Source organism: Nestor notabilis, unplaced genomic scaffold (genome assembly GCF_000696875.1).
Source record: "Nestor notabilis isolate BGI_N333 unplaced genomic scaffold, ASM69687v1 scaffold17035, whole genome shotgun sequence".
Lineage (NCBI taxonomy): Eukaryota > Metazoa > Chordata > Aves > Psittaciformes > Psittacidae > Nestor > Nestor notabilis.
In genome coordinates, this window is record NW_009928081.1 from 1 (window position 1) to 67,850 (window position 67,850).

Sequence of the window (67,850 nt, forward strand, 5' to 3'; positions counted from 1 at the left end):
TGGCAGCTGAGTTCAAATGAGTAGCTGAGATTATAAATATATATATGTAAAATACATATTTACACACACACAGAGTCCTCTGGACTTGCCTCAACATAGGCAACCTTCCGGGTAACTCCCCCCAGTTTATATACTGGGCATGACGTGCTGTGGTATGGAATACCTTGCACAGCTTATGAAATATGGAAGAGTGTGGAGAGGCATCTTTTGGTAACAGCATCTCAGTAACTGTCTGAGCAGCACAGAGACTCAGGCTCATACACACACAGCACTGGCAACGATCCCCAACAGCAGTCTAGACAGTTGGGTTGGTTGGGGGTTTCTTTAAACTTCTGTTAAATCTAGCAGACAGCCCTGTGCATTCCCTCGCAGCCGCTGTAGCTGCTGTATCCAATATTCCAGGCACGCTGGCTTTGGTAAAAGTAAGTTCACAGCCCTACGGAAACATCCCTGGCACCTCATGCCAAACCTGCGCTGCTGTTCTCCATGTGCCTTCGCACTGACGGTGTCCCAGCTGAACAAGCCCTTTGGGCAATCAGGAGCCTGAGCAGTCCGCACAGGATCCTGCTGCTGCTCCAGGTCTAGCACTTTTATCGCCTCTTTGTAATAACTTAGGCAGATAACCTACCACTCAGACATCCAGCACGAGTGTATCCACAACTGCAGACATCACATAATAGCATATCTCTGCAAGGGAAACGTTTATGGCTCCTACAGATACTCCTAGCTTGACTTTTCCAAATTCCTCTCCTTCTTAAGAGACCCTGCTGAAAGTACTTTTTACTCCAAAACCACCCACTTTACTTTTGAATGATGCTATTCTCAGCTTGTATAGGCAAAGCCAACTTTGCTCTCAACTGGTGAAGGAACAAAAGTTTTCAAAGTTCATATTCTGAGCATTTTCCTGTATGAAATCTCAGGCATTTGCTGGTAAATGGCCGCCTTCAGGCCATTTGTGAATATTCCTGCTTGCTTTTTCTCCACAGCCTCTTACTACAAAAAAGAAATACATCCAAATAATAAACACTGTAGGTCAAAACACACATATCTATATACCATTAGAGTGGCTCCTCAGCTCTTGTAACCCATCTCTGACTTGAGACATGGGCTCTTCACTACAGTTTAGTCTAGAATAGTGCTTTGGAGTCTGTTATGATACAGGCCTGTTGTAATACAGAATCAGCGATAGGGCTCCCTTTTAGTAACACACACTCCACAATTCACATCATGCATGTGAAAACTTCCATATGTTCAGCTATAATTTTTAAAATGTGGTTTCCTGTTTGCTTTTTCAGTGAATGCTCTTCCCTATAAAGTCTGCAATCCATAAGCACTCTGCAGCAAGTCCGGACTAGACTGGAAATATCACTTCCAGGTACCAACCCAATATCTGCTGATGTTAGAGGTAACCTCTTGTTCTGCATCATCAATGGGAAAAAAACCCTATCAGCTAAGGCTTCCCAGGGCAGGACCATGACTGCTAACGTGGCCACACAGGGGACCTGAAGCCAGTACACTTTCCTTGTTCCCCCTTGCTATGGCTAGAGGACATAAAAGCCTCAGCATGGAGGAAATTGGGGTCTGCTCCTCAGGCATCTTCTTTTTGGGAACAAATTAGTTGGGAAGGAGTATGAATTTTGCCCAGATGTCCCTCCCCCACCCTGTGGAAGCAGAGCAGGCAGGCAGTGCCCAAGGATATGTTACATCTGTTGGCAAGACCTGCTGGTCATTCTGTTATGGGGTAGGCAACCAAGGAATAGACCCTCTCCTGAAGCAACATGTGCCTCCTCCACATCACACGTCAGTGAGAAGCCCTGCTAGCTCCAGTCAAGGCTATGTGTGGATGACCAGACAGACGGCACAAATGCACTTTGGCTATAGAAAAGAAAGGGGCAAAACTTGAGCCTCATTTTTGCTAGCAGGTTTTAAATATCAGCTTGATCTGGAACTTCTCTTCCTCTACCGGACCAGCCACTATGAAACACGCAAAACCTAAAGATGAAACTATTTTGTAGTACACTAATTTCTTTCTCGTATTCCTCTATGTAGGGTACGCTGGTAGTAAACAGCAGGCTCCTGACAGCAAAGCTTGTCTTTCAGACTGGCTGTGGCAGAACCCTAAACACAACAAGTTCTTCAGCAATGAGACATTCAGCTCTGGAGTCCTGCCTTACCATTCCCTTGAGTCCTCCCTCTCCTGAGGCTAACAATTAGTGCAACAATTAAAAGGGACTTAAACTGCAATATCTCAGTGTAAGACTTTGTACTGGTTATACTTCTTTTCCCCTCTTTGTGAAATACACCAACTAACATAACAAACTGTCAGTTCACTAACTGATCTCTTATTGGCAGTAAATATACACAAAAAAAGCACTATTCCCTTGGTCATCCTGAAGGTGAGAACACCAGATAAATGGTCTGATGCTTCTTGAGTGCTTTACCTTGGAAGGGTTTGTTTTACAAACTTAAAGCTATGAACAAACAGACTTCAAGGCCAATTAGCTTGCTGGCCATGTACCTTGTTGCCCTTGTCTCCTGGCTCCCCAGGATCCCATTCAAAGAGAAAATAATTAGAAAATTGCATTTGAAATTTCTCTGTCATTAATGTGATGCCTTCTATTTTTCTCCCCAACATATTTCAACCACATGTCTCAAGTTTCTGTTTCTTAAATGACTGTGCTGAGCTCCCCCCAAGCATGTTTATAGGCCATGTTTTAAAAAGAAACACGTTTTAAATTAAGGGTCATAAGACTAGAACTTGAGGAAGCATCTGCAGTTTGCTTTTGCAACGTTCTGTGGTGAGGTGAAGACTTTTTTTTTAAACTATCTAGAAAAAACTTTGCTTTTTGAAAATGCTTTCTGGGAAGAGCTTCTTTCACTTGATAATGCTTTGATTAGAGAACGAATATCCAAAATATCTGTGTGGGAGAGACAGGAATAAATCCAAATTTTACCACGATTTGATTCATCAGTAGAATTAGGGGAAAAAAGGCCTTCTTCACTAGCCTTACAGCTCCTTATCACTCACATATTCCTCATTTCAAGGGACGTCACTGGGTTTAATACTAAAATATCTATCAAAACAAAAAAATTAGTGTTCCCTCTTAATGTTCCAGATGTAACTAATTTCAACTGCAAAGATCAAGAATGTGCAATCTTTAAATTAACAGAATTATTTCCATGGGACTTTAAGGTTCCTGTGTTGACGGTTCTTTGTGGGTTCTTTTCTTTTTGGATTTTTATCATATGTTATATCATTTATTTAGGTCTTAGAAGATGAAGAAGTATGTCTAGGCCTCAACACCATGGTGCCTGAGTGTCTCCTAAATTATTAAAAACAGATATAGCAGCAAAATGAACATCTATTTTTATGTGTAGTGCAATCATTAGTACTCTGACCCCAATTCAGAAAAGGATGTATATCCAGAAAAAAAAAATAAAAAAAAAATCAATATATGTTTAACTAAACATTTGGATGAACCATATGGAAGTGGCAAGATTGAAGTGCGTAACTGGAGCTGAACAAGATATTTCTGTGAATCATATATTTCATCATATGTTCGACTACCAGTGCCACAAGAAAGTAGAACTGCAGAAAAACCCACTTGCTATTGAAAAAAATATAAAACAATACAGAACCTGTTTCAACAGTTATACATTGCTTTTAAGTTCTAAATGAGCATAACATTACTGCTTATCTAGCTGCTTCTACAATGGTTTGTATCTTTCTGCAGAGCTTTGCTTATTCTGATGGATATGCATAAATGGAACCAGGAGTGAATAGTCCATTTTTTCCAGCTACAAGAGACGATCCAGGATAAAATTTGAGGCTTAAATTAGTGGCAAGTGAATTAAAATTATAACTTCTGAGAATGATTTGTGGTCTTCTGAAACTGTAAAAAGATGAAATAATATATTGATTTATACTGGCTTACAATGCCTTTGTCAGTTGCAGAAAAGGATCAGAAATCAAAGTGATGATTTCTATGAGGAACTAATGCCAAACTAAGAACTCCAAACTATACAGTAATAAAGCTACCAAGAGCCCGTATAGAATTCAAGGACTCTTGGGAAACAATTACATCAGTTTGGAGTTGTTACACAGAGCTACAAAGCTTTTGGGTTGGCACCAATAAAATTTGGTTTCTGGTTGAAAACAAAGTTTGGTTTCCTTTCTCCAGTGTTCTAGTCACAAAGCCATGTGCTGCATCCAAACGGAACTACCGCTGGTTTGCTAAAAATCTGCCCCATCCAGTTTGACCAAGTTATTTTGTCCCTATATTTCTAAGAAAATAAAGCGCATCAGTGATCTTCACTCATCTCTGAAGACCCTTAGCGGTCTGCAGTCATATTTTCGGGTATTTAAGAATAGAAATTCAGAAAAGCATCTCTATTACTAATCACCTTAAGTTGGGGATTTAAGAGTTTTTGTCTCCCTGGAAGGAACAGAGGGCCTGCCAAGAGAAAACTAGGACTTGGTTATTTCTATGTACCTTTTCTCTGTATGTATCTGCCCACACTTTTGTTTTCACATCCAGGTGCAGCAGCCAGAATCACATCCGCATTCCTGGGGCCTATTTGCGCATGTTTCCCTGTTCGAGCAATGTCTTCTAAGCCGGCCAGGTTGCAGCGTTTGCACTACTATTGCAGGCTGCAAATAGCTACCAAAATGTCCCTGCTGATTGCCTTGACTCTGAAGCCAGCATGGCCTTTGGTCTGATCCCGAATTTCGGGTAGATGAACTTCCTCTTCTGGCACAAAGACCACCTCTATGCAGCCACTAGATGGCACTTTCAAAACATAGTTTTGCACGCTGCCCAGCGAGCTACGGATCTGGGTCTGAATTGCAAGGTGAGCTGTAAACCTACATAATAAATGCTGTTCTCCAAAACTTTCACTGATTGCCCTGAACAACACATATATTCAAAAGGTTGACAAAGCAAAACCTCCTTTTCACCAAAGACACAATTTCTCCTGCCTTCCCCCATAGCATCATCCTCTCCAAAACGCAAGGCCATCAGTATGTGACCACGGGCATGCTTATTATGACATCTGATAACTCTTATAGCATCTGTAGAGATAGAAACATCTGTAGGGAGAGAGGAGGTACGTGCCATAGTGGGAGCAGTAGTCTCTTTTCTAGTTTGGAAACTATCCAAGAGACCAAATTTTCCAGCCATGAGACTACAAAATCTATACATTTTGAGTACATTTTGTATGCTGCTTTCCTGTTTTATCTCTTCTGTTTCCTGCTAGAGACAGCATTGATGAATCAACTTGGTTTTAAACACAGAAAATGGAAACTCTTGTTTTAGGCAATACATTCTTCAGGGCAGGGCTGTCTGTCTCTTCTTATGTTTCTGTAGCGCTCAGCACCATGACAGCACGTACCGAGGTCTCAAATTTTCTGCAGTGTATATGATTACAGTCAAAATAATCCCATGACATAACGTTGCAAGATATTGCTAATTAGTCATTAGAATTGTAATGACTACTTTTATCCCAGGGCAGAAAAGATGGAAACACGTTACCAGTGCAACAGAGGTCCACAATCTCTTTAGCCTCTTCATAAGAGGGTTTCAAATCAAGATAACCTTGCAACACCTGAAATACAGAAAGTGCTAGGCTGTGTGCTGCTATTCAGAATTCATCATCATGGATTGAAATTTTCTAGTTTTCTTTTCATTTTCATCACTCATTGCCTGCTCCTGTCGATAATACCTAGCAAAAACATGTCAGCAGACACTCTTTCTCCTTGAATCTTGTTATTTTTCAGAGCTCTGAACGCTGGGATTTTCAGAGCTCTGGATGCTGGGATTTGATGGCTCTGGGTGTCTTTGTTATCATGGCAGTAGAAAGACTGCCCTTATAAAAGCTATATGACCTCAATTCTTGAAGGATTTTCAGCAGATGGAGTGAAATGGGTAATTGTCCTGGGTTCATGGAAGTTCCTGTAGTGCACTATGTATTTGCTTGTTTGAGAGTTACTACAAGTGTAAAGCTCTGGGGGAAAAGTTCTCACAACTCTAGACTTCACGGTCGAGAAAAGGAGAAGAAGATAACTGTGTCCATGAAACAGACAAGGCTTCATTCAACTAAGCTGGCATATGGAAATCTTGTTAACTGTGGCAGTCTGCTTAGTCTGCAAGGAATTGGAATTTTTGTTAACAAGGAAGCATTTTAAGTGTTTTCCACAGTAATTGCTTTGTGCAAGCATAAGGAAAGACAGGTTTTATGAAAATGAAAACATTATGAAAATATATGTCACATACACAAAAAATACCAAAAGAAACTCTTTAAGGCGCAGAGATGAGCATATCAGAATCAAGAAATACCAGAATTAGGGTTTCTTATGGACCATCAATTTGGTTCCTTTGAGTCTACAAATTCTGTTAGTCTTTAATTTCATTATAATAGGTTAGTGGTGTTTCATTCCAAGCCAGCCCTGTTCTACTGAGAATATATAACTGATTGTCATGTTATTTTGTTATCAATGTATATTTTATCTGCTGTCATTTGATGTTTGATCCTTATTTGCTGCACGTTATTTAAGCCCTTCTAAGAATTTGCTCATTAACTTTTCTAAAGCATTCATTTCTTGAACAGCTAAGTGCTTCATGTTATTTATTTTCATAATACCTGTGTAAATAGAGAGTAAATGAGACAACAGAATCTTACAGATGGGAAAGGAGCCAGAAAGATTAAGGTTAAAACATTCTTTTTGGCTGCTTGGCTGGCAGTTCCTACGACAAGACTTTTTACATGTTTGCTATTATATGTCAGTTTACATAGGCAGGACTCTCCTGGTGCTCTTGCTGTAAATTAAATAGAAACTTCTTTTTCATTAATTCTGAGTGGCTCATTAGTATCAAAACTAGAAGCAGCAAACGTGATCAATAGAAAAGCATTTATGTCCCAACCATATGGCATCTTTCCTCTTTTTGCAACCTTCTGCTTAATTTCCTAATGTGGATAGTCCAACACATGTAACTAAAGAGACAAATCCAGACACAAAACAGGCCATGTCTTACATCCTGAATAGGATATGATACAGACAAAACACACAATGCCTAACTGCAAAGAGAAAGTACAAAGGCTTTGGAGACATCATTAATATGTGTGTAGGGGAGGGTCTCTCAATCAATGAATATTTTCTAATCTAAGGAGCAAAGAACAAGGAACCATTTTATGCAAGATGACTTACAATACTCAATATGCTTTTTCTCTCCTGTCATATGGTTCCTCTAAGGAGAATTAAGAGGTTAAAGATGATACAAAGAATTGATTTCTATATTTTTGTCCTCTGAAGAGTGATTATTTCACTCTTATTTCACTCTTATTTCACAAGCGTTTGCTTGTTTTGTTTTTTTGTTTTTGGGGTTTTTTTTTTAAAGAACCCACATGTCAGGTAGACACTGAAATAAGGGGCCAAGTTGTAAAAATGCTTTCCAGGCTGCATAAACGTGTCCGAAATTCCACTCACTGCAGTGTGATCAGTACTCTAGGTAACAAAAAATTCTGCTTATGTGAGCACAAAATTTGAGCAAGCCACTGTTAAAAAATACTACATGAAGTATATGACTAGTATGTCTTACAGAAAATGCTTTGGTATGCAGAATTGTTTCATAGTAGATGAAAGGTTATTATCTTAGAGTGAATAGCTGTGACTCACAGTCTGACTAATCAGAGCCTGAGTGAGAAACAAAAAGCAAATTCAGTGAAACTCGTTTGCATTCACTAAGGAACAGGCTATTTCAGTTCAAGTTTTGTTTATACCATCAGGTTCTTGGAGGACACAGAGCTCTGAAGTACGTGGTTTACATGTTTCAGCATATCTCCTATTCCTTCTCTGGATATCCCTCTTTCTTAATTTCACGCATGATGAAAGGAATTGCCACATCCATTTCCAAGGGACAAATTGTCCAGTAAACAATGTACAAGCAAAGGCGAAGATTTCTCATGGCAGTCCTAGCACGTACAGTACACCAGGCTGCAGTGAATCATGAGGACATCAGCATCGCACCCCATGAATACAAGTGCTCAGTTTGTGGATGGCAGGAGTGAGGTGCACTCTTGCACCTTTGCGGGGGGGCTCAGGCATGCTGAGCCCCGCGGAAACCCACCTGGGCCTGTCCCCCTGCACCCATGGCAGCACCCTGCAGTGCAGTGGCCCCCCACAACAGAGCATTACTGCTGGTGGGCCACCACCCCACTTTTTGCAAGCACAGCAGGGTATGACCTAGGGCAAGGGGGGTGGCTGCCAGAGGTGGTGACTTTTATCAGGCCAAACTGAAGTAGTTGACAGGAGACAAGGGGTTTAGCTCTGATTCAAGTCAAGCCCTTCCAACACCTTGACAAGCTCGTAAGAAATACATGTGATGTGTCACTTGAAAAGGATGGCTTTTAACAGCTGGGCTCCCCTCACACTAACTTCTTTTCCCCTTACACCTTTCCAGATCTTATTAAATACACAAGATACAGTGCTTGAATATTCTCCTTTGGTACCTGATTTGCTGTGATACAGGCAGGATTATCAACAATACGACTAACAACTAACAACAGCATGATCTGTTCACCATTTTAGATACTAAAGTTCGTCAACAAATCTGTCAATTTAATGTCAACTTTCTTTCAAATTGCTGAAGCATTCTATTTGATTGCATTTGTGGTCAAAAGGCCACATTGTATCCTTTTTCCAAGTAGTTTGAATGTATGAAAAAAATTTTTCTGTGTTGCACATTTGGCAATAGTTGGCTATACTGCACATCTAAATACACTATACACTCTCATAAGATTAGTCTTGATAATGCAAATAATGCTGCAGTTCTTTTCATGAGTTGCAGAAAACTGCAAAATACATACACACAAAAAATTAAAATCACACAAAAAATTAAAATAAGGAGGGAGAGTATAATTGCCACCTGCCACATAAGCAGATATCTTTGTGAAGACTATTTCAGTTTGTTATAAAAGACATAGGGAAAGGATCTAAGACAGAATTGGAAGAGGAAAGATCAAGGCAGTGAGGTGAAAGGGGCAAGATGGATTGAAAGAGGTGGAGTGAGGATTTCTTCTCTTAGGAGAGGAGAGCCTGTGAAGCAACATATACTAAGAGGTGATATGTGTTATGGAAAAGCTTTTATATTGATGTGTCCATATATATATATACACACACATATTTGCAAAATACATCAGAAAAAGAAAATATTTTCTGTTTTAAATAAGGCTGGATTTAAATTATTCTATGAATAGAATAATTTTCTATTATTTCTATATTCCTCTGATACGGGTTTTTACACTTCTCTCTTACAGGAAACAATAATGAAAAAAACAAAACTTGTATGTACTAGTTAAATCCTGGATCATGCTGAGGTCAAGTATGGGTAAAAAGACAAGAACTGAGCAGAGGAGCTAAGAGAGTCAGACATGTTTGCATTTGGAAAGCAGGTATTTCTCACCATTTTTGAGAATTGCCATAGGCGTGCCTGGAGCACAAAGATCAACAGTTGCCAGACAGTTGCTGGTGGAAAAACACCTTGAAAATCCATTTCATTAGGGAAAGGGCAGTCAAGGAAGACAGAAAATATACACAGAATGGCAAGTGTTAAAATAATTGTTACTATATGGAATTACTGGTACATATCTGGCCAGTGCCTTTAGAGACCAGTAATTAAGAAATTACGTCTGACACAAGCATAAAGGTATAGTAAAACCTCTTTTCCCTTTTTAACATTTTTTACTAATTATAAGCTGGTTTATATCTCAGCCTCCAAATATCATTCTCAGAATTAAATGTGGAAGATACTGTGGCTTTTAAAATAATTACCCAGGTGACAGAATCTTACAAAAATGATTTCCTGAAGTGTACTTAGGCTATATAATTCTGGACTAATCTTGCACTCTTATATGGGCATCTATTTCCATGTCATATGGCAAGCTGGTCCTATTTCTCTCTTTATTAAGCTACTGTTTATGGCATTTTCAGAACTGCATGACAGTAAATTAGACACTTTGTGTGACTGAAAGTCACACAGTTTACACAAAGTTTAGTGTATTTTGCATGTGAAGAGATGAGCAAATGTGTTTGTTCTTCTAACTTCCAGCAAGAAAAAGAAAAATGGAAAGGAAAAAAAGATGCAAATACACTCATCCTACTGTCCTGTAATCACCTGTAATTAAAGATGGACTTGCCTGCACGGGACAGGCTCCTGTCCTTACGCTTCAGTGGAAGCTAGATATAGCCATAAGTCTTGGCTTTCTAGACACTCTGGCAATGGTATGACATGTAGGATATAACTGAATTGTCAGCCTGTGAGCTGCCTCACTGAGATTTGTGCTTGGGAATATTCAGGTCACTTTTTGATCCATCCAGCTGAAGCTAGCGGGACTGTTCAAGAACTGCTCTCACTGGGAACCATGGTTCTGGCTCCCCCCTTTCATAGAATGGCAGATGGAAACATAACGTACACTTTCCAATATTACTTTAACACATCAGGGCTGTATTTGCTGCGGCGTTGCTCTGAGATTGCATATGGGCAATGGTGTGATTCATGAAACAAAACTGCTGCAAAGCATTTTTTCCTCTAAGAATTGATTCCAGTACCACTAGCTCAGTATTTTGATTCTCTAACTTTTCACTCTCTTGGCAAGAAAGAAATTAACCAAAATTTAATCCAGATACACTTTCCACCAGAGCCACTGCTCTAGACCCTTCTGCTCACCTGACATCGGCTCCTTTAACTTGCATTTCAGCAGTTCCCACATCAAGGTAAAGCACTGAGTTTAAACAGCCCAATTTGAATAACCTTCTACCAAACATTGCATTTAAAATTAAATGGAAATGAAATGGAAATATTTTCATGTCCCAAGGGAGAATGCTCAGACAGACTGATAATCTGCAAGGCAAAACTGTACCTTGAAAGTTATTGCAGTGACACACACATCAGAGACATGCTGCAGATTACTACACATTGCTGACTTGGGTGGCCTACTTGGATAAGCTGTTGCTCCTCATGTATTACAAAAGCATATATATATGTACATATATATGTATTATATACGTACACATGTATCTCATTACAGCATATATTACAATGAAAAAATAAGTCATTTTTATCACTCTTAAGAGATCGTACAAATCAAGTAACTTCTACAAAAGTTGTGAACACTATTGGCTTTTAGGACTTCTAGCTTAAGAGAGTAACATGTTACCAAATTACTACAGGGTCAAAACCTGCGAGACAGAAATTTGCTGCTTAAAATTGTAACAAAAGCCCTGATTTGCTGACATATCAAGGTAATGGGAAGCTTGAATAAGTTGCTGTCTTTTGGAATTTTAAGCCACTGTGACTGAAATAATTTGGTTTGGTAAATTTTGTTCCACTTTTAGAGAAAATTATTTCAGAGAACCACTGAATTGTGAAAGTTGCTGTTTTCATCACTGCACTGATCTGTATTCATTCATGCTCAAAGGCAAAGTATTTAACAATGTACATAATTTTAAACTTGTCTTCAAGCCGCATAGTGTCCTAATTCAAAATTAAACCTGGAAGTGATGTACTGAATCAGTGCTTCCAGTAAGTGACAACTTGTTTCTTCCTCCCAACCTTTTAAGAGGAAAACAAGGCCACTCTCTCACATCTCAGAAGGATGTTGAAGCGGCCATCCAGTAAGAGGCAAAATAGCACTACAGTCAAGAAACCTGCCAAGCAAAGAGAAAGTCACTTGCAATTTAATGAAACAGCAGAAAGGCATCGCAAAACCTATAAAGGAGGACTCGTTTTGCAGAGGACAGGGATTAACAGTGAAGAGGCAAAATGTCCAGATGACACAAAATTATTTAGAGCAATGAAAATTAGAGACTCATGAAAATTTCAGGGATAATTTTTAAAGATCAGGAGGCACCACAGCTATTATAATTGAGTGTTGATAAAGTGTGAGATAAGGCACATCAGGAGAAATAACATGCAGGAATTGCTAGGTGCCTATAGCCATCTAGAGAAAGAGCTGGTCATTCACGTAAGTATTGTTTCCACTGAAATCTAATTAAAATTGATGTTTAAAAATATATTATAAAATATTTTTGCATTAAGTTTTATCTCATAAGTCATTGCAAGTTATTATGTTTAGTGCCTCTAGTGTCCAGTAGAGACATGGAGCTGCTAGAGAGAATTCAGTAAAGAGCCACTAAGATGATGGAGGGACTGGGGCATCTCACAAATGAGGGAAGGCTGGGAGAGTTGGGACTATTCATCCCGGAGAAGGTCTGGGGAAATCTCACTGATGTATATACATATCTGAAGAAAGGGTGCAAAGAAGACAGTGCTAGGCTCTTTTCAGTGGTGCCTGGTGACAGGACCAGAGGGAATGGGCACAAACAGGAACATTGGAGGCTCTGCTCTGAGCAGCAGGAAACACCACTTCATTGTGAGGATGACCAAGCTCTGGCACAGGTTGCCCAGAGACCTGGTGGAGTCCCTGTCCTTAGAGATATTCAAAAACCCTCTGAACATGGTCCCAGGCAGCATGTTCTAGGCACTCCTGTGCTTAAGCAGGGTGGGGGTTGAACCAGATGATCTCCAGAGATCCCTTTCCAACCTCAACTATTCTGTTAATCTATGTCATTAAATGAATGTTAGTGATTGAGTTTAACCTGCACTCATTTGTAAATACTACAGCTGAAGGGATTTTCACTGAGATTTCTGGGCACAGTAACCAAGTGATAAACCACTAGACAGAAAAGGCAGGCAGTGAAAATTGAGATGTTGCAGACCAAGACACCTTAAAATCACATTTTAGCTGAAACCATTTTCTGTTATGCTTTGCATTTTTTAAATGTTGACTTTATTTAAATTCAATCTTTATACGTATCTCTGTATATAGATAAAAACACTCTATTCAGTAAAGATGCTGGATCAAAAGCAAAACTAACACTAAGATTTTGTACTTGCCTGTTGATTCCTTAAACTCAAACGAAAACAAAACCAATATATCTCAATGTTCAAAATTAGGTGCTCTTTCTCTGAGTTCATAAAAAGCTTTGTGGAACCTTCTCCTCTGGACTGCAATGTCTAGGCTTGCTGCCAGCTGATCCGTGTTACTCACATTTCTGACCAGATTCTATAATTAATAGTTCCTAAACACTGAGGAAAATCATAACTCAATTCCTTCTTTACACTTACAACTTAAGGAGTATCTTCAATAATGTTATTTTTAGGAAATGACCAAAAGTTAGACCAGCAAGCACAAAAATGAGAGAAGAAAAATCACGCTTTTATTATGTTTTTCCTTAATATATTTTCAAGCTTACCTTAAAAAGACCAACCCCAAACCCAAAATTTTATTAGTAGATATAATGCTAAAAAAATAAAGGAAGGCGAGAGGGGTAACTTTTTTTTGACCCATTCCTAAGCTTATTCAGTTACAGAAACCCTCCACTCAGTAATTTACTGAACTATTACACTTTTTGTAAGCGGTCTTCAGTTTTTACCACTGATTTTTAAAAGAACTGCCATTCAGGTAAGTGCCTAAACCTAGTACTTACCATTAGGCATGCACCCAAAATCTGCATATTCCAGATATTATAACAAAGTAAAAAGATTTTCCTCTCTGGGGGAAACATTCTTATACTGTGGGTGAGCATTTTAAGCTCTCCCCAAGGGCTGTGATTCAAGTTGCTAGAGGTGTTTTTGTAAAAAAGCAAAAGACTACTTGCTCCCTAGAAAAAAAGACCCGTCTGAAAAGGCTGTGCTTTCAGCACTGCACACCAGTCCTGAGAATGAAATGTCCACAGGAAGCACAGAAGTGATTTCTAGCGAACAGTTGACACTGGTTTCAGCTAAATAAGCCTCTGTACCATAACTGCCATGGTAGAAGTATGTCACAACTCTGTTACAAATTAATTTTTGAGTTTGTCACAGGTACCCCAGTTTCTACCCTCTAAAAACACATCCTATGTCAACTTCTGCTGGTATGTAATAGGTTACTGAAAACACAGGCAAGCACTAGTTAAAGTTCTTAGGTGAACTGTTGTGCAGCATCTGAACTCCAGTTGCCCAGAATTTCATTTTATTAAAGAGTTTTGCATGGTTTCTCTGAGAAACAACACACTTCCAATATTTTCAGGAAACCATTGACACTCACCAAGAAGAGAATCTATTTGGTCTATAAAAATGCTTTTTCTTTATCCTGCAATGCAGCATTGTATTGCATCTGGCACACCAGAAATACTGCAGAATTTTACCTAGCAACAAATACCAAACAATATACATTAAGTCTCCCTGAAGAGTAACTGCTCTTCTTTCTTTCACTCTGCAGGTTATTATCTTGTTGTCTTGGCATAGTGTATCATTATAGGATCATGGGACCATTCAGGTTGGAGGGGACCTCAGGAGATCATCTAGTCCAACTGCCTGATCCAATGTAAAACAACAGTATGAACTCAGAACTGTGAAACTTCTGAAGAGTCCACAAAGATGCTGTAGTTTCGCCATGAGCTGGAAAAGTTTGCCTTTCTAATCACACGGGTGTCGGCATCTTTGGTTGTACCAGCAGGTTTCCTCTGTAACATGGTTAACAGTGGGGACCTGGACTCTGGTCTGTCTTGCTGTGGAGTTATTCCATGTCAAAGGAGAAGATCTGTGTGCACACAGTTCTGGTACATGATATCAAATCAGTTAACTTAGCTTGGCCAAAGGTAAAAACAAACAGCCAATACTTCTATTTTCATGATTTCCAGTTAGTTTACTGTTATTTTTAGTAGGTTTCCCAACGTTAAACATAGACCCTATTCTAAGTAATCAGGCAGTGACTCCAATTACTGAAATGCCAGTAGATTAAGACGCAAGTGCACAGTAAAAGCTATCAATAGGCTATAACAGTGTCTTGGTTTAAGCCCAGCCGGCAACTTGGAACCACGCAGCTGCTCGCTCACTCCCCCCTCTCTTCCTTCCTCCCCACCCGCTCCCGGAGGGATGGGGAGGAGAATCGGAGGAATGTAACTCCCACGGGTTGAGATAAGAGCACTCCAGTAACTAAGGTATAATACAAACCACTACTGCTACCAGTAATAATGATAAGGGAAATAACAAGGGAAAAGGACACAACCGCTCACCACCCGCCGACCGATACCCAGCCCGACCCGAGCAGCGATCTGGGCCTTCCGGGTAACTCCCCCCAGTTTATATACTGGGCATGACGTGCTGTGGTATGGAATAGCCCTTTGGCCAGTTTGGGTCAGGTGTCCTGCCTCTGCTTCCTCCTGGCTTCCCCTCCTCCCTGGCAAAGCATGAGACTGAGAAAGTCCTTGGTCAGAGTAAACATTACTGAGCAACAACTAAAAACATCGGTGTTATCAGCGTTGTTCCCAGACTGAAAGTCAAAAACACAGCACTGCACCAGCTACTAAGAAGGAGAAAAAATGACTGCTGTAGCTGAACCCAGGACAAGCAGAAATGAAGCTGGCATGGAACTGACACTTACAGCTTGCCATGCTAGGATCTAACTTTAACTCTTCAAAAGGTGGGTGCCTAGTCTAAGCTGATCGTCTAACTTACCTTCAATGGGTAAAAATAGAGACAGGCACTGCTGATATCACTGTGTGATTCAGCAAGCTTATTCAGATATTGTCTCTCTTTTTTCACCCTGAATATAGAGGGTGCTTAGTTATAGCCACTTAAGATTTACATGACTAAAGCTAGATGGAATTAACTCTGCCTTTCGTGTGTCATAAATTCAGTTATATGTGCCTGTAGACTTTAAAGTCCAATAGGATTTCTACAGAGGTATGTACTGCAGGATGAAAGCCCCAGAAACACTGGGCTAACAGACTAAAGTAAGAACTTTACTGATGTGCAAGAGACATTCATCTTCATTGCTACCTATATCTCACACACTTATGATGGGACCTGTAGGCAAACAGTCTTTCCAGCTGCTCCTGAACCTGGAAGTACACCCTTCAGTAGCTGAGTCAGGGAATAAGCAAAAGATGACCACTATAACCACCTCTTACATGACAGACTATTCTGGCACATGTTACATGGAGGAAACCACTCGTGCCTATCACACATCCACATCTGCTGGATATGACCCACAGAAAGCAAGTTATACCTATCCCATTCCTACAGAGACCTACAGCAATGCTGAAGGTGTCACAGCCTCCACACTGTTCGACATGAAGAAAGAAGTTGCAAAGGAGGGGGGGGAGGTGTGGCATGCTTATTCCTATCCTACAATATGCTGTAACAGTCAAATACAATATCGATGTGGCAGAACATCCAAACACAAGTTTTCATGCAGTGTGAATATAGATAGCTGAATAAGGCAAAAACCATTTTATTCAGATGGCATTTCAGGCTCATTATTTATCTGTCTGATACTAGACCTCTAATACAAGCAAGACCAATTTGAAACTTAAAAAACCTGCCAGCTTTCTTATGTAATTACATTTCACTATGGAAGATTATTACACTTCCGCTCCATAAATCTGTACTGTCAGGTCCATTTATTTTCAGGTAGCATTACAAGTTGGTGGGGTTTTTTTTAAAGCTCAGATGTCTCACTCTTCTATACTTGAAACTATAGAAGTTGAAACTGGGCTACTCTACCATTTATCTCTAAGAAAACCTCCTGTCTTGGAGGTGGCTTTCATCCAACCTTTATGAATAACATCTGCTTCCTTTCTTTTAAAAATTTTATGTCAAGTATGTTAATTTTTTTTTGTTTTTATTTCTTGCCTACTTCAGTCATTGATCTGTTGGAACAATTCAATGTAGCTAATGGTTTTGGAGTCTACATTGTTCTGGGATTACAGATTGACCTGCCAGCATGTCAGCTTGGGCCAAGTGTGCAAGTCAGAAGAAAAATTAGGTAAAATGACATTTGTAAACACTTGGGCTTTTATGCTGACATTAAACAAGTCCTTCCTTCTCCAATACCTTTGTCAGCAGTGAACCCAAGAGTAAATGACTGCCAAACTAAGTACTAAAAATGATGCGCCATATCCACATCTCCTGAAAATCAGCATATGGCCATGGGTTTAGTAGAACCTGCAGGTCCAGCTCCTTCTGATTCAGATTTACAATATGTGATAATAATATGAAAATTGTAATATTTTATTTTACTCGTTTGTCTGAGTATTTCTCCTTTCTCAATAGTGTCACAATACATTTAAAGCAGTTTTTGGTACATTATTCACCTTCGACTGACACCATAATTCCTCATGCCAGGTATCATTATTGGAAAAAATATATAAATATATTTTCAAGGGGGCTTCGTATTGCTGTACTGATAGCAAATAATAAATACTTCTAAAACTGTCCTGTGGCTTCTTTCTATATTTGTTCTTCCTGAGGAATTGCCTCTACCTTTCAGAATGAGAGGACACTTCTAGTACGCCATGGCATCTCTGGGAGACAAAGAACAGAGATGGGGCTGACCAGTTCAGGTTGCACCTCTATGGGAAGAGCAAGGCAATTGGTATCTACAGTGCAGCTGGAGAAGGGTCTGGCGATGGCAGTACCATCTCTGAGAACATGGGGAAGGTTTTGATAAAGCCTTGCACACACTTGCCTGAGTGCTAGGGGAGGCCAGGTCGCTGTGTTTGGAGACTGCCAGCCAGAAGGCACAGTCCCTGTCAGTCACTATAGAGCAAGGAAGACAGATGGAGATGGAGCCCTGGCAAGGTGAGCCCAGGACAGTGTTACTCCCTGGGTGATCATCAGGGCCTTAATGTGTATGTAGAGCTCCACTTGACCTCAGCTGCCAAGAATTACCCTATGCATAACTTTGGCTGTTTATTGTAATAGCAGGAACTCATTATTTCATTAATGTTTACTTTTGGGATTACTGTCTACTAGAACCACATCTGCAGTTAACGGTCTGGATTTAGGGTCTGGGAACAGTATTTGGTTTATTTCAGGTGCAAAGGATGTGCTCCACATTAAGTAGAGGAGACTGGCTCAAAATTATTTAGCCCTTCCGTTTAACAAAAGAGACTGAAATGTTCTGTGCCCTTCGCTTTGGTTGCTCCAATATACAGAACGAGTCTCTGTCCTACAGCTAAAATAACCCTTGAGACTCAAAACAGCATTTGCTTTCCTTTTGTGGTCCTGTCTTACTATAGAAAAGCACTACTGGAACAATACAGGGCCATCCAATTTCGGAAAAGTAGCACAGCATTTCACAGACAAAAATTTCTAGAAGCTCACTCCCAGCTGAGATCACTTCAGACCTTAACACTCTCCAAACTAAATGCACAAGCCTCCTTGAGGTTTAGTATTTCCGCACCACAGCACCAGAAATCCTCTCCATCCCATGCAGACAAATCCATAAACCTGACAATCTCCTTCTCTCACAAACTGGGTATTAATTGCATTTAGTCCTACATTTGAGAAATACTCATATACACTAGTGAAGGCATCTATATGTATAAGCAGACAGACTGGAGCTAGACTGCAACTGTTCAGCAATTTTAAAACCTGTCTTCCTATTGACTTCTCCTGTAGGTTGATGTACCACAGCTTGAACTTCATGGAGATCATAACGTAGCAGCAAGGAAACCTGTTGTGAAGTTATTGGGTTGGTGAGCTGACTGACTGCAAATAACACATCCTTGTGGTTTCTTTACTGAGATTTTAATTAAATTTGTTTGCCTAGTTTTCATTGTTGTTCTTTCCTTCACTTCTTCTATTCCTTACAGGAAGATGAGCAGAGGAGTTTCTTCATGGATTTGTAAATATGGAAATTAGACATGCATATTTACTTCTGCTTGGAACACACAAGGAAAGTGTATGTCAAACACTGCTTAAATGTGCCAAGTTTAGCCTAGCTATGCTCTACTAATTAGCTTTTCTTGTTATATGTTCCTTCCCTTCCCCACAAGGGTGCTACGTGGGATACATGGAAACTCCAAAGTATTTGCAGCGATGTTTTTAGAGAGCCATGTCATGCCAGTCCGCCTGGTAAGGAGGAAAGACATTTGCCAAATAAAGTAGAGCAAGCCTCCAACAGCACATGAAGCATTAAGGGGTTGCAAAAATGTATTACTCATTTGCTTAAAAGATTGAGTTTGTTTGGAAATATTAGAGGACTGAGGTGAAAAACTGGTCCCACTGGAATCAGTAGTCAGTTCCCTGTTCTTTTTGTAGAGCTAGAACTTCATCCTAGATCTCCAGGAGGCAAAGCCTCTCTCCTTATAGCTGCAAATCAAAGTACTTCTAATTCCTCTTAATTTACCTAAGATTACAAACAGGTGTGGTTACTCTGATTGGGACCTGTGTTTGCATTCAAGTATAGATTTCAGCTCTAGGGCCACTTCAAATTCAAATTTTGGAGAAGAGAGTCTAGTCTCTGGATATTTTCCTTTCTTAACTCTTTACAGGCACATGAGCTTTTACCAATAGTGATGCACTGGGTTGGGGGAAGGATTCGTGAATATCAAAGGCAGTAAAATACTAATAACCTGCAGCCTATTCACACAACGCCCTTACATATTTCTGGCCTGAAGCCTTGACCACACTCTCCTGTCTGTTATACATGGTGCATTATCATGTTGCAATGATCCATCTGAAGTGCTGATGTATAGTATCCCAATCCATTACGGTTTTATAGTCTTTGTGTTTAGTTATCACTCCTGAACCGTTCATTTCATGTGGGACACATGCAGCATAGTCTGAAGCACATTATGTCCAAGAGAAGTCAGAAGTGAAGACTGATCAAATGTTCTCGCAGTCATGTCTTATCCTCCAGAAATGTTTTTGTGCTCTTCATCCAAGAGATGAAAACGAAGGACATCTAGATACTATAGCAAAACTGGAGCAGCTCACATATGAGGAAAGGCTCATATGAGAAGAGAATGTTCAGGAAAATCTCATCAATTTGTACAAATATCTGAAGACAGAGCCAGGCTCTTTTCAGTGGTGCCCAGGGACAGGACCAGAGGCAGTGGTCACAAACTGAAACACCGGAGGTTCTATCTGAAGACATGGAAATGCTACTTTACTGTGAGGGTGACCAAGCCCTGACACAGGTTGCCCAAAGAGGTGGCAGAGCCTCCATCCTTGGAGATGCTCAAAACCCCTTCCAGATATGGTCCTGGGCAACCACCTCTAGATGGCCCTGTTTGAGCTGGAGGGTTGGACTAGATGACCTGCAGAAGTCCCTTCCCACCTCAACTATTCTGTGATTCTGACTATACAGAGGACAATAATGTAGTCACACCTGGGAATAGCAAATGATATACTGTTAGATACTACAAAAGCCAGTATCTTGCATTTGAACTGCAGCTAACAAAAAGTGATAGGATGTGTTAATAATATCAGATGTATGAAATGCCAAGAATTGCTATAAAAACCAGAAATTACAACAAATCAGCAATTGCAGTGTGAATTACATATTTTACATCACTGCTCACTTCTTCACCCCTCACCCCCACAAATCACTAACACCTGCATTGATTTTTGTCCAGGCAGCTTCTCATCCAAAATGCCTACTGGTTTTAGGTAGAAAATGCTTTCTCAGATCATCATACTTACCTTCTGGCTGGTACACTAAAACGGAAACTCTGGTAGCTTGGCTGAGCACCAACATCACCCCCAACTAACACATCAGGTATGATTCTTACTCAGCCTTACACTACAGGATCATTATGTTTTAAGATAGATACTTTATTTTCCTATTTACTTCCCTCCCCAACAACCTGCTTTTAGACTAGCCTAATACATGTATAAACATAGAATCACAAGGCATACGGTATTTTTGAGTTACTGCAGAGCATATCACCACTGGGCACCAAATATTGTATAAACACCTTCTTGCTGTGTTCTTTTGTTCCCTTCGTTAAATATCTTTTTTCACTATCAGATACCAGCTACCAGGGATTAGGCAAATTGGTTAGCGGGACTTCAATAGCTTTGGGTTTGTGTGGTTCCAAGAAGAGAGCTGTTTTACCACACAGGCCATGGGTTTGAAACTTCTTACTTGTAATTACAAATAAATAAATAAATAAACCCCACATGAATAATTGTTGGGTTTTCTGAAGAAACAGGTAGAGTTGGCTTTTAAGTTGGGGAAGCAAATATTTTACACTGCCTCATATATTGCCTGTAACACTAAGCTTTACTTATTTAATTAGCACATAATTGTATCGCCCTTGTTTACCTGTCTTGTTCGCTTGCAAATCCCTGTTCTATATTTAGATTGCGTTATTTCCCAGTCCAAGACTATCTTTTGTTAGTTGTGTTGATGAAGCTAAGCAGTGCAAGGCTCTGGTAGCTCACTGACTCAGTAAGGAATAACATCTAACCATGTGTACTATGAGGCTGAGAAATGAAGAAACAATTGATTCAATGTGTCTGTTTTTAACTGTCTGAATTCTCTATCACAGGAAGATCCTATTTTGCCAAGTCCACAGGTATATCAAAACCAAAAGAAGACAGGATGCACAATTAACACCTTGCATTTTTACATTGTTTGCAGGAAGCACCTAGGTAAGAATCATTGTAATCACACTGCTCACTCAAAACCAGAAGTAATAGCTGATTTTGCATTGCAGCATGATATTGATAAAAGCAAGGGAGATGGTTGCTTATGTGCTAGAGAGAAGGCATGAAAAATCGGCCTAATTACAGTTTTCATTTATGAGGCTTGATCTTGTTGCTGGGTTCATAAGAAAGAGGTCCAAAAAATTGAGTATTCTCAATACTATATTTCACTGTAAGTAGATATTTAATAAAGACAACATTGCCAAAAGGTATCCTTAAGATTTAGTTCAAACATCACTGTCTTTTCCTCCATGTGAATGATATATTCTTCACGTTTACCAGCTCCCACTGATTCAGTGCACCGAGACACAGCACTGCTCACGAAGTGGTTAAAATGGCCATTGTGACCCACCACAGCTCCTAGATACTCTCTTTAGGCATGGCTTAAAAGTCAGCAGAAGCCAGGGACTTCATGTGGAAAGAACTGTAAATTGTTTCTGAACATCATCGAACATGGAAGGAAGCAGGCTGAATTTTCAAGTCAATGTCCAAGGCTAGGAAGGTGGGTAACGCACACTGCACTGGGAGGCTTCCTAAAGCAGCAGATTTTATTCCATACACCAGCTGTCCAGAGGTGGCTTGCTGTCTGCACTGCCCACCTCTAGCTGCTCCATACCTTTCCCTAGGGGTAGCTTACCTGAGGTAGTCCTTGCAGTGGGAGGGACCCAGGTCCCTAGAGGTGGACACAGCACCACTTCCCTATTTCCTGTGTTCTGCAGTTTGGTGAAGTTTTGAAAGCACCAGACACCAATTCTGCTAAACGTGGTGTTACTGACTGGCATGGGGCTTCAGATTAATCTAGAGTGAAACAGGACAAAGAGAGGGGCACTCAAGCCCAATTTGAACTGAATTTTCCCTGTCATATTAAATCTGGTATCAGTTTAGGAACTTATCACAGCAAAGAATTTGTAATGGATTCACAGAGGCTTGGCTGTGGAGGCTAAAAGACTACAGGCATAATTTGGTGAGGAATAAACAATGGTGCTGGAGTAACAGCTCTCCAGCCTTCATCACAGGGCTTTCCTGGTGCTAATGGACCCAACTGTCTACCTGGAAAGATGGTAAATCTTACAACAGGACAAACCATGTGTTTTGCCTCTATCAATGCTGAGAATGGGCATCCTGAATAAACAAATCCTTATTGTGTTCATGCTCAAATTAGTTCACAGAAATCTTGCAGAACTAAGTCACAGCAGATTTAGGTGCTATAGCCCTGCTATATATAGAACTATTATTTGCCTTGGTGTGTGCTCACTCAAGCAGTCATTAATGAAACCAGTAGGATCCCCAGCAATGAGGCAGGGCTTATCCCAGTGCTGGTGCTCCGAAGAGGCACAGACCAACCCTATGCACCCTAGCCCCCACCACTGTAACAAAGGTCAGGAACTAGGTCACTGCTGCTGCTCACTACCTTTTCCCAGAATGAGCCCTCCTGACTCCAGCAGGACTGAGCACTCAAGGACCATGAAGACTGCAAAAATCAGGCTTAAGGAAGGATTTGTTGGCTTTCAGCAGGCTTATCTGAAACGACTACCTCAAGCTGTCTACTTTGAGGTTACTATTCCTGCACAAGTTACTTAAAGAAGGGCGCAAAGCACTTGGGCAATCTTGCTTCCCCAGCTGACAGACAAGATTCAAATATATAGCTACATGGTAGACAGACACACTGTAGCCTTGAGGAGATTTTATTCATTACTGTAAAAATTAAGGAAATTATTACTATACAGGGTGATTAGTCCTGACTGTAGTCTTTGCAAAACAGCCATTCTGAGATTGAAGACCGATAAAAGCTTATAAATGGTGATTTTCTGATGCTTGTTATTCAAAGGATCACTATCTTTTTGATGTTGTACACTGTGTACCACACAGAGCTTCAGGCAACTCAATTACAGCACTATTCCTTTAATTGTGCTTTACCTAAGGTTATACAGGAGATATGGGAGAGGCTGGAGAAAGGGAACATATAGTATAAAATTAGGTCTATTTTGAGTTTTGTCCAGTATCATTGGTATCAATGGTGCCAGAAATTTCTGAAAAAGGAAGTGTAATTTTTAAAAAGTGATTTTTAGGAATCCGTAATAAAAGTAATTTTTCCCTTTTTCAAAACTGCCAGCATCCTTGCAGTGAAACAACACCTTATTCTTACTCCTGGAAAGACATAGCTGCAATACTCTGGCTTCACTGCATAATAGTGTGCAAAAAATTGCCATTTCCCTCATTTGCTGAAAGGCTAGTGGGATTTTTTTCTTGGGGGGTGAGCTGGAGAATGGAAAGGAACAAACTGTTCCATACGTTGTTCAGTTGGCCTAAAATCAAAGTTATTGCCTTGTGCCTGAAGATGGCTAACTAAAAGCATGCAAGCGGAACATGATGTGTAAACTCCCAGCTTTGAAGCAGTTCCTGTTCTGTGTTGAAAATAATTGTCCAGTGGTATCAAAGCAAGTTATTGGAGAGCATAAAACAAAAGCAAAAAGATCCTCCACAACACTGAAAACTATTGAGCAAGATGGGGAGCTTTAATTGGAGTGCTTTGTTATTTCCAGCGTGATGAAGGATATGTGGGATCTGAGCAGTCCAGGAAAGCATGCAAGTTAGGGTTCACTTCAAAATGCTAAATGAAGCCGGTTTTCAGGCATGAAGAGCATAATCTGACAGATTTCACTGCTTCCTCAGGGTCTCTTAGGGATCACAGGGCTAGGAGGCAAGACAGGAAACCTGGGACCAAAAGACAATACAGCGTGGCTAGCACTTACAGCAAGTGGGACATAGAACAAAAAGAAACAAAATGATAGCAGAAAGTACCATCTTCCAGGGCTTTACCTTCCAACAGTACGTGACTGGCTTTACATTTAAAAGCCTTGCCAAAATCTGAGAGTGGCTAAAGAACTCCAGATGATTCCTAGAGCCTGATTTTTACTATTATTACACCAAGAGGTTTGCCATGTAATCCAATAATATCCTTGGCTATTACTGCTGCCTTCTAAGCCTCTCCTTTCCTGCTAGTCAGGCTGCTGTAAAATGAGCTGGAGAAGGACGTTATTGTTCCTCCATAACTAAAAAAACACCTCACCAGATAAAAGTTCCACAAGCCATGATGAGTCCAGCTTAAATCTCTTAAGGTTCACCTTTACTGCATAGTGTGCTTGAAGCCTTGTACTGTTAACTGCCCTTTTCCAGATGTGAATAATCCCAGATATTTTCAACTGCATTGGCAGGAGTTAAGGGCAAGCAAAGTCAAGGATGACCCAGGAAGACCAGGCTTTACTGTGCTACACAGCACAATCCACTTCTTCAGAGCTGGAGCTTGGGTTCCAGCTTTAGGACCCTGTGCTGAACAAATACGTACATGGCAGTGTGTGTCTGTCCATGTGCTGGTGAAGTATGAAGCAGTGATTTCATTTAATTTGTTACTGCTTCAAATGCCATTTCCAGGCTGCTTCAAAGCCCAAGCAGGAAAGACAGTCTAAAGGGAAGCTGGTGGACACAGGTCGCCCATGCATGGTTACCAAGAGTTAGCACAAACAAGAATTGCTGCTGCTTGCCAGCTTTTTGCCACTGGTTATTCATCATTCCTTGCACTCAAGCAGCTGTGAACAAATGCAAGGCAGTAACAGCCAGTTCCCCCCTCCCTCACACAGCTGTGGCATAGGTCTAATAAAAAGCCTTTCTCTACTGCCTTGCCCAAGTAAGGTGTGATAAAACATAGCTTCAGCATCTGTTCTTCACATACAGTGGGCCAAAGTGAGCAATACACAGACTAACCCATGTGTGAGCTTTGTATCATACATTCAAACTGATTTATTAGGAATCCTTTTGGGGCACATTCAGCTACAATCAACACTATTTTAGTCATGTTTAAGCCTATGCTTTCCTCCAAGGGTCCAAGTGTATGAACTTTCTGAGCATGTTCAAAGCTCAGAAAATACAAATACATAGCTGGTATCAGATACACATGTGCCAGTGCCCATCCCCCTACCAAAAAGACACTAACTAGTTCCCCCAGGCCTCCCAGGATGGCAAGGCCACCTGAGAAAAAGGCAAGAGGCGTGCCAGCATAATGCAACATAAACCAAAACACAGTGCCAATGAGCTCTGTCACAGCAATCAGAGCTCAAACCAGAACAGCAATAGTCTGTGATGATGCCCCATATACTATGGTAGCCTATTACAACATGACATAGCAAGTACTCTTGCTTCTGCATCACACAGCAGGTCAGTGTCCAGTGGACTCTTGCGGAACTGGATGGGACCAGAGCTTGCACATACCACCTAGGAGAGCCAGTGGTAAGGGGAGGTTGTAACTGCTAGAGAAAGCTTTGCAACTGGTCTTCTTCAATCATTCCCCACCAGGAGCTTGCAATGAGTAAGTATAGCATGTTTCTTATTGAATCTAGAAGCTCTAATAGCAACCTGAAAGAAATGGAGATCCTAACATTCCCAGGCTATAGACAAGTGCATTCCTCCTACCCTTCTTAAATGCAAATGTTTATGGCAGCATTTTAAAATCAAAGTAAATTTGATTATAAAGTTTTAAAAAATAAAACCATATGAAAATTAAGCATTGGATTATGTTTTTAAACTCCTTGGCTCAGCCAAGAAACCAAGCACTATCCCAGCTCTATCCTTGGTTGCTTGTAAAAAACTTTCCAATACTTCATTCTTTGTTTTATTTTTCTCACTCCTATGAAAATAAACACTTTACTCTTGGCCTAATTTAAATTAAAAAGAAAAAAAAAAGAATAAAAAGAAAATCTGTAACATTTTAAAAAGGGAAAACCTGGTCTGCTTGGACTTAATGGCAAGCCTGGCCCTGGAGAACCTTTGGGATTTCCTGGAGTGAAGGGAGCAGCTGGGAAACCAGATAGGAATCCAAAAACCCTTAAAGTCAGTTTGCAAAGCATAGTTGCAGAGTGGCCACATGCTTCTCCTCCTACTCTGTCACGCAGGAGACAAAAAGCTGTAAAGGGAAGAAGGGCAATTTGAGCAGACTTCTCCCTAGCTTAGATGGAGGCCAAGGTCTTGGAGATAATGCAAATGGTGAATGACAGCCACCTCTTAATGAAGTTTTATTCTCTATTTACCATTGATTCAGCCATTAAATGCGACGTCATAGGAGTGAAAAGCTTTTTATACAGTAAAGGGCTTATTTGTAATCAGATATTGGCACTCAGCAGCTCCTACACATTTACTGTTTTCACCATGCTGGAATCACAGCACTCATTTGACATCTGTGAGAAACTGAGTTTGTTTGACAGTTGCCACCACATAGGCAGGTAACAGGATGTGTCCCTAGGGCCTTGGTGAGACAAACAGCACAAGCGTGTCTGTTGGCACACTGAAGGAAAGGAAGAGAAAGCTGCTTTGTCTCCCAGCAGTCTTTTCAGTGTCATGTAACTCAGCCACACTCATTTAAGAATCTGCCATATCCCGAGTAAGCAATGAGGACCCCCTAGTCCATTTGCATGAGAAGGGTAACAAACAGGTGGAAGAACTTAAGAAAAGGCATATCCCTTCCCTGTGCTTTACACTGCTCAGTTCCCAGTGACATGATCACCATTGTTTGCTTGTGTCACTGTTTTTTTTTTCTCTGAAGCATGTGCTGGACTCAGACCCTCAAATTTTACACTGGTACATTTCACCACTTCTCATGGAGTCACTTTCAGTCAAAGCAGCATGAGCAGGTGACTTGGTGGTGCATGGGAGTCCACTCTTTCAGTGTTTTATGCAGACTCATTTTCCCTTTTCAGGGTCTTCTGGATATCCTGTGGCTGCCCATCTTGGTAAAACACATCCCTCCCAGGCACAGTGGCCACCCTGAGCATCCAGCACTGGTTCACCAAGTGCACCTGGATTGCATGAAACAAACAATTGTGTTACGTACATCCCCAACCTGCCAGCAGAACAGGCATTTGCAGATGGATCAGCTACTTAAACATTTGATGTATTAACAGGTGGATGCTCAACAAATCAAGAGAACCATCCGCCACCAACCCCCCCCCCAAAAAAAAAAACTAAACCCCACCCTCTGCATACTTATAATTTACTAATAATTCAGTTTTACACTAAGTCATATAGTTGCTATTCTGCAAATCTCCTCATCCCTCTTCCATATTCATAAGGCTAGATTATTAGTTAACCACGGCATGTACACATTTGCAAAGAGCGTAAGACAGACAAAACTGTGGCTTGAGCACTGCTGCATTGTGCAAACCATATGGTGCCTTACATACTTCGGGTCCTAAGAGCAGCCATTTCCCAGCAGAGCAGCCTGCAGCTGAAGGACAGCAACTTCACAACATTAAAAGCATTAACTCAGCCTATGAAATAAATTCTGGTCCTGTTCAGAGCAAAGTCCAGTTCTCTAGGGAGTTGACCCTGCTCAAGACTGGAACCTTCCCCAGCCCAAGTGAGCACGCTGGGCATGCATCTGCCATTGAACAGGGTGAGCATCACCTACCCCAAGACAAAGGGAGGAAGCAGAAGACAGCAAATTCCCAGGATTGACTGCAAACTATAAGGCTGCTGATGGGTACACCCAGCCCGGCGCTCCTGTACAGGGAAGTGCTCACAGCTACAGACTGGATCAACAAGTTTATTCTAGCTTTTCAATACCAAGGAATTACTGTCTCAGCAGCAGAGATCATCCAAAGCTGCCCGTCTTTCTTTTAAAATGCATGAGCAGAGTTCATTTCACCTTTGGTGTAAAAGAGTAACAGAGCCTGTGAACACCCTGCCCCAAGCCCACAGCAGCAGCCCCACACTCACCTCTGCTCTACCGCCACAACAAACCAAAACTCGCCTGCTCTTAAAAGCCCAGGCATGGCTCTCCTAGCTCAGAAACACTGGAGACCGCCACAAACCTGGTCTCCTTGGCTCCACAACACCCTACCCCCTCTGGGTGTGCTCACCTGTCATGCCTCTCTCTACTGGCTGACCTCCCCACAGAGCAGCAATTACTAATCCTCAGCGCTGTAAAACAGAGATTCCTCCTAAACTCCCTCCTCAGCACCTTTGTAAGGTGGACTAAAATTCTCCACTTCTCTCTTTAACACCCACCCCATATTAGCAGTATCCTGCCTCACCTGCTGCCTACACTGGCTCAGCTGCTCTGGGCACCTGGGTCTCCTGCACCAAACACCTCTGGCCATGTAAGACCACCACTAACACTAGCATCTGCAGCTGGAGCATCTGCAAGGAGAAAGCAGTGTCATTAGCATTTCTGTGAGATTATCTTAGATGTAGGCCACTATGACAAGGCAAAAGGTTGGCTGAGCAGTAAGAAAGATACTATGTGACAATGGAGCTTTACACAACCTAACAGAGATGCCAGGAAACAGATGCCCAGTCCTGCAGCAATTCTGCTGCAAAGTGTGCAGGAATTCTCAGGCCATGCAAACTTCAGGGGTGCATGCACCCAAAAGCAGACTTTCCTTCAGTAATGACCAGCTTTAGTTTCACTGTAGAGCCCAGGAACCTCCTAGACATTGTTAACTGCAGAAACAGTCTGGGATTAAATAAAGCAGTGTCAGAAAACCATTCAGACACTGGCTTTTCCTCCATGGTATAGCTGATGAACTTCAGCTGTAGAGAGAAACCTTCAATGTTGTGGAGTTTCCTAGGAGGTGAGATGCACTTTGTCACCTACTTTCTAGAGAGGTCTCTACCACTGACTTGCACCAGTCAATTTAATTTCTTAGTCCAGTAACTGAGGATATTTTATGTATGACAGATATTTTATACACAGCTCTCATCTTCAGAAAACACTGGAAATGCTTTTCAGGCTAGAAGGTACACTTTAGCCAGAGACAGCAATATCAAAACCCATGCTATTCCTTACTGCAGAAAAGGAACATTTACAAAAATTATGCAGTGTCACTAACAGTGACTAGCACTTACATCTATCAGCTTCTCTCTGTAGCAACTGATAAAATCCATAGGCCGCTGGACCTCCTACACAATACATGGCTAAGGGCAGGTACATGCTTCCAACTACTTACAGAATTTAGTTCAGCTACAGGTAAATTATACTAATAGTTTTGTTTCTTAAGCTCTGTACTAGCAGTTGTCTAAAACCATACTCAATTATTGTACATGATCACCCTTCTAAGAACAGAGTGTCCATCCACAGGTATCTGCACCATATGGCAAGTGGCCCAGTGTTGATGTATACAAATCATTTCCTGCTCTGGCTAAGGAAAATGACAGCTGAAGTGGCTTCAAACCACTTTTGTGTGCTCTAATCCTGTGGTCATTTAGTCCTGCTCTGGTTTCCTATCTTGGGAGCTTTCTCAGCTCAGATACAAGAAGCCAGCAGGCCACTAGCAGCATATGTAGAAATGACAACAGCAAGGCATCATGCAAACACTGAAATACTCTTGCTATTTTCTCAACCTAAGCTTTCAGAAGCCAACAGAAGAGGTGGGAAGACATTACAGAAGGCAAGTGTTCAGGTTTTGAAAGATCCTCCTATGCCACCAAACTGGCTGGCTAAGACCCGCCACTCAATCTTTGTTCTGCTCATTGTCCAAAGGTACACTAATGTGTAATGGAGAATCTGACTTAGATCCTTGTAGTTGCAGAGACAATGGGCTGGATCACAAGCAAAGCTATGCTTCTGGTCACCATCAAGTCAAGTAACCAACTGAGTAAACAGGCTTGCTGTTTCTAGGGGCATAGTTTCCATTACTAGTGCTATCTTCATTTTCCTACTGAAAATGCAGAATCAGAAGTCCACATTCATACAAATGATGGATCAGCATCACAAAAAATAATGTACCTGTACACTTTCTTTATAACAAAGCTAGTATTTGCAACTTTCTTAAATGGTTCTTTCTCCAACCTATACCTCAAAAAGTGTCCACAGCTAAATTTAATAAGCACACAACAAATACTTTAAAACTTCAGAAGTTTATTGCCCAGAATAGCTCACATGGTGCAGTTAGATTTACTTTTTTTTTTCTCCCGTTACATAGAAATCAAGCAAAACAGTAGAAAATATGTATGGGTAACAGTAAAACAAAAGCCCAGCCTAACAATAGCCCTTTATATCCACCAAGTTATACTTAAGAAAATGGCTAACCAAACCTAGAGAAGAAGAGCATCTGGAAGACAGAGCTTTTCATGTTTATAGTATAGATTATAAACTAATATTAAATGCATTTTCTGTCCACATTGTTAAATTTTTTTTTTCTTCACAATAGCAAACTGAAAAAGGTCTACATGGAAAAAAATTAACTACTGCAAGACTTTGAAGTCTCAGTCATCAGCTTATGGGTTGACAGAGATAACAGAAGGCACATGACAGAGTATTTAAAATATACAGACACCAATTAAAAATCCAAACACTAAAAGGAAATAAGAACTGAAACTCAAAATTCACAAACATGACTTTTTGCACCCCCTAATCTATATTTCATAAATTTTCATTCAAGCATTTTACAGCTTTGTCAGAAGAGAAGTTGAACACATGCAGAAAAGACTTAAGGGTTTTGCTTTGGCTTACTTTGGTGGTGGTGCTGGGTTTTGTTTGGTTATTTTTTTAGGAAAGTATAACTAAATGATATTAAAATGCAGACACATTCCCTCATTTGTTATTAGCGCCCAATAGACCCACTGCTGAAGGTTGAATATGAGTAAGAATATGAAGAGCTTGCTGACGCATCAAAACTTCCCCTCCTAGACCCACTGCGTGAGCCTGAACGCGAGCCAGAGCGAGAGCCAGAGCGAGAGCCGGGTGCTGAGGAGACGTTGTAGGGACTGGATATGCCTTTAGATGAAACGGAGGCTGCTTCCAAGAGTTTAAGCCCAGTGATGTCTTCCACCATTGACCGATTCATTGCATCTTTGTAGGATATTTTCAGTTTGGTCTTGGGGCACGTCAGAATTTTGGGATAGCTGTTCGTGTCTTGCAATTTCTGGGAAGCACGACCATCAATCAATCCATTCCTAATGGCTTCTTCAGTACTTATTCTTCCACGCACTTCTGGGTCCACAAGACCTCCAGTGAGGTACTGGAATTCAAGGAACCGCTGCCCAGCCTCATAAGGCAACCATTTTTCCTTCACTGCTTCAGCTGCTGACATCCTCTTGCGCCCACCCTTTATGCCTTCGAACCCTATGAAAGCCTTCTGGGCTGGTTTGAGACGTGTGGCCATATCCTGATCGATGATGCCTTGACTGGTGGCTTCCTGAAGCGAAAGCCTCTGGCCTGTGGTAGGGCATATTATGCCCCCTGTGCAGGCCTGGGCTTCAAGTAACCGTTGCCCGGTGATGCTATCCACGATGCCCCGCTGTATAGCTTCTGAAATGGAGATTTTCTCCAGGTTTTCTGTGTCAAATATGGCTGCAATAGGACTGCACTCTTCTGGGGTCTCTGAGAAAGAACCACTCCTGATCAGCGATGAAGAACTCCTGACACTCAGCACTGTGGGAGACCGAGTCACTGACTCATGCCGAAACACCTCATCAGTGCCATTACGGCAGGAAATCATGTCTGCAAACTGTGTCAGACTTAAGCTGCCAGAACGGTACTGGTCAAAAAACTTCCTCTCAACCAGACCTTTATCAATAGCATCTTGGATGTCATACTGGCTACCTGTTTTTCGGTCCACAAGGACTACTCTGCTGCTACCATCTGATCCTGTAATAGTTATTTCTTCCCACTCACACTCCTGTTCAGCTAGTTCTGTGTAGGTGTCATAATCTATGAGGCCTTTGCTGTATGCCTCCTGAACAGACATTTCCCTGTTTGTTTCTGGATCTACAATGACAACCCGGCGCTTCCTAAGGGTGTTCTTCTGCGAGGTGTGCACCACCTTCTTCTTCTCTCTCAGAGGCAGAAGGCAGAGCCCTGTTGCTTCATCCTTTATGCATCTTTCTTTCAGCTGCAAGTAGGTCAAGTTCTCCTCTGTGTTGGGGTCAAAGAACCCTTTGGTGTCATCGCTTGGATCACTAAGGATCTGGTTGAGCTCTTCATTGAAGTAGCCACGCTTGTAGGCCGTCTCTACTGGCAAGCGGTAGCTCTCTTTGGGGTCAATGATTCCTCCGGTAGCAATCTGGGCCTCCAGCAAACGAATGCCATGGCCTCTCTCTATGAGCTCTTTGTTCATTGCTTGAAACAGAGAAATGATGTTTCCGGTTTCTGGGTCTTTGTACCCAGTGACAGCTCTTTCAGCAGAAAGAAGTTTCTCTTTAAATTCAATTCCAACAAGGCCTCTTTTGTAAGCTTCTTCAACGGGCAGCCTCACGTTGCTGACAGGATCCACTATGAACCCTGTGGCTGCCTGGGCTTCTAGGAGTTCAAGGGCTGTCCCAGGTCTAACCAAACCTATTTTCATAGCCTGGTAAATGCCAAGTTTCTCTTTAGTAGCCTCATTGTAGATACCTGCAATACAGCTAGAGCCCTGAAGGAAATCAATAATTCTCTCGCTCACTTCTTCCACTGTGATTGCTCCTCTTTCTAAGTCGTTCCTTGTTGATTCCTTAATAATTCCAGCCTCGAGCAGTGCATCTGCTGAGACAGGCTGTCTGATCCCTTGGAACGACATACTCCTCTTCTGCACTGGGAGAAGGAGCAGACCAGTGTGTGGTTCAATCCTACATTTTTCCTTCAGCTGCATGTAAGTGACAGCCTTTTTGGTGGTGGGATCAATGAAGTTCTTTGTAGTGCCTTGGCAGTTGTTTAGCATCCTGTATAGGTCTTTGTCAATCAGGCCACGAGATAAAGCTATATCTTTGGGTAGGAAAACACTGTTGACAGGATCAACAATCCCTCCTACAGCCAGCTGGGCTTCAAGCAGGCGAATCCCAGTTTCTCTATCAACCAAGTTTTTCTTGATGGCTTCAGATACTGGCACAGTCTTGCCCGAGAAAGGATCTTTAAATCCTGTAATAGCCTTTTCTGCTGTATAGATTTGTTCTCTGTCATCAAAGTCAATCAGATCTCTGGCAATAGCACTGTCCACAGTTAACATCTCATTTCGGTGTGGGTCTATCACACCTCCTGTTGCTGCCTGGGCTTCTAAGAGCAGGACTGCATTTTCTGCTGTAAGCAGCTGATTCCGCTTGGCCTCAACAAAAGAGTACTTCTGTCTGGGTGAAAGAGACACCCCTGCAATAGCACCTGCCCCTTTGAGGTAGGGTTCAATGTCAGCCGCAACTTCTTCCACTGACCTCTGCCCCTTCAGCAGTTTATCCAGTGTGAGTTTGTCTATCAGTTGACACTCATACAGCTGCATTGCTGTAATCTTCTTCCGCAGCCCACAGAACAGCAACTTGGAGGCATCAATACAGAAGTCTTCCTCAGTTTGTGTAGATCTGTGGGACCCATATGGGCGTTGCTTGAGTTTCTCAATCTCCCTCTGCATCCTGAGACGCTCAGACTCCAACTCTGACTGGTTTTTGACAGCAGTCTCTTCTAGTCTGCACCGGTATCTCTCCTCAATCCGTTTGATTTCCATCTGCAGCCTTTCAATCTCAGTCCTCAGAGTGTTCTTCTCTCTCTCACTCTTTTCTCTCTCACACTGGATCTTCCTTATGGATTCCTCTGTCCGGGAGTGCTGGCTTTTCCACTGATTGAGATCATTCAGTATTTGCTGCTTCTCACTTTCCAGACGTTGCTTCAAACGAGACTCTGATTCCAAGGTAACTTTCAAACGGTTCAGCTCCTCTTCTAATCTCTGCAGCCTAGCTTTGTCTTGCTCCAAAGCACTCATTTTTATCAGCAAGGTTTCTCTTTCTTGCATAATGTGACTATACTGATTTTTGGATTCTTGAATCCTATTCGATGCCTACAATTTTAAAGAAGAAATAAACCAAGAGAGGTTGGTTAGAGTTTATGCTGGTTAGAGTTGTGCTCTCCACTTAAAATGTTCTTCCAAGCCTGTCTCTTAACCCGCAGTAAACTGCCACTGGAAAACTTTCTAGTCACAGCAGTGCTTTACCCAAGACCATGGACACATATAAACTAGTGAAGGTACATAGCCCATTCACTGACAGTGTCTCTAGTACTGCCAGAGACTCCATTCTTTACCCATAGCCTTGATTTTCTGCTGATTTAGTTAGCTCTTTATAACTTTCTATATTTCTCATAGTACACCTAAAAATACACAGAGCATTCAAGACTCATTAAGGGTCTGATACTCAGCAGATGTACCCTAGCATAGTCCTACTAACCTGGTTGAATTTGTATCAGCTAAGGACTAGTCATACATGAATAAAAAGGAAATAGATGACTCAATTTTCACCTTCTTATTAGTTTCATATATTACTCCAAACAATTCTACCTGTGCTGCTTTGCATTTTAATTCACTTAAGATCTTCATATATGTATACACAGACACAAACACCTACAGGCATGCCCATTTGTATGTAGTCCATATTAAAGAGAATACAAGTTTATATATTTGTAACACGTGCACATATATTCATGCACATTCATGTCAGATAATCCTAAATGTTAGTATTTTTTAAAAATCGGGATTAAGTTTTTTAAATAAAGAAAAAACGAACAAAGAAAAGAATAGCTGAGAATGGGAATGAGAGAAAACAAATAGAGAGGCCAAGTATAGGAAAAAGCAAAAAACCATTTTCATAAGTGCTCATTTGTATATATTTAAACAGTAGCTCTTTGGAAAAGAAACCAGGCAGAAGAATGAAATATGAAAAGATGTTTTCTTTAACTTGTTTATGCTGTCATCTCAAGTTTAAGAAATAAGGGCCAAGAGTAAAATTTGCAAATGCCCTTAATGATTTAGGAACATAAACCCTCAAAACAGTCAATGAAATGTAGGCTTTAAGTACCTTAAGTACAGCTGACAACATGATCTTTAATCCTCACTTGTAGTCAATACCTTACACAGCTGCCCGCTTTGACAGCTTGTTGGTTCTGGGGTTTTTAGCTGGTTTAGTTTGTAATAGCACCCAGGTCAGTCTCATTGGACTGCTTTAAACCATCGTGGCTGAAACAGCCTGGGGAAACACACAGCCACCATGGTACATAGTTAAAGCACAGTAGTACAGCATGTATTCTCATCTACCCCCTAGGATAGATGGTGGAGACTGGCACAGACCCCGGGTTTCTCCTGGGGCAAGGGCTGAGGGCAAGGCTCAGCTAGACAGTTAAGACTGTCCACACAGCTCCCTAGCACAGCTCCCAGGGAGTAAAGAGGCTAAGGAAGTGAACAAATCCTGCAGTTTTTGTTTACAAATTAACAAAGGGAAGGACCATAAAGGGGATATTAGTCACAAGTACAGTGAACTCAAACAGCAAAGTGTGAATTAAGTTGATTCAAATGGACACTGCAATTAATTATATATCTGAGAGACAGTAAAGCTGGGATCAAAATATGTATGAATACCTCTAGAGCTTGCTTTTGGAATTTTTCAATTTCCTGTCTCAATTTTTCCCTTTCTTTCTGTAAATCATTAATCAACCCCTGAAGTTCCAGGGTTTGCTTGCTGCTCATCTGAAGCTGATTCTTTAGTTCAGCAATGGCAGTATTTTTCTCATCAACTTCACTTCTGACCATTCTGAGGTCATCATATTCCAATCTAACATTTCGCAGCTCTTCCTCCAGTAACAAGTGCTCCTTGGTTAGGTTCTCAGTGAGAGACTGAAGCCTTTCAATTTCTATTTTGCACTCATTCAAGTTTTTGCTTTTTTCCTCAGAGGTTTTCTGCAAGTGCTCATATCGTAGGTGAGCCTGTTTTAACTGCTCCTGTTCTTGGACCAACTGACGCCGCATAGTCTCGATATCAGATGTGTATTTTCTTATTTCCTCCATGTATCTCTGCTTCTCTCTCACGTGACCATCTAATACTTCTCTTTGGTGTCTCAGGTCATCTTCACTTCTCTTCTTTACAATAGACACTTCCTCTATCTGCTGTGTGAGATTAGTTATTTTAACCGATTGCTCTCTGAGGGATCTCCTCATGCCTTCTATTTCCTCCTCCAGTTTCTTCCTTCTGGATGTCTCCTCCATTAAATTTTTATTCTGCCTGCAAAGTTCCTCCTCCAGCTTATGTTTCTGGATCTGCAAGTCTTTCACAGTGCTCTGGAACTTTGCACTTTCTTGATCCCTGCCTTTTTTCTCTTGCGAAACTCTTTCATAGTCAATTTTCAGTCTGGCCAGTTCTTGCTCTTGGATCCTCAGCTTGTTAATTGTTTCAGTAGCACTTGTGTTTGCTTTCTGTAGGTCAAACTGGACTCTTTTTAACTGACTGTTCTCATCCTCTACTTCTTTTCTCTGACTTGTTTCTACATCCAACAACTTTCTCAGCCTTTCGATCTCTTTGTTTCTTTCCTTAATGGTCTTAGAAGCATCATCAAGTGACTGTTTGTACCGCATGCTTTCATCAGAGTGCCTCTGAATAACTTGTTTTAGCTCAATCTCCAGCTGCTGTTTCTTCTGAGAAAGCTCTGAGCCAGCTGCCTTCTGCTGCTGAGCATTCTCTTCTATTTTCCGTAGATTATCTGTTGTCTGGGTTATTGTATTCTTCAGTCTCCTAATTTCCTCACACAAATTCCTATTTTCTCTCATGGCATTATCAAGCTGTGTTCTATAATTATTTGTGTCCTCTTCCTTTTGCATGGTGACCTGGTGAATTGTGGTCTTTGTGATATTAATCTCAGTTTCATATTTGTTCTTTAAACTAATAATTTCCTCATCATAACTGTTCCTTACCTTAGCCAATTCATTTTCAAGTTCCCATCGGCTTTTAGCCTCTTCCTGAAGCTGAACCTTTAGCCTTTCCAGCTCCTTAGTTTTATCCTGAATAGTTGAGGCAGCCTCCTCAAGAGCCTGCTTGTATCTTGAGTTGTCTTCACCACGGAGCTGAATGATCTGTTTCAGCTCCAGCTCTAACTGATGTTTTTGCTGTGACACCTCAGAACTGCAAGCCTTTTGCTGAAGAGCATCTTCTTCTGCCCTCCTCCGTTGATCTGTGGTTTGCAGAATGGCATCATTCAGCCTCACAATCTCATCCTTAAGGTCTCTGTTTTCTCTTGTCAGTCTGTCAACCTGAGTTCTGAGACCTTTTGCATCATCATCTTTCTGTGCAGCTATCTGCTGGATTGTGGTCTTCTTAATATTAATTTCTGTTTCATACTTGTTCTTTAAATTACTCATCTCCTCGCTAAACTGGTTTCTTACCTTAGCCAGCTCATTTTCATACTCCCTCTTCCGTGTGCCTTCGTCCTGAAGAAGAACCCTTAATCTTTCTATCTCGTACTCCTTCTCCTTGATGACCTTCTCAGACTCTAACTTTTGCCAACCAAGGCTGTCTTTCTCGTTTTGCCTTGTTTTCTGCAGCTGATCATAGTCATTCTTCTGCTGCTCATATCTATCCTCCAGCAACTTCCTTTTCCTTTTCTCATCTTCAATCTCATAAGTCAACCTGGTTATTCTGTCATTTAGATCCTTTATTTGGGCATAACATTTGTCCAGGTTTTGCTTTGCAGAATTTCCATCCATTTCAGCTTGTCTTTTCATCTCCTCCAAACTCATCAGCTTTGCCTTGAGCTGAGAAATATCCATCTGGTACTTTTGCAGATTTTGCTCCAGGAATTTATGCTTGTTGCTTGTCTCTGAGTTTGAATCCCTGGCAAGCCTGAGTTCTTCTTCCAGGAGTTCAATTTTGGTGTTTTTCATCTGCAAAATGATAGCAGAAAAACAAATAAAGAACCCCACATAAACACTTGTGACAACTGTTTCAAAATCACCACATGAAATGCAGTGTACACTTGTAACACTGACAATTTACAAAGCATTTTTTCTTAGCTTCAGTGAGAGCTCAAAATCCTTTTTTATTTAATGTCATCAAGCCAAATTCTGGAATCCTTTTTATCAGTGTCAGACCTTATTCAGAAATCAGCATAATGACTTTCAGAGGGAAAGTGGTAGTTGGTGGGGGGAAGAAGATGCCATACCGATAGTAAAATCTGACGTACCAAGAGTACACCAGCGAAGTATTAAATAGGCGCCTTTAGAATGTCCATGATTTTCAAACAGGCGATTCACATTCCATATATGTGACCTCTTAAATGGGCCTCTCTGTTTCCACTGAGCTGTATCAAATCAGGAGTTACTCCATTTGAAATACTTTAGAAATGGCCTGAAATGAGGTGTGGCTCCTTAACCATGAGGAGCAGTTTTCATCACTAACTGTACTCTCAATGAGGTAAAGACTGTGATGAGCAGAGAAGGACCTCTTGCATGCTTTGACAAGCACCTCCCATTTACCAAGAAGGCTAGTGTCCTCCACCTTACATATGAACTTGTAACTTTGCAAGATACTGTACTCTTTGACAAAGGATGCATGAATCTCGCTCCTTCATGGGACAGCACTGAGCTCACGATTTAGTTTTGTGGACTGTTTTGCACTGTACTTAACCAGAAAGTCTTTGATCAGTGATAGCTTGCTAACCTGTGATAAAAATGGAAGGTAAAGAAAATAAGAGTCAGATTACCTTCAAGTCCTCCATACTCTTCAACATTTCACTTAAGAATCTGTAATAATCTCCTGATCTTGTAAGAAGCTCTATGTAGCGAGACTGAGCCTCATTAGCCTGGAAAAGAAAAATCATTGTTAGCAGCTTGTACTACAGTTAGATATGAACGTGCCTACGTCTCAGATCGTTTAAAGGACGAGAAAACATATTACTTGACAAAGTAAAAAGCAAATTCTCCTCCTCTCAAATTCACATGACTTTCTGGGGACCTCAAATTCTCCCTTTTTATAAACCCACACCTTTTTTTCAAGATTATTTTCCCCCACTGCTGATGTGACATTAAATCTAAGTATTCATCCCTGGTTCATCATGCTCTTCCTGTCTGACTGTCACAGGTAATCTAAGTTAAACTTTAATAGTAGTTAATTCCCAGGTTGGAAGTGACTAAACCACTTGGGGCATGGATCCTACTCTCTCACAATATGCATGCAATGGACATTGAATAGGAATGAGATAAATTCTTGAGGGCTAATCTACAGTCTAAATGAGCCCAAGTATGATTTTACAGCACTGCGACTAATTCCCTGTAGTTAGCACACATTACTAATGACAGTGGATTATTAGAATCCAGCTGAATATGTGTCACAATGGCTCACACAGACAAACAAATGTATTGTAAAGATTGATGGAGAGGAGGAAAAGATACCTCTTGTAGAATCAGCACTGCAGGAGACTGAACAACACTCTTCTTGATAGGTATGTTGAGCAATGTTTCTAATCCAGAACTGTAGGAAGCAACCTGTAGTTCATAATCCTGTAAAACAACAGGGAAAGTTAAGACCCATTTAGCAACCACCAAGGAACTCTCTGGGAATCTAGATTTCCCAAAAAATTTTCAAAAAAGTTTTGGGCTTCCTTTGGTTTATTTTTTTAGTAAAAAGCTACATTTTCCCTTGTTTATATCTCAGGCCACATACAGATGACCCTCTATCATAAACAGAAACTCATCAGTTTCACTGTGCCGACTTGTGGAGGAGAATGACAAAGGGAAAAAGAGAAAAAAGCATTTTGCAAAAAAGGGAAGACAGGTGTTTCCACTAGTGGAGGGCCACCTGGAGGTGAAAAAGATTCATGGGAGCAACTGGTCTAGGTACTGTTATCAAACAAAAATTCATCAGAAATAACTCTCTGTATCTCTTTCATATCACATAGGCCACATCAAGTCTTTAACAAGATTTTTGTCACAGAAAGTAAGATCAAGCTGGAGAAAGCATGGGTATAAAGGTGACATAAAAATGCAAAGACCATGAAAGCATTCCCTGTATATCTTCTTGGTTTTCATGGGTATTGCATACCATTCCTCCTCCTAATCTGCATTTGTCTTGCCTCCTAAACCAGATCCTAATCAGACCTAATTCCTAAATTACCAATAGCTCTCTACTCCCTGTTTTTTTTTGTGTTTGTGGTTTTTTTTAACATGTGAACTGGAAAGTTTGGTCTGGCTAGAAGGAGGCTTTGATTCCCCTGAAGAGAAGTTCTCACTGGTATCTCCTGCACCATCCTGTAGTCTTCAGTTGGCAAGTACACAAATTGCTTTCATTATATTTTGTACACACAAGTGCTTCACCCCAGCAATTTCTGCACATACACATTTGGGAGCCAACATTTCACCTGCCAGCAGAGCAGAGAGAATGGGATGCGTCTGACGATGAAAAACCACACCCTGTAAAACTGCTGAAATCCAAGTACCTTAATTGCAGCTGAGCATTGGTCTGCGTGCTTGAGAAGTTCCTCAACTTTGTCTCGCTTCCCACATATTTCACTGTGCAAGTTCTGTCAAGAAAAAAGTGAGCTGTAAAGCATTCCCTCAAGATTTACCAGTATTTCCTCCTGTAGATACAGCCTCGATCAGAAGGCACCTGCAGTATGAGAGTACTGCATCCCCAGAGACTGAGACCTGAAATGACCTGTAGCTGTGCAGTTTTCACAACAGCAAGCTCTCTGTGCATAAGATTGTCCTCAGAAGGAACACCTAGCAACTGAACAACCCCCAGAGCTGGGGAGGGAGAGTTCCTTTAACTTAGATGTATTTCCTCACTTTTTATTTTTGTGCTATAATTTATCCCGTAAGTTGCATCACCGCACAGTTCCTTAATTCAAAGCTGATGTTGTAAACCTGTCAGTGATCACACAGGAGTTAAAAACGGCCTTGTTCATAATCTGTAGCAGTGCTGACAGCAAGTAATGAGGATGATTTTTCCTCTCTCCTGCCTTCTACACTTTTTTGGTAGCTTGCATGCTTTAGAACTCAAAACAGGCCACTCTATTGCAGATTGCATTGACACTGGAATTTTATAAATAGCAAAAGAATTTAAAATCTGGATAATTGAAGACAACTCATTCAGGTGCTGCACACCTTCTGATCATGTAGATATCTCATGATAGCATTACAATCACAAAGCTTCATGCCCTCGATAGCATCCTGCCTGCGCTTGGCGTCACAGATCCATTTGCAGAGCGCCTGGTAGAGATCTCGGTAAGTTTTCAGCTGTTTGATCTGCCTTTCTAAATCCCATGATCTAGGGGAAAAAAAAAAACAGGAAATCCTGTCAAAATGGGAAATGCATTGTCTTTTTAAACATTTTTTGAAATAAGACACAGTAATAAATGAGGTAAAACTATGGGAAGCTTTAAAAGGAGATCCTGAACAATAGCACAACAAAACATTAGAAAAAAAATTGTTGGGATTTTTTTTTCCTTAATTCTTAGTGTTAATTTTTTAATCCTCAGGTCTAGGGTGTTCAGGAATAAGCAAGGGTGCTTTGTTTGCAGGGGAAAATGCTGACTGGAAGTACTTCATCAAAGAATATTAGCAAGAATTTTAAAAAATAACACTTAGAACAAGTCCGTAGCGCACAGGTTAGAAATTTAAATTACTAAATTTTCCTGCTTGTTCTTACACAATCCTTTTAAAGTATGTTCAACCTATTCACAGTTGCTCTAATCTTACTGCCCTGAAGTCACTATTTGTCCTCTGGAAGTGATGATTAGTGCACATTAGTTGTTTTAGACTCACTGTTAAGATGATCTCAGCAGCAATAGCAATAGGGAAGAAGCTATTAGGAAGTATGTGCAAACCTGTTATCTATCTGCTTGTCAACTCTCTGCCAGCGGTCTATTAGCTGGGTAACTTTGTCACAGAACTTTCCAATGTCCATGTCATACAGGGTGTATGACTGGCAAGACTGTGAGTGAATCTGAAGTGTTCTCTGAAGCTCATTTTCCAGGGCATTCAGTAGCGACTTCTTCATGTTTAGGTCTGCTTTCATTTTCTGGAGAAAAAAACAAAATGCTCTCATACATTTTATTCTTATGGGAATACTCAAATTTAACCATCAGCCATTAACCACATGCACAATGTATTGGGATCTAAATGTTTCAGTGAGGTATATACACTGATGTCAGCTGGACTTAAAGTGAAACACCTACTTCAGTAGACAGAGTTTGACTTAAGAATGTGTTTAAAGTTAAACTCTCTCTTAAATAATTTGCTAACCCAAAGCCCTCTGCTGTCATATTCAGTAGCCAAAGCTTCAGTTTCTCAGAACTATGCAGAGCAGTTACCAAAAAGACAGGAAGAGCCTGCTTTGCTTGTTCCTAGAAACAACTGACTAGAAAATTTCACTGAAGTATAAAAGATTTCTGCATTTGCAACAGCTGTGGAATCAAGCCTCAGGATAAGCATATCCAGTTTTTAAATGTTATCTAAAAATCTGCACAGTTTCATAAGTGATACATATAGAATAAACAGATAATTTTGTACAGAAATGGATTATGGAGATCTTCCACGCCACTGGCTTTGCAGCGCAGGCTGCAACAGAAGAAGCAGAAACCTGTACATTCCTTCCAATAATTTGCAAAAGCACTGTATGTCTATGCCATAAAATACAACAGGATCAGCATTTCCACCTCTTGTGGTTTCAGAAGGGTTTCACCCAGCTTAGTATAACAGTGCTGCCAGCTACAAGTTTTGACTTGCTGTGTCCTTGGGTCTTGGCTTCTCACCTTCAGACAAGCCCGGTAAGCTTCTACTTTATCAAGATCCAAAGGAACGGTTTCCTCTTCAGACAGTCTGACTTCATAAACTCTGATCACATCTTCTGTTTGTAGAATAACCTGGAGCAGACATCTCAGTGCATTCAAGCTAAAATAAATAATACAAAACAAATCCGTTATGGACCAGGGCAGGAAAGGTGGTATTTCTAATTAATTGTAGATCATTAGTTAAAGAGAATAGACAATACAGAAGAAATTTCAATGATATCCATGATTCTCACTTTCCTTTTTTTTTTTTTTAAAGTCTTCCAGGAAAGAGAAGGAAGTCACATAAGTGTCTGTTTCTATTCACATGTACAGCAATTGTAAGAAAGAAGGTGTAATTTACACTACTGATAACAAAAGGCAGGTTTCTGGACTAAGAATTATGAAGAAAGTGAATATTTTATTGCTATAATTTCAATTTTCTTACCTGTCTAAGTAGCCAGCAGAAACACCATTAATATTTTCCAGTTTTTGAAATAGAGCATTTATCTCTGACTGCAAGTACACATACTTTTCACAGCCTCTGAAGTTAGGCAGCAAGTCTTTATGCTTATTGAGGGTTTCAGCCATTATTTGAGAGTCATTCTGCACACCCTAAAGAAAAACAATGCCTGATTTACATATTTTTGGTGGCTTAATGATCATTTTACAGCAAATACATAATTGGTCTCCTTATCCAAATAGTCTGCTAACCAGCTTGACTAAGGACTGAAGAAGTGCCTGAGTTTGCTTTCTGCAAAGTAAGTAACGTCGGGTGGTTTCTTTTTTGCACAGTTCACAACAGGTAATACCTCTTTTTGAGCACCTCGTCCACCCTGAAACTCAGCTCCGTTGAAAGCAGAGTGCTTTACTGCCAGCTGCCTACTGTACTCTGTAGATGTGCCAAGGTCCTTCTGCTCTTAAGACCTTTGCAACCTCATTGCCTCAGAAGAGTTTCTCATACGCTGAACCTATTCTCTTTTCTTATTAATCTCTTTCCAGTCCTCTTCAAATCTTAAGAACTGGGAGAGGAAGAGAGCCTCTAAGCCCCACGTATGCATTCTACATCCCACAGGTTGCTAGTAGTGGGATCTGTGCAAAAGGATTTTAACAGTGCTTTAACCTGGATGAGACTTAATATGAGCTTATGTTCATTTTACATTAGTTTTTTTGTACTCTTTGCCTGACAGAATTTGACTTCTAAAACCCAAGAGTCAACTTTTTCTATTTAGGAACTAAACTTCAATCGAAATCATCATGGTTCGCTTCCAACTGAGAATTTTGTGCACAAGGATGTGTGTCTTTTCCAGCTGATCGGAAATACAACTGTAGTATGCTCTGAAGCACAGTCATACCAAGCTTGAGATGCTCAAAGAAAAACATCCACAATTACCTCTAAATCTTTTATTCTGACTGTGAAGTCATGCACAGCCCCTTGATCCACTCCAAGAGGAGCTCTCTGAACCATCTGAACCTCAGAAGTTTCAATCTGGCGTCGAAGTTTCTGAAGCTCCATCAGCAGCCAGGCCTCCTGCTTCTCATGTTCTCGGTTTCTCTCATTAACAATAATGGTGTTTGAGGAACCCACAGGACAGGTCTCAGTTGGGACCACTGTAAACCAAATTGGGTAAATGTCAGCTGCCAGAGAACTGAGCGCCTACATATAGAAAGCCAATGTAGTGCCCAAGTAACCTAAGAAATGAGTTTATCTGTAGAACTGAGAACTGGTAGAAGATCTGGGCCTTTATGCAGCTAATTTAAGGAATGAACTTTCTCCTTCCCAAAAAGACAAACTTGCTTCCTCAAATGCAGCAGTGATATTTTGCTTCCTAATAACTGAAAACATATCAGGTGGACTCAATTCCATTTTCCCAGCAAGTTCCATGAACTTTGGAGGGCTATTCCCAGATTCACACCAAAGGAAGGAAGAACAAAACATACTCTTCCCTGCCAGTTTTGTTATGGTGGGACACAGCAGTAAAATACTGAACGTTTCCATTTGTATGTTTATGAGAACATTTTCAAATAATAATAATTCACCACCACCACCTTGAACAAAGAAATCCAAGCAGTCCAATCTCTACAAAAAGCAAGAAGATGACAAACCTGTTTGTGGCTGCCGTGGTTGGTTGGGCAGTTGTATAATCAATGTTTGGTAGTGTTTCTGAGCATCAGTGAACTGAGTCTGGATCTTTCGTTTATCTTCATCACCAAACATCTCTGAACCTTGGCTGTTCCTGAGGAATTCTTGATAATGGATCTCCAGGTCAGTTATAATTTTCTGGTAGTCTTCCTTACGCATTGTTTTCAGCTGAAATGAGGAAGAAGAGAACTTAGAAAAAAGAACAAAACAACTGGGGAAGCTTTATGACTAGTTAATCGTTAAGGAACAATCTAATATTCTTATATTAAAAAAACTCCAAAGAAATCACATTTTAGAACAAAACCCACCTGAGCTGCCTCTAAAAGTATGGTGCTAAAAGTGTCTTTTGAGCTGATCTATTCCTGTTATAACCATTTCATAACTTAAGAATAGTTTGAAATTCTACCTCTTACTCTGTCTATTCATGCCTTTGCATAGAGGGAACAAGTACAGCAAGTATGAAATATATCTCCTTAGCTAATCTTCCTGTTTATCCATACCATGTTTGAATGGGAAAGCATTTTGCTTCTCCTTTAATAAAACAGCAACATTCGCATGTAATATAACTGCTGGCACAACCCAGCAAAAAGAAGATCCATGGTTTTGCAGAACATACGTTTGCACAGGTCATAGCAAGCATTGTTTGGGACAAGAGAGGTCAGGTCATGGATGACCCTAGTCTACAGGTAAGGCCAGCTGGCATCTTACCTTAGCAATAGTCATCGCTCTGATCTTCTCAATGTCGATCATGCAGTAATGCCAAGACACCAGGCTCTTCATGTTAATATACAGCTGGTTCCACAAAGCTAAAATAGCTTCATAGTACTGCTCAATTCTGAGATAAGAAAAGAATTTCCATGGTCAAAATGCATCTGTCCTTGTAGCATAGCTACAAAACATCCCAAGAAACATCCATCAGATGTGGAGTGTGTTAAGGCTTGTTCTCTACTTGAAAAAATCTCAGAAATTAGTTTATCCATGACTTTTGTTATTAGAGATGAGAAAAATCTTGTAGAAGTTTTAAATATTGCCAACCTAGCAAAAACTTTAAAATAGGTTTTAAACATGCCAACCTAAATCCCAGCAAGCTTCACTGAAGTCAAGGGTCTAGCCCTTAATCTTCCATCCTGTAAGGGTCAGGGTGCACTCTGATCAAGGCAGAAACCAGATTTTGTAATTGGCTACTATTTTTAGAGAGCTATTCTACCTAATCCCAGTGGTAGGTGTCCAAACCCAGGCAGCAACTCACTTGGTAGCAAGATCCACTGCTAATGGATTTGGGGGTGGGATGATAAGACTAACAGATGGCACCAGCATATCCACTCCTCCAGGGCCTGTCACCAGCCACTTGCTGCGCTCATTATTGTCCTTCAGGATACATTCATCTCCTTTGCGCACTGTTTTCTGTAAGGAACACACAAAAAAACATTTTTTAATTTACTTTAGTAAGATGGGGTTTCTAGGAGAGACAGACAAGGAAGATGCATCTAGATCACAGAAGTGGAAGTGCTTCCCAGATGCTAGGTCTGGGTGTGCATCTTGCCTTCATAACAGGGCAAGTACAGATCAGCCTCTTCTCCCTGAATCTGGTTTCCACATGAACAAAACCCAAGGAAACCAAGTGGGAGCCACAAAACACCCTGAGCAGTTGCCAGCCCAGGTCATCATCAGACTCTGAGCTTGCCATGACAAATATCAAAGACTAAATATGGATACACAGCCACAGTAAGCTATGCAGCCATGTATGGCTGGAAGCCAGAGAGCTGGAGGCATATGGATGCCTAGTGCTGCACCTATATTTGTGATGGGACTGGGAGCAAGTGCAGCAAAGCTAGATCCACCACCTGCCAGAAATCCTGACACCATGCAGCCATGGATGTTGCCACAGTGCAGGTTACAGCCCACTCACATCCAAGATGGAGAGACTCCTCCTATAATTTATCCAGACTGGACTCTGCCTGTATCACGTCTCCACAGCCAGCAAATACAATTTTTGACATTAACTAGTAAAAGGCCATGGGCTTTGCATTGATCTGAGCACAGAGTGCCTCCAGACTAGTCTGGGCTAACTTTCGTCTGAGCAGCATTTAGCTTGCTTAAAGTAAGACTGATTAGCAAGTAGTCAGGTAACTTGCCTAAATTTGTGTACTTTTCCTTATAGTAACAATTAGTTACTCTATGTGGGCTGAACTCCTGTGACTCGAATAAAATGTGGTATGGAAAAGTGCAGACACAGATTGAACAGCAGAAACCTCAGACTGTAAATACAAATCACAGTGGCCAATTACTGATTGCTACAAGAGTGCAACCTAATAAATCAGGTAAAACAAGTTTTACAGATAACTGAATAGAAAAGCTGGGTAATTGGGAAGCAGTGAAGAGAAACACCATGTAAGCAGAAAACACATCTAAGCCTACTGTTAAGAAAAAAAACATAGAAATAAGCCAAATCAGCCCCAGTGCTGAGGAAGAAGAAAAACCATGAGTTTCGTACTCCATCCAGCAAAAAACTGGGGATACCAATGACTCACTGTATATTCCTCACCTTTTGTTAGATGAAATGGTAACCTAAGAACCCAGAGGGACATTGGAAAGGTGAACAATCATCAAAAAAAAAGGGCGTAGATGCTGAGAAGCAGCTGTATAACAATTTTAACCCCATTACCAATAAGACTTTTCTGTGTTAACTTGAACTGTGAGTATCAATGCTATTTAATGGACGAATACTAATAATTTAGACTACACTTGTTAAACAACCAGAACCTAGCTTATTTATTCATAATTGCAAGAAAGTCAAAGCTTTTTTGTCAAAGAAATGCTGACCAAAAGCAAAGGGACTATACCCCTCAGCTCAACAATTTGTTTACTATATCATTTGCCATGTTCTAATTTACATGATATGTGTTCTCAGCCAGAAAGGGATACAATACCAGATCCTGTTTGTAGTCACAAAGAGCCTTGAGGATAATGGGCTTATTACTCCGGTAGTCTGGGTTACGTGGCTTCAGCTGCACAATCTTCTTGGATTTATTCACCAAACTCTGCACTTGCCTCTTGTATTCAAGAATTCTCTCTCGTTCATTCTGCAAAGATTAATTGTATGTTAAAAAATCATTCTAAAAAGAAACCACATCTACTTCCCACTGTTTTATTAAGAGGGATACATCCGGAGCTAAAAGTAGGCAAAACTTCCTTTAGCTCCAGTGGGATAAGCCTTTGGCCTATAATGAAAAACTGCAGTTTTAAAAAAAAGGGAAGAGAAACATCAAACTAAGTATCTTTGTAGCTCTGGCAAGGAAGTGTTTCATACAGATCTGTAATGTGATTGAAGTGATGCTTAAGAAACAGAGGCATAAATGGAAAGAATCTATTATAACATAGATGCTAACAAAAACCCCTGTAGAACTACACTCTCAAACCTAACTTCATCAATTGACTTTTTACATCACTGACCATTTTTTCTCTGGTATATTCAAACTGGAATCGCAGTACCTAATTCATGATGAGGAAATACTTAACTAAAAAAAGCTGAGTTAAATCATTTCAAAGAGACTACAGTGATATAGTGACACAGTGAGTAATTATTTGAATGCACTTATCCTTTGAGGCAGAATCTATTCTACCACCTATGTATGAAAGTCTTTTTTTAATTTGTTAGCATGTCAGAAACTTTGGAATTTGTTGGGCTCATTCCAGGTTTAAAAAGAAATCAGAGTTCCCAAACAGTATTACATGAATTGGAATATCACTGATCTGTCTGTAGGCTTTACTAAGAAATAGGCAGAAATATGCTGTTATGGTTTCAAGTTCATACAGTACTGTATATAAAAATTGCAGTACACCTGGGTTTACATCTGGCATCTGAAGGGGGCAACTGATTTCCAAGGAAAGCAGAACATAACTTGTCAGGTGGGTGTGACAGTACCTCCAGCTCTTTGATCTGCTCCAGTAAAGACTGCAGTGACATGCTCTTATCACAGATGAACTTCTTTCTGATGGAGTCTTGTAAGTTTTTCAAGTAGCACTCCGTGGCTTGGGCCTCTTCAAAGAACTATTGGAGAAAAGTTGTGATTTCAGTCATATACAGCTCTTAAATATGTCTGCTAAAAATCCACAGATTCTTTTCATGAGAAATCCCAGTTCACATCTGGCAGAATGGTAGAATTTACAGTATGGTAACAGTGTGTTATACATATTTAAGCATGCATTTAGAAAGATTCAGAAAGGTACAGAAAAAATATCTATGATGGGATTCACTCTTTTTAAAAAAGTAGTGTAAATTCTCCACATCACTACTCACCTGAAAGTAAGCTGCGTTCTCTTTCAGATGAACATCAATGCATTTGGTGATCTGAAGAATCCAGCTCCACTGAGTTTGTAATGTATCCATGTAGGCCTAATAAAAATAGCAATACACAGAACTCAAACCATCACACTGATCTCTCTCCTGTACCTAGACTCAAGCAAAACTATTTATGCTCCACATAAATGCAAATGAAAAATCTGCTACAACAAACTCATGCAAATAGTTCCCCCACTTCTATGCATCTACCTAAGCGAAATGAGTTAAATGCCTGCTTGTGGGATGCAGAAATTTGTTCATTACTTGAATTTTGTTTTATCAGCATAAATCCTGAACTACATGAGTGAAAAGGGATGAAATGCACAAACAGTAGTGCAAATAAAATGTTTCAATTGCAAATTGTCATGTTCTTCTTCCAAGGAACAATATCACACATGATTTTTTTATGATGGCTATTTTTAAATTCAAACTTCTTAAGTAGTCCTCGTGTATATTCTTTAGAAAATTACACACGACTCTTACTTCGCTGTTGGAGCTTACAAGGATCTTTCCTTTAAAGCAGAAACAGACCACAGAAAAAATATGAACAGTGATTTTATACAACATGTTAACAAAGTAAATACATTGAAAAGGAGGAAGGACTAATTTATTTTTTTCCCATTAGCTGCTTTCAGTTTCATGGTTCTTAACAGAGTCTGAACTGTAGCAACTGTAACAAAATTTCCTAATAAAATCAGATTTTCCAAATTGTTGCAGCTTTTGTAATTGAAAGGTAAATGCACATCAAGCTGTGAAAACAGAACTGTCTTGGATAAGCTGCAGAAATGCACTATGAATTTCAGTTGCAGAAAGTATTTGCACCTGGATTAAACATAAACCCTTAATAAAGGGTGTGGCTTTCTTCAAAACATGCCTACTGAGATAGCAGAAGAACAACCACATACCTTCCCACCATAAATTCCTCTGCACTGTAGTCAATTCAGGATACAGCAATTTCAATACACTCAGACAACATTCTAAGCCTTGTATTACTTTTTACATGCATCTATCATCAAATTTGATAGCAATGAGAGCTCTCAGCTCGTAAGAAGTCTGCACTTGTTGTGGCCAGGTTTGTAGAAGAAGGTAGGAGCATTTACTACAGCAGCTCCATAAAACATGGACATGCTTTTTTGTAGGCAAACCCTTCTCAGGTCCAAGTGTAGCATTTCATTTGCAGACTTTCACTGAGAACTTTTCCCATGTAGCAATGGAAGGAGCAAGTGAAATCATGCAGTCTAACTCACCTCGATTTTGTCTGAAGCAGGGTGCTGGTTGAGTACTAGCTGGTCACTTTCTTGCTTAAGCTTATTGAGTTCTTTTTCTTTCAGCTCCAGTTCACTCATGCGTTTCTAAACAACCAAAACACAGCATTAAACAAGTCCCCAAACGTATGATGCACAGGATGATTTACTTAAAAATTTCCAGATAGTTGTGGTAATGTAAAATGATTCCTGCTAACACTACATAGTAATCCTATTCAGTATACTGAAGTTATTTATGAAGACAGTAGAATCAAAGAAGGTACACTCATCTCAGTTCTAGTCTCTACACCTGCTGCTTCACAGAGCAAAGCATCCAAAGTTCTGCTTTTCCTAGGAACAATGGAAGCAAAAATGACTGCGTTTTGCAACATCCAGAACAACTGAACTAAAATATCAATACCTCCTTAATAGTGTGAACTTTCATTCCTTTTCCAATTTGATGATCAGCACCAATATTGGTTAAAGAAATGCACGTGCTCAATTACCTACAGAAGGCAAGCAGCAGTGCAAACTACCTCTGACTGTGCACTCAACATGGTGCTGGCAAAACTGCCAGAGGAAGAGAGCAGTTCCCTCTGGTATAGTTCTACTTCCTCATCACAGACAATCAGGGCCAAACATGGGGACACCCCTAAACCCTACATAGTCCTGACAGGGAGAATTAAACTGCTTGATTCAAGTCCCTCGGTTTAGCTTGCCAACATAATGACTGTGTGCGCAAGCTATATGTGATTACTGTCCACAGCAGACAGTACTGATAAGGCCAGCTTCTAAGATCAAAAGAAACCATGACAACTAGTTGAAAGGGAGCACAATCTTCCAATAGGTGTCCCATCTTGACTCAAAATGTTGTCACACAGTACTTGATCCAAAAGTGTTGATAAAATTCCTCAGGCACTTCGAAAGAGTAAAGAAAGGACTACATTGTGATCAGCCCCCCACCCTGAGCCAGGCTGTTCCTCCCTCAGTATCCCAGAAGAGAAACATGGAAAACATGGGGAGTTTGAGCTGTCTTACAGAGAAGGCCTCCTGCTTCCTGGAGATGTCAGTGTTTCTGTCACTCCAGTCATAGAGAAGCTCCTCTTCCTCACAGTCATTGATCCACATGATCTCTCTGCTGGTGGCTTGGATGAGGTTCTGGAATTGACGGAGCTGATCCATTCTCTCAAAGGAGTATTTCTGCAAGAAATTCCAAAAATGAGAAACCTTAAACACAGAAATGCCTCTGCTGGGTGGAGAAGGGAGGCCAACATGACCTTTTCTTTTCAATAAAAAACTAAAATAACAGTAAAAACCACACATCTGGTAATATGGACAGCAGGTAATGTGCTTGGGTTTACTAAGCTATGAAACCTGCTGGCAATGGACACTAGACAATATGTCTAGATTTACAGAACAATGGGAACCTGAAGTCAGCAGCATTATTTCAAACATAAATGTAGCAGACATGTAGACAAGCAAAAAGGCACGGATGAAAATACAAGAAATGCCTGAACATTTAAGATCACTTTTATTTGCACCTCAGTACATCCTTGATGTTGTAGCAGCACCTTTTACACAGATGACACTTCATGAAAAGATTCCGTCTCTGTTCTCACATCATAACACACATCCTGTTGCTCGAAATGTGTACAGGACTCAGCTTCTAATCCCAAGGTTTAAATCTACCATTTGCACAGAATGTTCACTGTATTTTACATGAAGTCCAAAGTGGGAGCAACGAATGTGGTTCAAATCCCACCTTTGAGTAACTTTTTAACCTTCACAACCCAATCTAACGGAAGGTGCCCTTGTCCATAGCAGAGGGTTTTGAAACTGGTGATCTTTAAGGTCCCTTCCAACCCAAACCATTCTATGATATATATACTAACTTCATCACTATATTTACTCCCATTAAGGAGGTAAAGTTCTACTCTTCACCTGCTTAGTGACCAACTCCCTTCACCATGTGCAAACTAGAAACTTTCTTGTGAGAGTAAGTCAATTACACACCAGGTAATGAATTAATCTCAAGTTCATGACTCAAACTGAACCTTGTAGGAACTACAAACCACTGTCAGTTTACTGCAGAATAGGATTATCTAAATATTCATCTGTCACTCTGTTGAAACCTGGAGTGTCCCTTGACTATCACACCGCTGTTAATAAAGCAAAACCAGCATTCATCATAGAGGGTTTCAGAAATAAACACATCTCATGCTCACCAGCAGTCCTTCATATTCCTCCTCCAGCTGATGAACCGCCGCCTTCTCCCGCTGAAACAGAAACAGCAAATATTTAGTGAGCCTTTTACAAGTTGCCTATATGCTGGTATCTCCTTCAGACTGTCAGTACCATATGTTAGAACTACAGGTGGTACTCTGCAAATTTCTATGACTCAGAACTTGCACAGCCTTGGAACTGGGATTCCATAGGGCCAGACTATCACCTTGCCTATCTGGAGTGGAAAGGAAAAGGAAGTAACACCCACTCTTCAGCTTGACTGGGAGACCAGAGCTCCAGAATGAAGTACTTTTTTTTTTGATCCAACTTTCTTTCCTCCTGTCCCTGTGAGCGATTAACAGAAAAGAAGAATGGGAATGAAGTAAACTTCCTCTCTCCTATACCTAGCTGCTGGGCTGGTAGGAGAGAAAGTTAACCACTGCATTTTCAGTGACTTTTGTATTCCAATCACAAAATCCAGAGGGGAAGAGAAGCTTCAGAGGGGAAAAAAAAAAAAAGAAAAGAAAAGAAAAAAACCCCAAAACAACCAAACAAAAAAAAAACCCACCCAAAACAAATACCCCAACACCTAAGAAAAGCTCTAAGCTTGGACATTTTCCACAGAAACTCCCCCACTACTCAAGGTGGTATCTAAGCACCCACCTTATCCTTTTACTTGCTTGTTTTAATGTACCTAAACAGGAAGTGAGAATAATCATTCTTAGCCATTCTTCTCACAAAAAATGTTGCCATATTTATTTGCAAGCCTTGGTATACAACAACAAAATGTTAAATAGCTACCAAAATTTCATTTTCAAATTCTGGGGAAAGGAGTGGAACACAAAATAATAACAAAATAATAAATACTAGGGTTGAAAGTGGTTGCTGTTGTGATACCAGTACTTTCTGAAGAGAAGCTGAATTACTCAGCATTCCTTTTTGTAGTGGAATACTGGTGAGCCAATGATATAAATCTAGACTAAGCAACATGTAAGGGAAGACAGTAATTACCAGATCTGTTTTGACTTTGTCCAGGTGCCAGCGATAGTCTCCAATGGCATTGTGAGTTCTCCTATGGTCGCCAATTTGTTGCTCAATGGATGCTGCATCAAACCCCCATTTCACTAGCTCCATTTCAGCCTAGGAGAAAGAGACAGTATTTGCAGTTTCATTCCCAACATTATTATCTAAATTGGAGCATAAAGGAATTGAACTGAAGGAAACATGACTACGCAGTAGATAGTAAACTGTACAAAGGGAAGCTCAGGATAGAGGGTTACAATTTCATTAAATTGTAATCACTTAAACTGTGTGACAGGCTCCCAAAGTAGAAGAAACAAAGTACAGAAAATATTTAAGTTGCTTAAAACTAGACAAGATGAAGCACACTCAGTAGTGTAGTTTTCTTTGGACCAAACTGTTTTCTTTGGACCAAACTGTTCTCCTATGTGCTACAGTATAGTTACATTGTTATCACTCTGAAAACAAATTATGACTTTATCAAACAATGCTATTCATGCAGTTCATGTGAAAATACCCAGAGTCAAGTTCTGTAGCCAAGTACACTGTACTTCCATTTTAACTACACCCATGTAAACTACAATAGCTTCAGTTCAGTGCAGTCAATCTAAATGAAGAAACTGAAGATACACTGGAAGTATTACAGAACATGTTGTTCGTTTTGCATTTTGGCAATATTTATTGTAGGATGCTGAGTGAAAATCTCCAGGAAAAGCCTTTGAAAAAAAAAGTAACACACCTGGATAATTACTAACTTTAAAAACTTCATTGCATTATTTTCAAATATTAAAAGCCACTGAATTCACAGTTCAGCTCCTCAAACTCCAAATCGTCTTTTATGCTGTGAAGACACACTCCATCTATATCTGAATGCCTGTCTGCACAGGCACACGGTAAAGAAATAGGTATCTTAATCTTGGGTTAGGACCGAATTTGGTAATTACCAGCCTGAAGCGAAATCTCTGTGAGTCAACAGATAACAATAAAGGCCAAACTACTCTCAAGCGTAGGGGTTCAAAGGCAGTGTTGAAAATGATCCAAGAAGCAAAACCATTTTGCATCCAGCCACCTGAAAGTTACAGGACTTTGACCCTTCTCATTGTATTTAAACAGCCCAAAGACTCTGTAGCAACAGTGGCAGCCCTGGCTGACTGCCAGAATGCGAACAAAGGCTGTCCGGATTTCACTGCACTTTCCCTAATTCTGCGCTGGGAATTTGACCAAGCCTCCTACCACCTGATTCTCCTGTCAGCAAACCATCCAGACAGAAAACAGAAAAACACCAGCAGAAAACCACAGCTGCTCAGACCTTTTTCCCACATCCCATTTTGTTACTAGGGCAAATGTTATTCTAGTCCCAACGTTAACAGGTAATGGGACACAGTGAGGCACGAAGGGAAGAAGATGCATGGTGTAAAGTTCAAAATTAATTTTCCCTAAAAAAAAACTCAAAAACCCAACGGGGAGCTAAGCACTTACTGTCCCCACGTCAGCTTTGCATTAGGGACTGAAAAAGGGAGAGGGAGAGCCTTTTACTTTCACAGGAGGTTTTGTGTGGGAACACAGCTATAAAGCACTTGCTTATGCTTCCTGTGCTTGACAAGGGGGTGTCTGACCTGGGTGTCATGTGGTGTCTTAGGGAGGTGCAGTATGTTCACCATCTTTCAGCGCTGGAAGCATGCCTAGTGTCTGTTCAACATCACTCCTCAAACTATGGCATGTCTGACGATTAGCCTACTCTCCCACAGAGTGTGTAAAGCAATCATGTCCACTGTCACTGCCCAGGCACAATCCTTATCCATGTTACCACTCAAGGACTGCACCTCCACTTCCCCATCTTCCTTTAAAACATGTCACGCTGTGGGAGGGCACTGAAAAACTAGACTGTGACCAGCACCCACATAAAACTATGGCAGCTGTACAGAGCTCTCCTCATCTGGTTTACATAGCAGCCACCTGGCAAACACCATATGCAGATAACAATGACAGGATCACTAAGCAACAACCTAATAGAGAGAGATAAAAATATGCAATTTCAATCTACAAGGAGCCTGCAAAGTATAACTTAAGCCACCTTATTCCATGCTCCCTGTCTCTCAGAAAGAGCTGTCCAACCACAAACAAACAACTTTCACTGCAGCACCACAAAAACAGACTATGAGCATTCAACATCCGTTTTCTACTCCAGGTTACACCATCAACAGCTGTGCACAGGAAAATTTATTCTGGAAATGCAACAGATAGCAACATCATTTCTGTGTGTCTTTCAGCAGTGACTTCTGAAAGCCTAGTCCTGTGGCAATAAGCTCTGTCTTCTGGCTCCCACTGAGATAAGGATAGGTTAGAGGTGGGGAACAACTGTAAAATACCAGACAATGGTTAAATCTGTAAAGCTGGTCCTATCTGTGTAAAGGGTTAAAATAAATATGAATCATAAAGGAAATCTGTGGAAGGAAGGAAGGAAATATCAAGTGTAATAATCCCTAATGCAAACATGGCAGTCTTTGTTATGTTAACAGCTGTGTCTCATTTAGTTTTCAAAGCTAGCTTCCATGCTTTTTCCTCTACAAAGACGACCCCAAAATTCACTATATATTCAATTTGAGGGTGGGGAGGGAGGGGAAATTTGGAATAATATACTAGCATTCACATGTGCTTTTAATTTTCTACTGGCATCCAAAATATTACTGCGTGTGAGGTGATATTCATAAACACCACCAGGTCTTCATACTGCCTCTGGGCTTTGCACGGATTTACCTTCTGCTGCCTCATCCAGTTTAAACATTCACTTGTGACACGTTTCGTGTACTCGTCCCAGCCTGAGCCACTCTGAGAGGAGTAGCAACCACCACCTTTGGAGCTGGCCCTCCTGGCACGGGGAACACTGATGGCTTTGTACAGGGCACGCATTTGCTCTTGAAGTTGAAGCAGCCTGAAAGGGAAGGAACCACTTAGTGTTTATCAGGAAAACACCCAGAAAACATTAAAAAAAACACAATTCATCTCTCCTACTGGACCACCAAGTATTCAAAACAAAGTGCTGAAAGTACAGGCTGTGGAAAAAATATGCTGACTACAATTTCATAGAGACAACCAAGGTGTGAAATTTAGTAAGAAATATATTACTGCAAGGCCCTTATCCATATTAGCAAGCCCCAAAGAGATTTAGTTCCACCTTACTGGTTTCTGTCACATCCTGCAACACCAGAGAAGGCAAGCACTTGAGATACCAGAAACTTATCAGCCACATTCCCTCCCCCATTCCCTGGCAATACCTTTTCTGATACATGTCACAGGGCTGGCCCATCTGCCTCATCTCTCTGATCAGCCCATCCAGGATATCCATTTGGTCATTTGCCTGTGCAAAACACTCTTCCAGATCCCTGTTCCCTCTAATTTGGACACCATCCCCATATTTCAATTCCTAAAACAAACAAACCAAACAAAACAAAACAAGATGTGAGATTAAATTAAATATTCATCATCTAAGCTTCAGCTTCGTTGTTTTAAAAGAGATGTTATGAGGACTGATCATTTTTAGGAAGCATGATAGTTTTCAACTGCTAGGTCTCTGATTGCCAGCTTTAACTGGCAGAAGGCAAATTAACAGAGGATCCACAGTCATTAGAAAGTCCTTATTATAAATAAAACATGAAAAAACATTATTAAAACATAGTACCAACCAAGCCTTTCCATGAAGAACAGCACATCCTGATTGATGTTTATTTCAGCAGAGCCAAGACTTCACACAGTGTGCTAAGTTTTTAAGACCTTATGCTTTTGTGTTTAGAGGATGAGAAGCAAACACTGTCCTAGTGGGAGTTCGTGGATATTGCTCCTGGTTTTTCAAAAGTTTCCCTGAGGTTCTAAGACTTTCCTCCCCTGCAAAAACACAGACTGCACCCTGTCTGCCTAGAACCAGCCCCATGCCCTGTCATATTTGCATCCCACCTTATCACTCAAAGTCTAGGCAAATTCTTCATGCACCGTCTCAGCACAGAGGACCAGCATGGTCATGGTGCTTCAAGGAGGAAGGTGTGCTTTTTGATCTCATCCCACACTGAAACAGCCACGCTGATCAAAACATAACCCAGCTGTGATTTGATTTTGCAAATAAAATATTGATGGACCTCATTACTTTGTACCTCAGGAAGAAAAGAAAAAACCCAAAGTAAGCAACGTATGTTGTGGCACCAAGCTGGAACTAAGCATCATGTTCTTTTAACTTCAGTGGAATAATATTAATCCTTAACATGATGTAGTGTTTACTCTGGCATTGATTTTTACATAAACATGCTCACACATGCTCTATCTCTGAAAATGAAATGAACTGCTAACGATAGAGTTCATTCCCAAAAGAATTTTCTGTTCACAGAGTGTCCAAAAGTGTGCATTAAATCACATACGCTGCCAGAACTGTGAATGGGCTTTGCATCTCAGTGGCCTCAACAGCAGGATGTACTCACCACCCTGCACCTTCTCTGACTTCAGCAGGAACAGAGGACATCCCACGTTCACCGGGACTGAATCTAGAGCCAATGAACAACCCACCCCCAGGTGCTATGGGTTTATATCAGTGTAGTGTATAGCAAAGATCATCTGTATGCATTTAGGGTGAAACAGACCAGAAGATTTTAAGCAAGTTTCATGTGCTACTTTAGGAATCCTCTGGAAAAATAAAATCAAGGTAATAAAGGTTTTTTCTCTGGTGGTTCAGGTTCATTATGGCCCAGAAAATGATGACAATATTTTACAGGACACACTAAGAGAGCGTAAGTGGTCATAACATTATTAATATCTGTTTATACTGACAGTGGTCTTGATCTAAAACTGAAAAATAAGATGTAGTAGAATCTGTCTGAAGGGTGGTTTTGTTGTTTTGTTGGGTTTTTTTATCAAGAAGTCCCCCTTTTCTTAATCAGATGCATTTCAGTTTTACTGAACACTTGAGTGCAGACAGAAGAGGGAGACGAAGGAGGCATGCTACTGCACTCCCAGTTGCCTCACACAAACAGCTGAAAGGGGAGAAAGGAGATGAAGAAGCAGAGCCTGTGACTCCAGACAACAATGCAGCATTCATTCCCTGTAATATTCATAACCACTTTTGATAAGAAGAACAAGAAGCACTCACGGGTTGTACTATGAGCTCAGCTCGCATCAGGCAATCCGAACAGTTTTGCAAAAGCTCCTGGATGGTGTTCTGGCGTCTGGACACTGTACAGGTCCCATTCTGACTGTTGTGGGGCAGAAGAAGAAGATGAAGTAAGTACCGAGTAATCACACACTTTGAAGACACAAGAAATAGGGATAATCCACCTCATTTAGCTTCACAGAGGCACACATGCTTTATCTGGCCCTCCTGCATGACTGCACTGTGAAGTCTTAATGCCGACTCCATGATTTCAGAGCAACTTTACAATTCTGTAACAGCAGGCATGGACTGACTTCACCACAGCATAGAGCAGAAGGCGGAAAATGGCATGCCACAGACAACAAAGTTTTTTCCCCCAGTATTGGTATGTGTAGCTTTGATAGACACATTTTTGGCAGTATTAACAGTAAGAATGAATTATTAGTGATCTTCGTTAAAGTCAATAGATTAAAACATAGCCTTTGCATGATGGTAACCTACATGTTATCACACCAGACATCTAATGTCAGAGCATAAAGAAAAGCAGAATCCTCTGCTACACAAGCGCATGAGCACACAAGTCCATACAAGTGTATGAAGGGCCCTTTTATCAGCAGAAATGCATGAAGATAGTGCGGTGTCTTAAGAACGAACTGCAGGATGCACAAGTTACTACAAAAACAGATGTAGGACCTGGAATTAGAGGGCATGCTTTCTTACAAACAAATAAAGTGGGAGTTCCAAGTAAAACTCCAGAACTGAGAACACTAGTCGGGGGAAAAAAATCAAGATAGATAAAAGGGTCATTATTGTTGTCTTGCACATAATCTACTGCATCCATACCACCGGAAGGTTGCTTTTCCAGCATTTGGGATTCAGCCACCAAAGCGAGCCGCTGCTAGTTGAATGTGGGTGAGGTGCTTCAAGCAAGGAACCATTCCTTGCTGATGGAATCAGAGCTCCCAAGCAAGCCCAGGCGGCTCCCAAGCCCAAGCGCTTGCCAGTGAAACTAAAATAAACCACTACTAAGAGACTAAGAGTAAGAAACTAAGACATTTCCAAGCCTTACCTAGTTTTCTTACTCCTGTGCTCACAGTAGGTAACCTTTTCTATTACAAATCACTGGAGGTTCAAACCTTCCATGCAACATACTAACATCAAAAAGACTATCAGTTGCGAACCTGTCCAGCTCAGAGCCAGCAAGTCATCTGGATTCAATGGAAATCTTTCCACTGACTTCAACAGACTCCGACTATCCTTCACAAAAGGAATTGTGACAATGTAAAAAGCCTGGCAGAACTGTCCTTGGGAAAACCACTGGAGTGGTGAGAAACATTTTTAAGAGCTCTTCTGCAGTATGTGCAGTTGGTGCTTCAGCAGCCTGCCTTACTCCTATCAGCTCCTGAACAAGGAGGAGAAGTCTGCACAACTTTCCACCAGCTTCCCCCAATACCAGGGAATAGACCCCCGAAGACAAAGAACTACAGAATCGATAGGTGACTTTTAACAAGCTGTACACATGCAACCCCTGGCGTGCACTGTGACCCTTTGGCTGCACAAATGCTGCACCCTACTGTGCTATGCATGCCTGTATATCTTGGAAGCAGCTTAAAGAAAACAATTGTGAAAAATAACATATGGGTCTGATTTTGTGCCAGGCTTCCCGTCAGCTTCCTTTTCTAAATCATTCCTTCTCCTTAGGCATTGCTGTTGTGTTTGGATCTAGAAGTATCTGACTGCATCTAAAATTTACATTTAATTATACCTACAATTATTCTCATGAATGAAACATAATAAAGGAGAGGAACCTTCCAAGCAATTTTCTCTTTTTAGAATATCAGAAGGGTATTCTTCTTCAGTCGCTTTTTCAATCATCTCCTGACAGCTATACATGCCAGATATCTATTAAAGCTAAAAGAATTATAGAAGGCAACCAGACTTCTACTGTAATAAATCAGCATATGCCCACTAGCTTTAGTGCAACTTCAGTGACCTCAAAGGCATTACTTCACTTTTTACTGAGAGGAGGTCTAAACAATGGCTGTCATAGTTAAAATGCTAAGAAATTGCGAAGAAAAGTAATTTTCTAATAAATCAAACTACTAAAATAATTTAAAAGATTGAAAAAGTAGGATTACAAGTATTCTGTGTTCATCCCAATGATGTTTGAATACCACATCCAGAATTAGTGTCCAAGTAATTAAAAAGTTGGAAAACTGAAGATGGTTTAATTGAGATGCACAAGACTATTTCAAAGGCAGAAAGAGATGCCTTGAAGTGGGAGGCTTAAGTACACCCTGTTTAGATCTTCAAATAAAAACCTAGAAGTTAATTGTTTACGGTTCACGGGGACCTCTGCAAGAAGACAGCAGCAAGTGTAAGGCCCTCCAATCTAGTACATGAAGACATAGCCAAAATAATAGCAAAAGCTGGAGCAGTACAAACTGAAACCAGAGAAGAGCAACAAGATTTCATCAATGCTGCTTTTAACATCTTGTATGTCAGTTTTGTTGTTAAAGAGCCTTTTTAATCAAAATATTGAGATCAATACTACAATAAGGACTGAGATCAATACTAGGCTAATGGATGAAAAGGTTAAAGGCAGCTGATGACATTGGGCAAGCTACTGGCTTTCAAATCCATCAGCCAACCAAATGGAGTTACATGGGGTTACAGGGCATACATGGACACAGCAGATGCCAGTATGGGAGCTGATGTTTGATGGCATAGCTCCATCAAGTCAACAGGACTCAAAGATTTCAAATCTGAAGAGGATTTACCTCTACAAATATACTTAAGAATGGCATAAATCAATCTCTGAACTTAGAAAATAAAAATACCTAGCAAGATAATGCCTCTAACATATATCGGTTGATATATGTGAGATACTAGCACAATCTCACAGACACATGTTCAATATTTTTCACCCATATGACAGGAGAGTATTTCATAAGCAGTTTAAAAGGCCCTCAGTATAATATTCCCCTTATTGAAGCCAACAGGCCTTTAATGGGAATAAGTAGATCAAAGCAGAAACCCCAATGCAGAGTAAGCAGACATCCAACCTTGAGGCAGAAGGAAATAGCCAGGCAAAGGAAAACCATATTCAACACAAAATGTACTGGACCAAGGACAATGAAGCAACCCCTAATCCCTGAACGTGCTAGACGACATCATAATGATGAGGCAAGAACAAAACTGGATTAAAGTACAACCATGTTACCTAGATCCTATATAAAAATATATTTATGCTCCCCAGAAAGAAGGGCATAAATACTGTAAAACCTCAACAATCCTCACAGGACACAGATTAAGCTGATTACTATAGATGGTATTTTGCCAATGTCTCTCTTGCTCCATCTGATTTTGTTTACATGAAACTGCATGAGTTTAAAGAAATGTTTGGTCATTGGAACAACTACTGCTGCTATGATGACAATTTGATCAGATTTTAACTCTGGCAGCATCCAAAGCTCAAACCTCTGAGTAGAATCCTGCTGCACCAAACAGTGGAGGCACACCACATGATGAAAATACAGACAGGTTTTTCACTTGCTTTACTGCAACCCTGTAAATACAGCATACATTCCGGTGGAAAGGGTTGGGACTGGAGCCTGGTCTTTTAGCAGGACTTGTAACACAAGAGTACATGGACTCCTGCTAACAAATATATGCATTTGCAATAATCTGACTATTTGCTGTACTGCTTTTGTTTAGCAAACCTTGAAGAACAGCACTGAGTGAAACAGCCTTAACTACCTATTTGTCCCTAAAATTCAAAATGTTAGACCACGACATTTATTTTAAAGGCAACTCATGAATTTCAAAAGGATACTATTAAGCTGAGTTCTTTATTAAAATTACTTAGTTTTAATAGTCATTAACTATTAAAAGAGCAAAGGAAAACAAAGGGGGGGGGGATAGCGTCTTTGTTTTAAAATTATGAGAATACTTCAAAACACAGAAGAATCACTTTTATTTGGGATTTTAAAATGTAGCCCTGTATCTCTTTACTGACAGAAGAGTCCTAGAAAAGGCACAGCATCTTCACATTGCTGTCATTCTCTGCAGGAGCCACCCTGCTTGCTGCATGTCAAGGCAGAATACATTGCTCCCTTGTTACACTGTGCTCTTGCACTCCCAGAGAAATGAGAGGACAGCCCAAGCCCTGCTGCTACTGGGATGTGGGCAGGATGGCAGCTGCTCAGACATCTCCCTGAAGCAAGATACCCCACCAGTCGAAAGAGATCCTAAGTGATACATTTTGAATGAATGATATATCCTCTGCAAACACTTGGCTTGCACCCTTGCAGGCCTAACCAAGTCGTCATTGCTGCAGAACCCAAGGGGCAAGGAAGAAAGCCAGCTACCTTCTGCTTTCTCATTTGTCTCCTGCTGCTGCTGAAGACCTGCACACCCCAACATAAATGCCTGCAACGTGGAGGCTGCTCTGGTTTCTGCCTTTGTTAGTACACATCAAGAGGCTGCTATGTTACCTGGGGGCGATTAGCATCTAGAGAAGCAAGGCAAAGGAGACAGCAGAACATCCAGCAGCTCTGTGGTGCCTTCCAGCAGCTTCACAGCTCCTTAAAGCTTTGGAAGCACAAAAGAGATGCTCTTGGCCCAAAGATTTAATTTAAACAAAATTAGAATAATCCTTGTTAAATTTTCTGATTCCTCCACAGAACATTTAGCCTTTAAATATTCAAAGGTGGGTTTTTTGTTTTGTTTTGCCTTGCCTTCAAAAAATAAAGAAAGCTTTAAAAAAGGTGGTTTTGCAGACCCAAAGTATTGAGTGACTCCCATAACTCAACAGTGAGAGCAAAACCATAGCACTTCTCCACCACCACCCCCAAACTTGTTTGAACAAGCAGTAGATTCATCAAGGGATTACCTGGCATGCCCAGGGTAGGCAAGTCAGAAGAAAAACCTGACCTGGAATCTCCATTCCCAGCACACAGCCTGCACAAACCACAGGACTAAACCACCACCCATCTGCCACTGCCTGCCACTTGCATGTGTGTGCCCTGAAAACGCACAGGCATATGCTGGCAGAATTGTGGAGAATCACAATATCCATAAGAATACAACCAGAAATTAACATACTATAAACCAGCTTTCCCACACACACCAAGGAAGTGAATACAAGTGTCAGAAATCATCGAGTTTCATTAACTGGGTTAACCCCATATGTCTCTACTCTTCCTAGGATCGGTTTTGGCACACCACGGCCTCATCAAACTAGTCCCACAGAATCATAGAATGCACATAGACTAAGGCATGATGGCAGGAAACCTCCAAATATGTCTGCATCTTGCATGTTCGGGCTCTAAATACCTTTAGAAACGTGCAAAACTGTAAGAGTCGCTGGTGAAATCTCAAGATCCCTGCATCTAAGTGCCTTCAGAGCAAGCAGGGTTTCACAAGGGATCCTGCCACATCTATTAACAGAAAATCCTTGCACGTTTTCCCATCGGTATTAATCACCAGGAGCACCAGAAATAGCAGGCACCATTTCTAAAGGCTGTACCTGCCCGGTGCAGCAGGCTGCAGCCAGGCTGCCTCTCCCACCACCTGCTCTGGCAGAGGGAGGGACCAAACGCCAGGGTCCACCCTGGACCACAGAAATACACCTCTGTGGGACAGCAACGGCACAAAATGCAGCAAAATCCGTTTTACTGGCAGAGGCATTTACATCTGCAAAGGCAGTTTTCCCACTGTGCAACGCTGTAGTAGAAAAGCTCAAAGGGGATGTTACCTCACTAGCCCTACACCACTCTGAATGACCTTGCGGATCCCTGTGAGACTGATGGAAAGGGCAAAAATACGGCTTTGAATCCGTTTTCTCCAAGTTCACTTAGTCTGTCAGTTCCTGAAAGTAATGTCAGGACACAGGACATGAATTTCTAACTCCTTTTCTAACTTAAAGCACTGAAGTTACATTACCTCTTAAGCAGACCAGTGTAAATTCATTTATTTTGATATCACATGGTGACCATGAATCCTAGGGTTTGGGGTTTTTTCCCTAATTTCAGCGGTGACAAATAAAACTGCACAATTTGCCACTTTTTTAATTCTCTCACAGCTGATCAGATTTTATCTCTCCATAGCAAAGACATTGATAAATATTTGACTGATGAATTGGCAGTTTAAGGAGCGTGTGACTCACCATCAAGCTGAGTATCTGTACTCTGGGCCAAGCTCATCCTGAGTTCCCAAGCCAGAAGAAACCCGGAATGTTGTAAAAGCACCTTGCTGAGCCTAAGGGTAGGGAGCGTCTTATATTGCTCTGTGAGTAATGTAATACTCAGCACAGACTTGTTTGGCAGAATACGCCCCAAAACTTACAAGACTAGGCTCTAAGTTGAATCCTACTGCATTTAAAATCAGGGTACAGTAATCCTCCCCATTGGAAAATGAAGCCTCAGTTTTTGAGTTCAGTAATTACCACTAAACTTTGGTGCTGAGGATGTCAGGCTGAACGCAATTATTAAAATCAATTCCATAGATGATGGCCCTGATCCTGCCAGCACAACATACACAGGATTTAGTGGATTTTCTGCACACAGCACATGAGCAAAATCAGGCACAACTGCTTTTTTCATTAACTGGCAACAAAACCATCATTTTGTATTTTGGGTCACATTTTAATTCAAATCAGCACTGATTAAAATTAAACCTATGCAACTCAGTAAGGTGCAAACACACAGTTTTGCAAGAAAAATATTTAAAGTATTTTATATGGTCAGATCTTTTCACATTATGTATTTTGATGTCATTAACAGGGGTCGTTAGTTCCATGCAGAAGCCTTGCAATGAAGTGAACAGGAACTTTCATTGCAACCCCTGTGCCAGATATACCTTCCCAAAAGGAAATCTGAATACTGTGTTGTAAGAGTAAATGAAATAACGTTGATATAAGGTTGTTAATCTCCTGATCAGGTCTGTCCTTCCCACTCCTGTTACACCACCATTGAATACTAAAGTAAGAAGAGCCTAACAACTATGGGCTGGTTTAAAATATGTTACAAAAGCTAAAGGCTGCTAAATTAAAGGTTTGTGTTTCTTCTCTAGTGAAGGTCAGGAGTAACAGGGAAGTCGCTCTAGTGAATCCAATATAGTTGCACTAGTGTAAAGTCTAGAAAAAGAACAGCCAGAAGTAGCATGTTCTGCCATTAATTTTTCATATCTGTCTCTTGTAAACAGTAAAGGTATTTGCAATGGAGCACCACTAGCAAAACAAATGCTCACAAATGCAACACAGCAATGGCATTTTGGTGTCCTATTATGTGCACTCTCCCATGGTAAATTATTGAATTATTCTAATTATATAGTAAGAAATAGGTATTCTCATACTACTGTAATAGTAAGTAGACATGCTACAGTTTCAATTCATCGTAACTAACTTACCTGCACACACACCCAACTGGTAGTCAAATGCAGAACTAAAACTAAGAACTGGGCAAATTAATAAACAAGAAATTCTAGAAAGTTTCGTCTTTCGTTCTGTGGTACTCTAGCAACAGGTCTGATGTACCCAAACAGAGCTCTCTGTGCTCTCTAAGGTAGTCCTAGTTCTCTACAGGCACTTACAGATCTGCTTGATATAATAAAGTCTGCCTATTCTCATCTGCTGTTTACTGTATGCGTTCCTCTATATGCGTTTCTCATCCTTCTGCAATCCAATCATGATATACTACCCATAAAATTAGGGCTTAAATTTTAACACAAATTACATGACAGCACTTCCGAATCAATTCCTAAGTCAGCAGCATCAATAATTAGGCCAATAGGTTTAACAGAGCCATTCCATACGTAAAAAAAAAAGTAATCACCAGCAACGTTTTGTATAGGTGCTTTATCATACACCAGTGCTGTTTCCCTCAGTGTCGGTTAACTGCTTTTCAGTCCTGTGAACTCCCAGCCAAGGGGATTAATGGAGAAGTCTTCACGACCACTGCACTTTTTTTTCATTCAGAGTACCACCTTGTTCCAAAAAGTCTTTGCCAGAATTGGTTTGTGCAGATTGCTGGTACAGCCGCATCCATGAAAGCGAGCGTTCTCCAAACTGGGATTCACAGTTGGAACCCTCCTACAAGATCTTGACTGTGCTTGCAGCAACAGGACAAGTAGAAAGTTAAAAAGGTGGAGGGGAGGAGAGCAGACTGATGTTGCTTGTCATGCATCTTTGCTCCCACTAAATGCTGGGGATCACTGCATAAATATTATGGCCTTAAACTTCCAGGCCTTGCACAACCTAGAAACAAACTCAAAAATGAGTAAGAGAACAATTCTCACTAGTTAAAATCAGTTTATATGCCCAGTTACGCAACTGCTGGGGAGGACAGTGAGAGCTGAGCCTAGGTGTATGAGGTATAGAGCAATTTACCTCAGTATAGCCTGTTCTGCGACACCAAGCAAAAAGGGAGTTATCAGCAGAGACCTGTGGGGTCAATACAGCCAGCGCAGACGCATTTTACACCCCAGAGTGCAAAGGGGAGACGCTGACGTTACCATTCCGCTTTGTATCCCCTCCCTCCCTTCATGGAGTGTCCCCACCAAAAGTTTTGGGAGTTTTTCAGGGTTAGAATAAAAGTTCTTTGCTTGCTTTTAAAAGCCTTTTAGAAGTTAGTCTCCTCAGGGAATCAAGCCGCGAGCAGGCTCACGGCAGCTCTCCTA

At 40.8% G+C, this 67,850-nt stretch overlaps 1 protein-coding gene across 1 annotated transcript; it reads right to left on the reverse strand.

The window, feature by feature from the left end:
* Positions 1-31,082: 31,082 nt before the first annotated feature.
* Positions 31,083-59,267, reverse strand: DSP (desmoplakin). The gene is made up of 23 exons (XM_010014370.1): positions 59,172-59,267; positions 57,316-57,464; positions 56,798-56,972; positions 54,032-54,160; positions 53,023-53,073; positions 51,836-51,997; positions 50,801-50,905; positions 49,512-49,607; positions 49,137-49,262; positions 48,142-48,294; positions 46,461-46,615; positions 45,920-46,046; positions 45,175-45,379; positions 44,462-44,679; positions 43,517-43,683; positions 43,054-43,192; positions 42,127-42,320; positions 41,405-41,567; positions 40,738-40,821; positions 39,695-39,802; positions 39,007-39,105; positions 35,897-38,188; positions 31,083-34,327 (listed from the first exon to the last, which is right to left on the reverse strand). Exons 1-23 carry the CDS (start codon positions 59,196-59,198, stop codon positions 31,133-31,135), a joined length of 8,319 nt encoding a protein of 2,772 aa, XP_010012672.1. The 5' UTR covers positions 59,199-59,267; the 3' UTR covers positions 31,083-31,132.
* Positions 59,268-67,850: the final 8,583 nt, after the last annotated feature.

What these genes read in the sequence shown, in the direction of transcription:
- DSP (XM_010014370.1), bottom strand. Translation starts at nt 59,198, where the DNA reads ATGCGAGCTGAGCTCATAGTACAACCC. An exon ending in GTGACTACAAACAGGATCTG is followed by an intron (nt 46,616 to 48,141) that starts GTATTGTATCCC and finishes TGTTCCTTACAG; the next exon opens with AAAACAGTGCGCAAAGGAGA. An exon ending in ACCACGGCAGCCACAAACAG is followed by an intron (nt 44,680 to 45,174) that starts GTTTGTCATCTT and finishes TTTGGTTTACAG; the next exon opens with TGGTCCCAACTGAGACCTGT.